Source organism: Daucus carota, chromosome 6 (genome assembly GCF_001625215.2).
Source record: "Daucus carota subsp. sativus chromosome 6, DH1 v3.0, whole genome shotgun sequence".
In the NCBI taxonomy this organism is placed as follows: Eukaryota; Viridiplantae; Streptophyta; class Magnoliopsida; order Apiales; family Apiaceae; genus Daucus; species Daucus carota.
The window spans coordinates 12,824,043-12,896,131 of NC_030386.2; the positions used below are offsets into that span (position 1 = coordinate 12,824,043).

Sequence of the window (72,089 nt, forward strand, 5' to 3'; positions counted from 1 at the left end):
CTTGCATATCTTCATCACTTTGTTGGTCATTATTTTGCTCTGCATCTTGTTCATCCACCAGATTATCACAATTATGTTCATCCTCTTCTACTTGATCAACAAGTTTATTTCCCTATGAAATCATACAAAATAATGAGTTAGATGAATTTATAAATCAATAATACAACTAAGAAATAATGTAGTTGATCACATACAACAAGACTTTTTGATATTCCTTCCAGCAGTAGCCTTTATGACTTTGTTATCTGGACGTCGATAGACTTTTGCAAGTGGTGTTTTATCTCGTATGTTGTTGGTATTCATGTTTGCTTGATCTTCGGATTCTAAATCTACAGGAGTATCTGGAGTGTTTGTAAACTTTGACAAACTATGTGCACGAAGTCTTGAACTTCTTCTGCATTGAACTATGTAACCTGCAAAATCATAAAACTTGCAAATACATGTAAAATATACTATTTAACAAGAAGTATATTCACAAATTTATACTAAGCAGTTGTATTTTAGTGATCTTAGTTGATATACTTTAGTGATATACTGAATATAGTTTAGTGATATACTTAATATAGTTTAGTGATATAGTTAATATATTTTAGTGATAGTGATATTCACCTATCTAATCCTTTAAAACGAATCAAGATTTTAAGCTACTAGTCTACTTTAAACAGATAGATATCTCACAAACAACACACACAAATATACAGACATTCGATATATACTATTATTAAAATTCAATTGAGCTTACCAAGAGAAGAAAATAGATTCTAACTTGTTCTGTTTTTTAGGCTTAAAAAATTATGTGATTAGAAACACTTAGCACTTAGCTCTGCTGCAATAGTTTTATTAAAGAAATATTTCAGTTATACATGTCAGTCTTCACTAATAAGAGGTCTGCAATTCTCAAATCAATTCTTATTAGTCAGTCTTGACTAATAAGAATTGATTAGTAATACTTAATCTATTGGCACTCATGTGTTAATTACTTAATTCATAAAATTAGCTAGCCATGTGTTAATTAATCATATTAAGCTGCTTGACATTGGTGCTGAATCAATGCCTGATTCATCATAAATCAACTTGGAGTCTGAGCATGCCAGAGGGATACCAGTTAAATATTCGCTTTAATATCTGTCAGTTTTTAATTGCTAAGCATCTTTTCGATACCAAATCTGAGTTTAGTAGCTAAACTTTTCCACGGCATTTGTTTCTACTTCGGGAGCTTAATCATGATTCAACTTAGTGTTATAAAATTTGTCAATTAGGCTTTTGGATTACTGATCTAGATTAACATCAAGATGTGTTATAAAATCATATGCATCAGCCTGGTTGTGTACTAAGTACTCTATACTAAGATGATTAATATGCACTAAGTACTCTACGTACTCTACACACTACACACTAAGATCAGTACTCTACGTACTCTACACACTGAGATCAGTAATATGCATTAAGATGAGTAATATGCACTAAATCAACATCTTATTCATCAACATCTTATTAATCTAGTTAAAAAAATAACCAAATCAACAACATATTCATATTCATTAATTAAACAAATCAACAACATATTCATCAACATATTATTCAATAAATCAACATATTCAGACAAGTAAATGCTGGAAATCACAAATAATTAAAAAAAGAGTGATAAAACCCTAATTTAACATACCTCCTCTAGTTCTAGCCATATTTTAGTAGCTTTCAGAGTGAAATAAGCTAATTAACAGCTATTATGAAAGAACATTAGTAGATTAATGTCAGTTTTCACAATAATATACAACAAAACCCTTAAAATTCAAAAAAAAAAGGGACATGCACTAAAAATACGAGTTGATTAAGATGATTAACTAACTATAATTACTACTAAACTACAGAAAAGTACCTATTCAACAAATGTTCAAGTGATTTTGCTTGGTGCTTGAGCTGCGGTTGCGAGATTCTTCGTAGCCTCGATTTTCTTCGTAGAAGCTGTAATATACCTAATTAGAACGAAAAAAGAGGGGAAAAGTTGAAGAAACCGCCATTGGAGACGTACCTGAGCTTGCTGGAGTAGCGCGATGATGAACAGTGGAGTAGTGGAGGTGATGGACCGTTGTGCGCGAATCGTGTGTATCGGTGTGTATCGTTTTACAATTTTTAACTGTGCAGCGGTTTTGTATAAGTGTGGGCTGGATCAATTTAGTGGGCTGGGAGTGTAATTTAGTGGGCTGGGCTCATGGTTTCTAGTTTTTATTTTAATTTGGTTTCTATTAGAGTATGACTATATATATATATATATATATATATATATATAGGGAGATGATCAAATACAAACCAATATAAGCCTAAAAACTAAAAACAATCACTAATTATTTGTGCATAATCACTAAACAACCCCAAACCCTCACTGTGATCACCAGCCACCCACCCTCCCTGCAATCAGCCACCCCCGACGCTGTAACCACCGCCACCACCCATGCCACGCTGCAACCATCACCACCGCCAGCTCGTTGCCACCCACCCCAACCCCAACCCCAACCCTCTTCATTTTTCTTGTTGCCTACCTTCTCTTTCTCCAAAATCCGAGAACCCCGAAATCGCCGCTGAATCGAAAAGCCATGGTTGTCGCCATAGCTGTAATGACCCGGATTTTTAAAAATATTTTTTTTATATTATAAATGATTTTCTTAAAAAGCAGGAATAAGATTAATATTTTATTCCAGTTTGATGAGTTTCAAAAAAAAATTTTATGTTAGACCCCGGGTTATTGTGTTATTGATAAATAATTGTATTTTCAAAACTGATTTTCATATATTGTTTTGAAAATTCTAGATGATAATTATGTGAATATATGTGGTATGTGACTAAATGTTACTTGTGGTATTGCTCGTTTAATTAATTATGGTCATTTATGATTATTATGTGATTATTATATAATTTTGTGAATTTTGCGTTATCAAGTTTATTGAGCTGAATGCTCGTATGTGTTCGTATTCGCGAGATTTTAATATGCTCAGGAGAAAATATAGTTTATTTGGATATTTTCATATCGATTTATGGAATGTTAGATGATTTTATAATCGATTTACGGATTTAATTGCGTATATTTATATTTAATTATTGATTATTTGATTATTCGAAAACCGTTCACTCGTAACGGTGTAGCAAATTTTCTTCCCGGAAGTTTCGAGAAAACTCACCTTTAGCCTAATTTGAATATTCCGGACACTTTTCGTGTTTTGACTTTTTCGATCCGGAGTACGGTTTTCCCCGGAGTCGGTCCGGCGGAATTTTGTGGGTATTTTAATTGTCGATAATTATCTAGTTATCTCGATAGACGTGAAAACCAGATATTTTGATTATTATATTACTTTTTATCGTAATACGTGCAAATGGGACCCGCAGACCAATCATTGAGTTTAAATGCCCCGTTTTGATAATTATCTTGAAAACCGGTACCGATTGGACCCCGCTTTATTATATAAAGCTAGTAAATATCGTATTTTCATGTCATAAACGATCCAAAGGGGTACCAATTATTCGTAAATATAAATAGTCCTTTCTACACCTTATTTTCAACCGTAAAATCATTTTCACCAGTTTCTCTGCACGAATACCGAGAGAAACCGAAGTGTGTTCTTCGTGTTCTTCGTAATCAAACGAGGATTTGGAGGTGTTATTGGAATCCGATGGAGGTGTATGAATAGTCAAAACGAAGCTATCGACGTGTAGATTATAGTTTAATCATTCGTTTGTGTGCAGATTCAACAGGTAAATTACTATTAATTTTTGAAAATTCGAATTATTATGATTTAAAGGACGGATTTTTGCAGATGATGTTGTTTATGTGTTTTGATGATTTCATGTTGTAGAGAATCTCCTGCCATTCGTTTTCATATATTATATGTTGATTTTGGAGTCCGATAACATATAGAACATTAGGTTTGATTATTGAGTTGTGTTCTTGAATGTTCTTGGGGTTAGCTTGAATGTTTTTAATTCAAAATTAGGGGCTTCTTGTTTAATGATTCTGGGTAGAAATTGAAGCTACATGAATGTTCAGTATGAGGAGTAGAATCGTTTGGAATGTTCAGTTTATGTGTACGAAGTCGGAGACGCGTCGCCGGAGTTCGAAAGAGCTCGACGGCGGCGTCTGTTTAAATCCATTTTTCCGGCCAATTCCTACGGCCTTTAATGATTCTGAGTGTGTATATGTGATGCTGGGAGTGTGTGTGAGTGATCTGGAGTTTGTGGTGGTTAACGGAGGCCGGGAACAGTAGTTCCGGCGAAGTCAGGGGGCAGCGGTGGAAAAGTGCCGTTTAGCCCCCAGACTTTTGAAGGTGATGAAGTAATAGTACCCAAGTTTGGAACTTTGCACAATAGACCCTAAACGTTTGAAAACTTACACCTTTGACCTTGTGAAAGAGTTTTCAAAACTTTACACTTTAAACCTTTTGATTTTAATTTTCAAAAAATTGTTTTATTTAATTATTTTAATTTCAAAAATGCTTTTTCATTAATTCTTTATTCAAAAATAAATCTAAATTAGTTTATTAATTAATTTTAATTAGTAATTAATTATTTTAATTGGTCAATTAATTTAAATATTAATTGATTAATTATTTTAATTAATTATTAATTGATTTTAATTGGTTAATTAATTGGATTTAATTATCCTTTTGTTTTAAAAATTTCGAAAAATAGTTTCGAGCTTTGAAATATTCTTCTAAATTATTTTAAAGGCTCGATAATTGTTTATGAATGATTTCAAGTCCAATTTCAAGTATTTGGGACTTGATTATTTATTTGAAAAGTGATTCTTTTATCGATTTTAATTCTGAAAAATGTTTAAAAGTTTCCAGAAAATTCCCAAAAAATCATTTTAACCCAAGACTTGATTTAATATCAATTGGGATGGGAAACCTTATGTGTTGTGTGTTGTCTGCTATTGGTTGGATGTGTTATGTGCCGATAGGAGAGTGAGAAAACTGTTTTGAGCATAACTTTTGATCCGTAAGTCGGAATCAAGTGAAACGAAAGAGAGACAGAAGCTTATAACGTCTATTTTAATATGATGTGACTATATGGCTGAGTCTATAAGGTGAATAATTGTTGATAAGTATGCATAATGTGATAATATGTGATCTAAGTGCTATCAAGTGATGATTATGTGAAGTACGTGTTAGTTTTGATATTGTGAAGTGATAAATGATTCGTATGATTGATATTGGATAAGAATATATGGATTATAGCTATTGGATTTTGTTGGTTGATTAATGATTGAGATAAGATAATAGGTGGATAGTCTTATACATAGACGAGACGATGTCGGATTTTCGATAAGGATTTATATGATAATTGATTGGTGATATGTTATGTGGAATATGATTGACTATATGTTAGAGTCAAAGCATGCTTATGTGTTACGTGGTATCTGATAAGTTTAAAGGGATATATAAGTGGGTATCGATATACGTGATATGTATATGCGATATATTGTTTAGTGACTATAGTATTATCTTATTCTCGTAAAGGATTTGGACGAGTCGTGTACGCTCGAAGACGTCAGGAAGTCGAAATGGTATTGCAAAGCGAATAAGGGATGAATCGAGTAAGCGAAGCGATGTGGCGAATAGAGTACGGCTAGAGATGGTCTAGAAATTATGATATGGATAGATTGTGAAAGTGGAAAGATGAGATAGAGATGTGAGACTGGAGTCAGATTTAAGGCAAGTATCCTAAACCCTTCTCTTGGATATATTGCAAATATTCTGATCCATTCCTTTGGTATTTGTTGCAAGAATTCGTACCTTTCTTTTCTTTATTTAAAAGTGCATGTATTCGGATCTATTCTTTTTATTCTTCAAGTTTCTAAAGAATTCCTGTTTTATTAATTAATTCGAAGTTCAGATTGTCATTGGAGCATGTGTTGCTCAGTGATAGTTAGAAATTAGAATGAATTGGGATCTTCTTGATTATTCAACCCGCCATTGTCATGCTGGTCTAGCAGGCTAAATTCAGTAAACTTAGCCGATAATGGAGGATACTGAATAGTTAGGGATTTCCTGAACTATGGTTTACGAAAGAATGGACGGTGATTTATGAAAAGATTATTATCAAAGTTTGATTTGAAATATTTCTGTTATTGATAATGATTGTGATTTTGTTCTGTTGATATACGTTGGTTTGTTGAATTGAATTAGAGAATTGGATTATTGTTTTTATATAAACCTGTGGACCAGATGAGTGGTCATGTTAGGCCAATGAGTGCCTTGGATCCAGTGATAGAGCATGGCGGGGCCTGCTCGGGGTTAGTGCGGAACTGATCAGCTGCCTAACCTTGGTTTTAATTAAAATGTGATAGTCCAATTCAATAATTCTTTGCAAAGATTGAATTTCTCAGTTTAAATGCTGCAAGGTATTGTAAATCATTCTATACAATACCATGAATTCATGAACTCAGGTTGAATCCTTTTATATCTTGAACTCGTGAACTTCTGTTATATCATTTCAGAATTATCATTGTTTATTATTACTTGCTGAGCATTGTTGCTCACCCTTGCTATTCCTTTCTAACCATTTCAGAAAGGCTTAAAGATGAGATGATTGATTGAGATTGTGAATAAGGCTAATGCTAGGCGAGGAGACAGAGTTGAGGATCCAGTGATCGAGGAGTGTTCAGGGAAGTTGATAAGGTTGGTGCTAGCTAGAGTTATGCTATGAAGATTCAGATGTAAGTCATGGCTGGAGTAGGTTGACAGTGATTCTTCTTATCGAAGATGATCTGATTTGGTAAGAGAAGTTGTGTAATATTAGTGGTGGATTCTAATTTCAATATTGTAACCTGGATGCGATCCTGTTGTTTTAGGGGGTTCAAATGTTCTCTTTCAAATCTTTTATTATGGCTTTCAAGTTTGAATTTCAAGTTTTAAATCCTTTGACTTTTATTATCATTTCAAAAAAAAAAAAAAAAGGTTTTCAAGGGTGTTTTTAAAAGGTTTTGTGTGGTGACGTCAGAATCCAGGCCCCCGGATTCCTGGACCGTCACAATAGCAGCTAGATTAGCCGTCCGATCTTCCGGAGCTTTGCCTCGAGATTTGCGTCCGACATAATGATGATAATCAGATATGACACTGAACGAAGGAAGAAGGGGGCTGCGGCTGGGGTGGGGGTGAGATAAAACTGAATAATCACTAAATGTAACTGTTCCGATCACTGATTTCTAGGCCGGAATCAATGGCAGTAAACGAAAATCATGATAGTGATCGAAGGAAGGCTGGGATGGGGTTCGGGCTGGGATGGGGTTCGGGCTGGGTGGGGATGGGGCTCAGATAAAACTGAATAATCATTAAATATAAATGTTTCAATCACTGGTTTCTAGTTTTTAGTTTAAGTTAGTTTGTAATGGAGTAAGCCCCTATATATATATACATATATATATATATATATATATATATATATATATATATATATATATATATATATATATATATATATATATATATATATATATATATATAGGGTTGAGTTCTAGAGAGACACAACTTATCAAGAGACACAAGAGACTAGATATGAGCCGTTGATTACATCAATTTCTTATATTTACCAGCAGGGGCAAGCTTGTCCATTCTTTTGTTGAAATACTGGAAAAAAAGAATTATACGATTCTTATACCATGCAAAAGAAGGAAAGATCTAGGCTATTTTTGAATAATCGTCAATCATGGGATTCGTTTATTTTTGGAAGCCTCTTAACATCTGCACAAATACTAGAATTATATACTCAAATACTCAATTAGACGTGCTGAAAAAACTGTCATAGAATCCTAATCCTAATCCTAATATCGTCGACTGCATCGATCATGGATGGAGAAAGGTTTGTTCTTGTTTGTTGATGTTGTCTATATTCTATATGATGTTGCTACTTAGAAGAACTAGGTATTGAATTCTAAAAAGAATCGTGCGTTCTTATTTTTTTTTTTTGTGTTCTTAGTTTTTGTGTGTTCTGCAGAAGTTTACCTATTGACGAGGGAGAGGTTGATTTTGTTGAAACAACTGGTGTCATTAAGAGACGTCAATCATGGGATTCTTTATTTTTGGAAGCGTCTAACATTTTCAAGAGTGTGATATAGACACAAAACTAGTATTAAAAATGTAGAAAGAAAGTTGCAGAGAGGCTCTTGAATCAAAATCCATTGTTCTAGTGTAAACATCGACTGCATCGAACATGGAAGAAGAAAGATTGATTCTTGTGTTTCTGGGTGTGTGTATTACTTTTCGTATAAGATTTTATTCAGGGAACACTATGAAGAATCTTGTATCTTATGTTTTTAAGAATAAAGAAAGTTGGTTCTTGTGTTTCTGGGTCTGGATCTTATGTTTTTGAATGTGAATACTGTTTGTGTAAGATTTACTCAGAGAACACTATAAAGAATAGGTGTTCTTTTACGTGTTCTTATAGAAACAGATAATTCAAGAATAACATGTTTATTCTAAATCGCATAATTTTAGAAATTGTATTATTTTAAATTCATGAATTTGATTGCTATCATACTAACTCATATCATATGTAATAGTTTTAAAATTTTGATCTCTAAAAGATTCATTATAATATTCCTCGAAATAGTTTTCCATTTATTTTATTTAGTGGAACTTAATAATATATTCCTTGTGAGACGTTAACAAAAACTAAAGAATACACGAACACCTATGAGATTTAAGAATTAAAAACACCATAAAGAATCTTAAATTATAAAAAAATTCATTTGACATAAACAATAAATTTATAATTAGAAAATATTATTAAAAGTATTTTAAAAGTTTATAGAAATCATATATTAAATTATCCTCCAAACTACATCATCATATTTTAATTTTTTTTAATTTCTTAATGTATTTTATTTTTTAAATCAGATTCTTTATTGTGTTTTATTCATATTTTATATCTCTTTCTATAGTTTTTACATAATAGCATTTTCTTGGAAAAGTAGTTGAGATATAGAATTTTTTAAAAATTGTATTTAAATATTTGAAATTCCTTAAATATAAATTTTAATAAGTGTTACCTTAATATTATCAAAAATAATGCCCCTTTACCATTCATTAAAGTAGGTAATATTTTTTAAAAATATTTAGATATTGACGTTATTAAAGTTAAAAAAAAAAATATTTCAATAGAAATTCAAATGAATCTTTCATTAATTTATTATTATTAAAAAGTGAGAAAACTTATTTGGAATTTGAAAAAGGTTTGTATTGAGGATTTAACATTTATATTTATATAGAGATTCCATAACGTGTTCGTGAAAGTGATAAGAATAATAATGTTTATATTATTGAAATAAAAAATTTAAAATTATAATAATATCAATAAAGTTCTACTTTTAATATCCGCAAAGTTTTTTGTATTTATTAATATTATGTTTTAAAGACAAAAATCTCATTCTTTCTTTCCATTAAAGTATATTTTACCTACTAATCTATAATTTTTAATAATAAATTACTAACTTATTTTCACATAGTTCTTTAAGGTGTTCCTTAGACACCGGATGAAAATTTCACGATCAAATATCTTGTTTTATTAAGAGTTAGATAACAAGGTATAAATATTTTAAATTATTTCAATAAAATTTATATTAATCTATGAGTTCTTCACCAATGTAACATATCTTATTTAATAATTTATATTTTTTTACTAATTTTATAAATATTCTTTAAGATGTTACTTACGATAAAAATTGCACTTTTGTGTTTTATTTAATTTTAGAAGATAAATTTTTTAAAAACATTACTCATTAAGTGTTCTGCGTGCCAAGTGTGCGATATCTTTATAAATTATTTTACATACAAATTCAAAATTTTTAGATATTAATTCTATATCTTCTTTCGTAGAGATTCTTAAAGGTGTTACGTAGCCATATAATAAAAATATGTGGTTGTGTTTTTTTAAAATTTACTAATAGAGATTTGCTACTTGATTAATATGGAGATTCACCAAGGTGTTCTAAAAAATACTAAGGTTTTGATTAGAGATCTAACAACATTTTTTTACTCTTAAAATATTTAGATTTGTGCATAATATATAAATTATTCTAAAATAAAATTTAATATAATTGTTTTGAGTAAATATTTTGAATATTCAATTTTATACAATTTTCATTTGCTTATATTTTCACTTATCATATCATGGATTCATTTTAGTGTTCCGGTGTAAGATTCAATATTTAAAATTGTAGTTTTATTATTTTAGAATAAAAAGTATATCGAGCTGTTGTTTCTTTATTTGTTAAATTATGACATTAGCTTTAGAGGCAAGAATCCGAGGAGAATCTTGAAAGAATGGAAAGGAGCTCACTTGTAGCAAACAAATCGTACTACAGAAACATAAATAAAGAAACTAGTAAAGAAAATTTAAATTTCAAAATCATTAAATACAATGCATATATCATGGGATTGTAAACGTATGCATTAATGTACATCTTTAATGTGAATATGGTAAACCTGGAATGCAATCTCTTAATATATAAAACTTTAATACAATCTCTTAGTAATATTAGAATCTCTATAAGAACACTAGGAGAAATAAACAAGTCTATCACACACACTTTCCAGATACAGTCCTCGTTCTTCTTAGGATGTCTGTTTCTTGCTCTTTGTTATCTGGTCGTCCTGACCTAGAGCATACAAATAATTCGTTGTGCTATTCTCAGATTTATCACTCCTCTTAGTTGATCAAGACAATCTCCATAATATTTGTAGATGAAAAAACCCATCATCAAGGTTATTGAAGCGTTGATCTACCACTGATTTCGACGCCGGAGGGTATTCCCAGATCCAATCCTTACCTAAATCTTGTATATTAAAAAAACCAAAATTTCCGGACTACAAGAACCTTTAAACGTGTTGTTTCTACTGAAACCTAAGAAAGAATAGTAAAAAGAATGATTTACGATGTAACAAACTAGGGTTCTATATAAAAATGTGACACGTGAAAAGAACACAAAAACGAACCAGATTTATTTAAGAATTCTTCGGTTGAATCAGAATCCTCCATGAAACCTTGTTGATGTGTGATATTGTTTACCAGGAGGATATGAAGAAATCTTTGCGATGATTAAAGTATGTTAATTAGAGCAGCGTCAATCAAATCTTCAATAATAAGATTAGAATCTTTCTTAAAAATGGTAATTCTAAAGATCAGATACAAAAGATTTTGTACACGTACGTATTCTAAAGAAAATACTATGTTTTATGCTCCATACTACCCCTGTACGAAAACTTAAATGAATTTCCATAATTACTTGCATTAAATCTGACCACTAGATTAAAATCGATCCAATGGTTGATTAGCCCGTCTCCCGTGTCTTTGGCTAAGCATCCGTCTCTTTTGAACCTCCCCCTATATATATATATATATATATATATATATATATATATATATATATATATATATATATATATATATATTAATAATAATAATATGGAACCATGAGCGTAATTTGGTATTGGTAATTAATTATTAAAGTTTTTTAGTTTTATATAATTTATTCGAACCTAAATATATACAAATGAATAATTTTGATGTACGTTCAAGTAGATTAATTTTTGATATCTTTATAATTCAAACCGAAACAATTAGACATATTTATATTCGAATATGAGATATAATTTTGTGAATATGAAAATCTTAGTTCGAATCTAAATTAAATTAAACGAGTATCAAAGATTCACCGTACATAATTTTTTTTGAAAGAGACGTTACTCTTTCAAATATACCAAATAATCCGCGGTTACAAATCCGCACTTCGTCAAATTGATATTGTGCGTGTTTAGTCACCTCTCGTAAAAAATATATCTTTAAATTCTTTCAAAAAATACATCTTTTTATAGATATTTTCAGATATAATATCAAAGAATTGTTTCATATTCTTTATTTTACAAAAAATAAAAATAAAAACTTATTTCAAAAGAAAAAACTCCAAAAATAAGCTATTATTTCCAAAAAATACCCATTCTCTTGTTATTTGCACAAATAATAAAAATAAAATAAAAAAGGGGAAAGTGTTTTTCTGTGTGTATTATTCGTTCGTTCTTGTGTTGTTTGCTTCTTCGATTCAACTCTTCGATCAACCAGCAACACACTGTATACGATACACAGAAAACCCTGTAAGTAATCTTCACTCTTTTTTCTGTTTCTTGCATAAAAATCCCATCTTTTTATCTGTATATATGTATTTTTTTTGTATTAGCCCATGTACCAAAACTTGAAGATTTTTGCTTGATACTCAATATTTTCGAAGTAGAATTCTTTTTAGTTGAATTGGGTGTTTAAATATGCAGAAAAACAATTGAACTTAGGATCTTGATTGAACTGTAATGCTGAATGTTGGTTCCACTTGGTGGTATAGAGATGAATTCTACAATGGATGATATTAATTTGATTCAACAAGCTCAAAGACACCATCATTTAGTTGTTAGAGAGTTAGGTGAAGAGATTGATTTAGAAATCGGGACAGGGGATGATGACCCATCAGCATTTACACACTCCCCTTTGATTGGTGTTGTTCCTCCTAGAGAGTATTCTGCTGATGAGAATGATGAGAGTAAGCAGCAGATGTTGATAGTTTCGCAGGTTACAAGTGATGATCAAGAGTTGTGTAGGGGTCAACCTACCAAAAGGAAGAAGAAAGTTGTGAAAAGATGGAGAGAGGAATGGGCTGATACGTATAAGTGGGCGTATGTTGATATGAAAGAAGGGACTGCGAGGATATTTTGTTCTATCTGTAGAGAGTATGGTAGGAAGCATAGGAGGAATCCGTATGGGAATGAGGGGAGTAGGAATATGCAGATGAGTGCACTTGAAGAACACAATAATAGTTTACTACACAAAGAGGCTTTGAGGCTCCAGATGGCTTCTAAAGATAAGGTCATTGCTGATAAACCTGTTCTTGCTAAAGGTAGTCAATTGTTATTACTTTATGAATCTTTGTAACCTATCCTTTAAATAAGTTGGTGTTTCTAATGCATATGGTCATAAGGTCACACTACGAGTTATAGATATAATTTCCTATGTGCAGTTCCCCACTAATCTTAATTCACTCTTGTGTTTTATGCGCCGGGATCGTAATGAAGCTCTTATGTCAAAAACGGCTGGATCAATACTTGAAGCTGTGCTGAAAAGGGACCCTCATGAAGTTGAATTTATACAATCCGCTCAAGAAGTGGTTCGTGCTTTAGAAAGAGTAATTTCAAAAAATTCCATGTGAGTCGCGAACAACGCAATACCATTATATAGCATGTCCTCATGCAAGACAAAATTAAGAATCTATGATTTAATTTACAAAATCTTATGCGTCTTTATAATGTTACAGTTATGTCAACACCATGGAGCGGCTGTTAGAGCCAGAGCGTATGTTAATTTTCCGAGTTCCATGGGTTGATGATAGGGGTGAGACACATGTCAATCGCGGATACCGGATTCACTTTAATCAGACTTTGGGTCCATGTAGAGGCGGTCTTCGTTTCCATCCATTAATGAATTTGAGCATTGCGAAGTTTCTGGCTTTTGAACAGGTATTGTGTTACCATTTAACTATGGATTTTCATGTATTTTTTGGTAATTAATTTATAGGGAAGTTATGATTTCCGTCTCTTTTCTTACCTTTTTACACTCACCTTTTCATTAACTTGCATGATGGTTCTAATTTGTCAGCTGGCCAGTGAATGATAAACGTGTTGAAGGTTCAAGTCCAACATATTGATTATAATAACTAGTTAAAACTACTACATCATACGTAGTTATTCCGTCTTTTACGTGTGTAATGCAAAATGATGATGTTATAGTGTTGCTTAAAGTTCTTTTTCCTTCTGCCATGCAGACATTAAAGAATGCATTATCTCCATACAGACTAGGAGGAGCTTCAGGTGGAAGTGATTTTGATCCCAAAGGAAAAAGTGATAATGAGGTAGCAGCTTTAATTTGTTAATATTATTGCTATTAATGTTTTCTTCTACCTAGAATCTGTGTATTTCCGTTTCTGATTCTGATGCCGTGGTCATAGGTCATGCGGTTTTGTCAAAGTTTCATGAATGAGCTTTTTCGGTTTTTGGGTCCTGACAAGGTATGCAATTCAATTTTTTTGAACCTTTCATCTCTAACATGTCAATAAATCAAATATAACAGTGTTTGTCACTGTTCACTTTACCGCATTTTTGTTGCAAATACTAGGATCTTCCTTCAGAAGAGATGGGTGTTGGCTCACGTGAAATGAACTATCTGTATGGACAATATCGAAAGCTGGCTGGTCATTCTCAGGTGAGAGACATGTCATTTGCTGACTTTGTTGAATCCACACTTGTCCACTATAGATAGGATACAAAGAAATACCCAATTGACAACTAATAAAATGTCGCAATATTGCTAAGTAAAATCTTGACATAATGGTAGCACCAAATTAGACCCTAAGTTACTTGACTTGGGTACGGCTGTCCAGCACAGGTGCGGATCCAAGTTTTGAATCCTTATTATTTTGAAAATTAGGATTCTTGGATGTGAGTCCCAAATTGGGCACTGGTGGGCGACTCGGCATATAAGCTTAACATAAGGGAAAATTTATATGTTTTTCATCCATTTTACATCTTAAAAAGTATGTATGACTGATGTATTCTACCAATTAAGCTTATGCATGTTATTATATGTGTTGCTTATATCTGTGTCAGAGTCAAAAAGTCAAAGGATAACATCAAAAAAGTCAAATATGGACCTTGCTCTTTACGAACAAGTTTTTGAAAGACCTTTTATATCATTTTGAACTTAAGTTGTTATAAGATGAAGTGTCCGGTTTGAATATGAAAAGATCCAACTCAAATCCCATACTCACACCCATGTCATGTCCGCTCGACACGGGTATAAGGCCAAAATCAAAAGAGTCCGGGTAACAGAGATTAGACACGTGGTAACATTTGGTTGGCAAATTCAAAAAGATGATTAACGCCAGCTAGTTTTCTTCAATGGCATGTCTTGTCAAGTTGATGGTTTGTCATTCTCATGTTGATCTACATTTGCAGGGAAGTTTTACCGGACCAAGAACAAATTGGTCTAACACCAGTCTCCGAACTGAAGCTACAGGCTATGGACTAGTAAGTTTGTTTTCTGATCCACCTCTTTTCTTAACACGTGTAATTCTGTTTTCTTATCCGTTTTTAACATGTTTGTGCATGTGGGTTTATGCACCTTAACATGTCGCTACCCAGGTATATATATGAATATGGTGGTACGAGATTATAATATTTTTTGTATATATATTATTATATACTTGTAAATTGTATTTGCCTGTAAAAATGTTTTTATTTTTGATTGCACAACCTTTTATGTGTGTTAAGGGTCTTGGTCTGCTTGATTAAGAATATAATGTATCTTTTATCTTCTTCTTTTTTCAGGTTTTCTTTGCGCAACTTATACTCGCAGACATGAATAAAGACTTAAAAGGACTAAGGTCTATCTCCAACATTAAGAGTGATTTGGTTTAGGAAACTCACAATGCATAACTAATGCTGTTATTACACTTCTGTTTTTCTTTTTTGGTATTTGTTTGCATTATGGTAATAATCTACTAATACGTTGTGTGACCAATTATAATTTTGGTGATATGTACATTGGTTTTGTATATAATTACCTTAGAAATAAGTTTTACATATTAATATATTAAGGCTCATGAAAGATATTTTTTGTTTGACAATTTTAGTTGATTACCTTCCAGATGTGCTGTTAGCGGTGCTGGAAAGATTGCAATGCATGTCCTGGAGAAGCTTATTGCGTATGGTGCTCTACCGATCACAGTTTCAGGTGAAGATCATGTTTGGTGTTGCGCATGCACACCATTTCTTTGCTCCCACAGTATACATCTGCTCAGGAGGAGAAGATAATTATATTGCAACATGAATTCCTGTGCTTCATTTAAAATTTATGTAGTTCTGACTGGGCCTTGAAAGTTTTCTGTGAGATCAATACTGCTTACCTTCCAAGATAGATGACCCTATCATTAAATATTAATTAGAAATACTCCCTCCGTCCCAATGAATTGTATACAGTTTCCTTTTTGGGACGTCCCACCAATTATATACATTCCAAAAGTAGTAAACTACTAAACTTTTATAATATAAAATATCATTACACCAACTACTTTCTTCTACTATCTCCATTTTATAATAATATAAACACTATTACACCCACTACTTTCCTCTACTATCTCAAATCCATTATTAAATATAAATGGGTCCCACCACTATACCTATTTTTCATCTAACTTTACTCATTTTTTACTCAATTTCTTGGTCTCCGTGTCCCAACCATTTGTATACAAATGGCTGGGACGGAGGGAGTAGTTGCTAATTTGTTAGGAATCATATCTCCCTATGATCTTAGGTCTAGGTTATTGTAGCACTGAGTTCTACCACCCCTTTCCATGCATACCCATCTACATTTAATTCTTTATCTTTTCTAATTTTTGTTGGATTCAATTTTCTTTTCACACTATACAATATCTTTTTTGATTCATTGTTTTATTTTGTTTGGTTTTCCATAAATTTGAAGTTCTAAGTTCGGTTTGACATAAGTTCGATATGTTCGAGATCAGCTCGAAAGCTCGAATAAACGTTAATAGATACTGCGAAAAGCTCAACACGATAAGTTCGGCTCGAGTTCGACTCGATTAGATATCTAATATATTATATATTTATACATAATATATAAATAATATATAAATAACATATAAATAATAACATTAACGCCTGCTTGATTAGGCTCACGAGCCTCATGAACCAAACAATATAAGATCGAGCTCCACTCAGTAAAATATTTGAATAGTTCGAGCTTGAGCTTGGCTCGACTATTTTCAAATCGAATTCGAATGTTTTACAAGCCAAAATCAAATAGCTTACAAACCGATTGGCTCATTTACACCCCTAGTCTGAATTATGTATAATATTGTATATTGAAAGTGCAATAAATATTGCAAGGCAATTTTCCATTTTAATAATTGCCGAGTCAGAAACTTGGCTACTTTTGGCCAGAATCTTTAGCCACTGCATGTGTCCTGTTAAGAAATTAATTACAACTTTATTAATTAGTAAATGCTCACTATTCACGTTGTCTATTGTCCATATACTTTTAAATTTTAGATCTTTCTACACGTCATCTTACCCTAATGTTGTGTGCGGATGTGTGCCGTATAATCAGATGCTAAGTGTTCTCTAAATTCATTTGGGTCATGTGTTCTCGAACAAATTATGAATTACAAACTTACTTGGAGCGGAGGGAAGTACCTAGTTAGCGACAACGTGCTGGTAGTTAATTTATGCAAGACGTTCTCTTTTGTGTATCAATATGGAGGATCGGCCCTCAAGTAGCAGAGAGCCCTTTTTCTTTTTAAATGTTTCTCATTTCTCGGTCACATTTGGTATACGTGTACTTGTGTTGCATATATATTTATGTGTGTGTGTTCATATATATGTGTCAAAATTCCCTAGAGGTCCTTATATGCGGTTCTGTAGTACAACGTTATAAATCATTGGTTTTATTACACATTCTATTATAGAATACATATCAAAATGTGATTCTAATATAGAATACTACGACATCTCTCTCCCCCCCCCTCTCTCTCTCTCTCTCTCTCCCTATATATATATATATATAAATATATAATAAACAACTTAACACTTAAAATTTGAACAAAAAAAGTTGATTTTCGAAACTGGTTCGACAATAGAATAATTCTGGATAATTATTAGTCTGCTGTAGAATCATGTTGGAATATTGCATAATTTTCAATGATATTTGGAATAAAAAAATTGTATAATTTAGTTTTGGATTTACTAATTAAAATTTGTAATTATATTTAATAAAAAATATAATAAATATATGTATTATGTATATATTTATATTGGTGTAGTACGGAACTCCATATAAGAGGGTATGCTATGGAGTTCTACCCTATATATATTGGCTACTCCATTTTTGTTATTTACTTTGGTGGCTAAACTTGTAAAGTTATTGCTAGTCAGATAGTTTAGCTTGTAATACAATCTCATTAAGCAGGCAGTCTGTTCGACTGTGGCTTTATGTTTAGATGGTAAATTTTGGTCAGAATGCTGCTCTAGTTTGTTCAGATGCTTGAACTCCTTACTACTTAGGTAGCTGTTTCTACACTTTTATGCAAATCATGTTTCTACTTATCTTTTTGTATTCACAAATAACTAGCAAGTTTCTAAACATTGAAAGTCTATGATAATTCAAGCTTAATTGATGTTTATTCTGCGGCTTGATATCATTTTACCTCTTTCAAAAATGTATATAAGTGACAATATGGTAATTTCTATTTATGTGTTTATTGTTCGAACTATTGTACAGATTCAAAGGGCTATTTGGTGGATGAAGATGGGTTCGATTACATGAAGGTATCTTTCTTGAAGGATATTAAAGCTCAACAAAGGAGTTTAAGGTTTGTTTTTGTTACCTTACGAAGATCAGTTTAGTCACTGCCCCATCTCATTATTCGTTAAATGTCATACGCAGAGACTATTCAAAAACTTACGCTCGTTCAAAGTATTATGATGAAGCTAAACCTTGGGCTGAAAGGTGTGATGTTGCATTTCCTTGCGCTTCACAAAATGAAATTGATACATCTGATGCTATTAATTTAGTCAATTCAGGTTGCCGCATACTTGTAGAAGGTAGGTTTTCGATATATTGTTGAATCATTTTGTTATATTTCTTTTACATGGCTTTCATGTGTATTTTTTTTCCATTAGTCCGTCTTTCTCCTGCTGCTAATTGTCTCTGTATTTCTGTTAGGTTCAAACATGCCCTGCACCCCGGAAGCAGCTGATGTGTTAAGGAAGGGTAATGTTCTAATTGCTCCTTCAGTGGCTGCTGGTACAGGAGGGGTATATATATATTACATTTATTCCAAGTCCAATTTTTGTTGATTCTTATACAGCATGTTTGTCAAATAACCAGTTATTGTATAGTTTCTCTCAAAGTGTGATCATTTTGCTATGTGTGCCTTCAAAATTTAATACATTATTCATGTTTGTGTGGTGAAATGGAATGAAGATTTGGGGATGTCCAGTGCTCGATGATGATAAATATAAAAAGATTTAATCTTACCTTGGGCAGTGGGTTTTGCAATTATAAGTATTCAGTAATAAATACTTGAAGTAGAATATGAATAGAATGAATACACAAGAAGATGATATTCTTGGCCTTATATATATGTTGCTTCAGTTTTGTTTATATTTTTAAGTAGCATTAACCACAACTTTGTGATGCCTAAATATATTGATCTCTGGTCTGCAGGTCGTTGCTGGGGAATACGAACTTAAAGAGACCAATGTAAATTGGTCCCCTGAGGACTTTGAATCTAAACTTCAGGTAAGGCATAGTATCAAATGTGTGTATGTGTGAGCAGGCTTTACTTCTCCATGATACTGTTACATCAACATCTACGTTGTTCTGTAGCCTTTTCTATTATATTTTTGTGGCTCATAATACATACTCTTCATAATCAATTAAATTAACTCCATCAGCAACTTATACAATTATCTCACACTGAATTTAATATTTGCTGGCAGGAAGCTATGAAACAGACATATCAGAGAGCTCTTAAAACAGCAACAGATTTCGGTTATTTGAAAGAGAGTCCAGAGTAAGATACCCACAGAACACTGTATTCAGAGTTCAGACCTTTTATTCTAATAAATGTATCTTACGATGAAAGTCATTGGTTGACGTGGGAGCTCCTCTTTGACCGTTTCTTATTATATGTGGAAATTTGATGGGTTCCTTAAAGAGTTTTAAGGACGAAGGATGCACTTCTAAAGTTACACTATATTGGATATGAGTGTGTGCTTGTTTATTAGTATATATACAAAGACTGAAACCACAACTTGACGAAATCTCCTCATTACGTAGGAGATTGGCCAAGATTTGCAGGAGAGAATATAGGTTTTTTCAGTATTATGTCTAATAGGATAATAGTTCACATTGAGTCATGATACTCGGCATAAGATCAAGCTTATCTGGTGGTTACGGTACTGCACCTTATGTTTGAATAGTAAATATCTAAAGGTTCATTTTGTCTGTTTGAAGGTCCGGGATAGCAGAGATTATTGATAGTGGATAGAGATTATGGTATATCAAGCTGTTTTAAGAGTGTAGATGCAACATTAAGTACTTCCACTTGGAAATTAATTCTCTTGCGTGCAAATAACTAGTATTGCTAACTTCCTTTTCAGTTATTTATTTGTCAAGCACTCAAAAACCTTGCTTGCCTTTATCCTCCTGGTACTTTGAAGAAAGTAGTGGGAGTCAAGATAGCTGAACTGCAAAGTTGCTTATTGTACTTTTAGACTTATCACACTTTTTGTGGTTGCTACTTTTGCAGAGCTTTAGTACATGGAGCGCTCATCTCAGCATTTCTGACAGTTGGTAACAGCATGTCTGAACAAGGATGTGTATGATCATGGATGCAGCTGCTGCATATCTTATACCCCACCAAATGCTCCTTGTTTCCGTCAGATAACCCTGCAAAGAGAGTATGGCGAATTGCTAATGTGAAGTTAAAGCAACATCATGAAGAGGAAAGTATGCAGATTCCCTTTGACTAGTGGGGATGAAGATGTTATGGTTACAAAACAATGGGATATTTATGTAAAAAAGTGTAAAATAAGTGCCGCCCTGCTGACTAGGTTTTTTTTTTTTTAGATATGGTTACTGGTTAAGATGCATGCGCTTGCTGTATCATTAAGATAATTAAGATTTAGTGACAAACTCCAGCATAGTTGTATGGAATTCTAGCTTCGTATAGGAGATTGGATATTAGTCAGGAGTTCAAATAAAATGTTCTACATTCACAGCTTTCAGACTGGAATGACTGTTGCTGTGCTTGTTTCCTGTTATTGACCATTTGAGCATCTTAATGCTTACTTGGAGTCTCAAAATTAAAGCGCAATATCTGTATGCTGCTTTTGTTGATTATGAACATGACATTATACATTAGTTTTAGTATGTATTTTAACACATTTGTAGCCTGTAGGGAAATTCCTATAAAATTATAGGTTGCTGAACTATTTACGTTTTATTATCTAGGTCTTTGAATTAAAGATTCAGTTTTTTGTATCATTTAACTTTTCCCTTTTTTTTGAAGTAAGTCCTTCAATTAAAAAGATTCTAACGGCGTTATAGTCCAAAAATTAAGGTTCTTGATGTTTGTATAGATCAAAGCAGTTTTGAAGGTGTTAGTGATACATTGAAGGTGTTAGTCATATCCAAATTTGAAGTTCCAAGTAGTCAAATTGATCGTAAGAATTGGACCATAAATTTAGGGTTATTAAACAAATTTAGGAACCTAATTTTTTTTTAATTGGACCTAGTTTGGGATAATTGATATCATATGAGTGTCGCTGGTGATCCAAACTTCAATTTGAATACTTTGAGCTTTAAATTTGGATATTATTAAACTTCAATATTCATCAATTATCCCAAACTAGATCCAATTCAAAAATTCATAAATTTAGATTCCTAAATTCGTTCAAGAATCCTATGGTCCAATTTTTATGATCAATTTGACTACTTGAACTTTAAGTTTAAATATCACTAACACTTTCAAAATTGCTTGCTTTGAGACTTGTGAACTCATTCGCTTTTTCTAAATTGATTTGATCCGTATGAATTTAAGTTTTATAAATTGCTTTGATCCGTATGAACTTATATGTGAGGAACTCTAGTTTTCTAATTATAACACAGTTAGAATATTTTTATACGCTAAAAACTCTAGTTTTCTAATTATAACGAAATCTTTAGTTTTTAGTTCAAAGACATAGACAACAAAACGTTAATATACAATAAAATGTCAATAATTCCGAACCTATAATATAATTTTCCCCGGCATGAATATATTTTGAAAAGGAATTGATGATTGTAATTTACCTTTTTATTCATATATTCTCTCATTTACAGAAGAAGCTTGAAATACAATTCTAGTACTCACCGCCATTTTAGCTACGATGCAAAACAAACTAACCCCCTTTTCCGAGCAAGCCACAAGGGAAATCGAATTAAACCCTTGATTTAAAAAATTACAGGCCAAAATATTTTCCCTTATAAAGTTGAATAATTTCATGATAATTATATGTATTTACACGCCAATCTCATTTGACAAGATTCAAAACTATGCCGTAAATAAATCAACCAAATAAAACAACAAAACTAATCAACAAAGAAGGAAATGTATCACTTGGTATCTGTTGAAAGTACAGAGGCATTAACAGGACACTGTTCAATCGCAGCATTCTATAAGTTGAGATAACATGCAGAGCCCATGCTTGGTTTCTCCAAATGAGGAGTGATACCCAGCAACATAACATTTTCAATTTTCACTCGGATTTCTGTTCAAGCCTTTTTTCACCAGAGATACTTTTGAGAAGTTGCTTAGAGTATATGTTCTGTGCTTGACTTGCATTGCTCATCCGCCTTGCTTTAACCCAATCAGGCTCCTGTACAACCAAAGAAAGAAAATCAAATTAACATTCTTTCACCATCACTGTAATATTTTTGCCTGCAATTTTTAAAACCCGACACTTATGTAGATGGATGTCACTGAGATGATAATGATGTGTAAAGTATAGAATAGGATGAGTTTGCTCACCTCAGGCACTATGCGAGAGAATCCAAATTTAATCATCAACAGTACATGTTCCATGATTAGTATTGCTGCGAGGCCAGGTGAGATATTCCACTCCCCCTCCCGATCAAATAAGCATATCAAAAGTACGCAGTTGGTGCATATAGACATTACTATGAGAAACTGAAATCCAGACATTGCCATATATCAAATTATGAACAAATCAGGCATCAAAACTATGACTCATAAGATATGAACTATATTTTAATCTTCTCTATATAATTGTGTAGAGTAAACATGAAAGAAGTTTCGGCCCAAGTCCTCATTGAATTACAAATCCTATCCTTATAAACACACATTCAGCCTACCCAGCAGCCGTACATTCTTGTTCACGACCTTTGGTACTCTTTTAAAAAATTCAACATCCGCAGGAATTCTGCTCTTTTTTCCAAATCATCAATTCCCCTTGTGTAAAACAATGATTATACCATGTTCAAAAAATTTACACGAAGTTTTTGGTTTAGAATTGCGTTCCCAACATATTTAAGGTCATTAAATTAAAGGGGTCCGTCCTGTCTCTGCTGAACCGTTAAAATTTGGCTAGCTATGTATAAGAATATGACTCGTTTCCATTTCAAATATCTGTTACTTTACCTCATGTCATGTATTTCTTTACATACCACCAAGTTCATGGGTCCAAACCTCTAACCAAAAAGAAAGAGAGATTTGTTTTCCTTACCAGAATGCCATTCCTGGGTGTCGCATGGTATTACTAAGTTGTCTTTTACTTTTAATTGTTTAACAATTTCGATTGGTCTAGCTACAACCTTTCCAAATGAGATGATCATAATCATTATTAAGTACATCTAACTTTAAAAACGTTTCTGTTTGGTGGAAGAAATCTACAATACCTGAAATATATTTAGCCAAGCACCAATTGTTGCACCAGCACGAGGAATAGGCCTTCTTAGCATTACCAGGAGTTTCAGTGCATCTGCTCTTATTTCAGTAATGTTGTTCTTCAAAATTGAACCATGTAAAGTTTCCTGTTAAGTTATGTCATAGAACAAGTAATCCTAACCTTTCGGAAAGAAAACCACTACTTACCAAAGCAGCAAAGACAAATGCTGGAGGGAATGCGCAGCCAAACATCATGACCATCCCAAACTGCAGGGCCACCTCTAGTAAATCTGCACGTGGTTCGAATATGACTTGAATCATCAGCCTATCAGATATGGGTATTTTACAACCTAGGTTATTGATTGCTAATAACGTGGGTTTATTAATTTGTAATATTAATTTTCTGTGTTGAGAGTAATAGAGACAATATTACTGACAAATAGTTTATATCCTGCTTAAGCTGCATAACTGAATCATGAATGCAAGTAGTTTAAGAAGTAAGGCCACGGCAAATATGATTGAAATTCTATGACAAGATCTGTAGCTCTTCTTCATGTCTATTATGAGAGAGTTTATTATCTAGATGCAGGAATGTGCACATTACCATCAAAGACTCCATCTTCGAGTTCTTCGCCTATACTTGCACAATAAGCAGGCTTCAGATACTCTTTCTCCACCCTTGATATGAATTGGGTCTTCTCAGTTGATGATCCTCTCTCACGTTTTCTTTTTCTTCACACATGACAAAAAAAAAGTTACAAAACTACAGTCTCAGATAGCAGAGAAAATGAGTATTAAATAAGGCTTGCCTTATAGCTCTTTGCTTTCTGTAACGGTACTTCATGTATGGTATAGAATTTTCCAAAAGATTTTGCAATACCTGAACAAAGTTTTCATCATCCGAGTATCTTGCAAGAAAGGGAAAACATATATATGGCAGAGAAAATAAATCTTACTTCAGATACAATCAGACGCTGAATTAGCACTTGGCGAAGGGTCACAAGATTTCGATGAAGAAGGGCATGATAGAAAATTCCTATATACGACTGCATGAAATAAAGACCAAACACCTGCAAAAAAATGTGCATGCTTTCAGGTACCAAAATTGATGATCCCTACCACTACTTGATAGAATTTTTGCTAATACCTTGTAAACAAGGCTGTCAGCTCGATATTCTTTATTCTCATTTTGTTCATGCATAATGAGTTTCACTGAAATTTTACCCCCAAATTTCGTAAAATACTGGATGACACCAAGGTAAGCTGCAGTCAACAAAAACCTGCAAAACAAAGCTCTGTAACATTTTAACAAGTCCTCATATATAGCACCACAAAATATCTATTTTAATCCAAACAGAAGCACATGACCTTGTACTAGAGTTGCAGAGTGTGCCTCTGTCCATTTTGATCATAGCATGAAATGGAGCATATTTAGATATAGACTAGAAAAGGTAGATCGCAAAGGATGCAGAATACAAAGGTGTTCCAACTCAGCTTATATGTGTTTAAAGTTGTTCATACAACAGACAACATGGTATGCCAAATGCTATAAAACCAAGGGGAAGAAAAAGAAAAAAAGGAGAACAGAGTATGCCTTTATCTTTTGTGCTGGTTTTAATATACATAAGGCCATAAGGGACATCAGACATCACACACTAATGAGCACGCAAGTTAGACAACTATGAAAGTTTCTAAGAGGTTAAAGATGTTGAACTTAAACCAGAAAAACAACAAACATAGAAATCCTAAAATACTTTCATTACCATGGAGAGAGGATGTGAACAAGTGCAAAGGCAACATAGTTGTGCTTACTTCACAATATCAGTCTCGATAACTTCGTAGAGATGCGCATATGCTAATTCAAATGGCAGCTGGAGACATATGATGCTCGTGATGATGATAACATCATTTCTTAATCTCCTCATACGTCCATTCCATTCCTCTCTTTGGAACATATCTTTCTCTTGTGGTTTAATTGTCCAATTATTTCCGTCTTCAAAAGAGGACTGAAGAGAAGTTCGTTCCATTTCTAAGAACTTACTTCTGGAGTCCCGAATTGAATAATTTACCTTCCACCTTAAAGAAGCCCCGCACATAAAAGATAAGAGTAGAAGAAAAGGGTAAGTACCACTAAGTTATATAGGAGTTACTACCACTAAACTATACAGAACTACCTGGCTAGCATAGCAGCATTTTTACGTCTCCAAAATTGGGAAAACAGTACGGCCCACAATATTGTGCTCATAAAAAAAACTGGAAGGACCAGCCACTGGAATGATCTGATAAGTGATAACCCAAAAGTATGAATCAGATGGAAAAACAGAAACAAATTTGACAAATTTAAACTCCTATACATATAGAAACACAAGTTTCCTTACCCAAAATCCACAAACTGCACAGTTAGGCCAAGGGCAGCAGGAAACAACATCCACCTCGTGTACATTCCAAGGAAAGCAAAATAGGTTGCTATCTGACATATCATTATGTTATAATCGGACTGGCAATGAGCTGTTTTTGCATGTAATGCTGGCCACTTACATCTTACATCTAACTAAAAATAGCTTACCTTCATTCCAAAATATGAATATATCTCATCAATAGGCTGACATGTGAAGTCCCGCCAGTTCAATGCCCAACTTCTAATAAGCTGCTTTCTCTTTGCTTCATCTGCAAAAACATTTATTATCACTAAAAAGTCCATGCAACTGCCAAGAAGACCAAGATATGTTCATCTGTTATACCGTGCAAAGGGAAAACCTCTTTAACAATGCCCAACGATTCTAACTTCCTCATTAGAGGTTCCATTGGCTCCCAGGAAATTTCCATCGATTCAGACCTTAAAGCTATACCAGCTTCACTCTTGTTTACCTAAATTCCAATGTGAAAGTGTTATGAGGGAAACATGTGAAAATTGAAATAAATAAGGTACATTAATCTAGACAGTATTCCATCTGTTTAAAAATTGGAGTCCTTTCGCTAGCTAAAGAAAATTAAAAAAAAACTCTTAGTTAAAACAGTAATCTCAGGGATTACTAAAAGCATTTATTAAGAAACAGCTCTCTTGTGAAAAACGTTTCAGTCCAAATCTTAATTAACTAAAAATTAATGAGGTAGGTCTTCCAGTAGAACTTATCACCAGCACTCAGAAGTTACATACAATCCCATATAATATGTGATGGTAACAACGGAAGCGTTCAAACCAACTGAACAATGCCCCATCAGGCTGTCTAGCAAATGCTTCGGCTTCCTCCCATTCAAATAGTACATCCACTCCTAATATCAAAATATAGTTACAAGATAAGGAGGCTTTCTTAAAGAGAAGAATATTCGCGGAATATTGGGGGGGGGGGGGGGGGGATAGCTAGGAATGAGTATTGGATAATAACCGATTCGAGTCTGTTTTTTTAGCTGTAACTCAGCTGCCGCCCTCCCTAGTACTTCCACCGGAGCTGCTAACTGGAGAACATGGGCAATAATATATATCTTGTCACATGCCAGTCTTGCATAGAATGCGATATTAATTGGAAAAATGATAAAAGATCAACAAAAGAAACTCTGTAGAACTCTAAACTTAAATATGTAATTGCTAACAGGGAAATTAGATAGATATGTTCCCAAAAATGACTACAACATGCAAAATTCTTAAATGCCTAGATTGTTTGTTTTTTTGCTAAATGAATTCCTAATTTTAGTTCTAAGCAAGGATAGTTGAAGCTACGTGGTAAATAAAGGAAAACTAAAATTCTGTAAATTTGACCAACATTTACTTTCTCTGATAGCAACCAAAGTTAATTTTCATGAGGGTAAGATTTAAAATGTAAGACTACTGCAGAATAAAACTACACAACCTGAATATTTATTTCACAAACTGCACAAAACTAATACCACACTACTACAAAATTCTAAACATACCACTACCTATATAGTGGTAGCTATAACCACAACATATAACTGCCTGCTAGTTCCAATCATAAACTACCCCTAGATAGTACAAGGTCTGCAGTTACAAATAACTGCTGCAGATTTTATTTTATTTAAAAGACGCCAGATTTGCAACAAGAAGTCACATAAGAATTTGGACTTAATAAACACACTTAAAACTAGCTGGCTATTTCAGCAGCTCATGAGGGTATGTCAGGAGATTAAATGAAGGAAAGGTGTTTTTGGCACACTTACTCCTTACATCACAAAGTACTCATGAAACAAAGGACATGGGTCTTCAATATCCATTTCTCCACACCTTAACAATCTTCTCATTATACTAATTTTTTTTACTAAGGCCTAATTGCGTCAAAGCTTATACTACAATCTGTCTCTCTCAAACAGCCAGGAACACATTCGTAAACCATAACACAGTCATCCCACTTCCTTTCTTCCTCAAACTCAGCAAATTGGATTAAAAATTTAACAGCTCTCATCATACACCTAGTCTCTTTACCCCCAAGGACTCGCAGTCGCAGACTTCACCTTTAACACATCAAATTATTCATATTGCAACGTAGCAGCAGAAACCAGAAACAATGTGACTGGCCTGAGAGCGCAGCATTATAGTATCATATGGCAACATTACAGTCATACAAGAATCAATTCAAAGAGGCCTTTAGCTGCAAGCTTGTCGAGTAAATCGATACATAACAATTTCCATCAAGTAGAAACATAGCAGTAACATATAAACAATAACCTTGACAAACCAAAAACCAGGAACCAACAAGAAAAATCAGGAACACACCTTGATGAATTCGTATTGCATGCCAGTAACTCTATCAACAATGAAGCCAACTCTGTTAAACTCATCAACAAGAACTTCCACACAATCATACTTGTCATCACCTAATCTTCCAAACCTTTTAGGAACCACCACACCTATTTCAAAATAGGTTTGCTCTTCCTCTAAATTGTTATCATAATTATTTTCTTTCATTTCAAAATCAGCAGAGCTATGGACCATTTCACCAAAAGGGTCACCAAATATATGAAAATCTTGGAAAATGGGACATGGGGTCTCCTTGTTTCATCCTTCCGATCAACATAACAGGTTTAATTTTTGGATTATCATGAAACGTAAGAAAAGTTTAATTTAGGTGATGAAAACGTGGGATGGGCACCACTTTGAGATTGAAACAAGAACAAAGACAGGTGTTGGCTGTGTAGGAATTAGGGGAAGAGCTGTTACTCTAAGTTGTCAGCAGGCTGACACGTGGAATATCATTAACATCTAAAATAAAATATATTAATATCCGTTTCTTTTTCCTTGCTGCATGTTATTGAAATTGTTTACTCCTATGTCCAATATGAACGAAAACATTAGTAAATAAATTTAAAAATTTAGGTGCCTCGAAAATACTACGATAGAGTGGTGAACACTGAGCTACGTAGTCAAGTAGAGCGAGGCACGGTTCCCTATGTATCATTGGGAGTTGTGGAGGCGAAGAGGGCTTGTGATTGCGAACCTATTGTCTCTGTTTTTCACCAGTACATGATGCTACAATATCAGGACATAATTCATCTGCACATTCAGGTTTGCAGGTCAAGCTAGAATCTAGATACTACATACTCTCCGTCTCATCTCAAGAGTAATATTTGCACTTATGAAAAAGTGTATTTTAATGAAAAAATTGTAGGTTTAAAAAAAATAAAAAAATTGAAAGAGATGTAGATAAATTGATGGATTTACTAAAATGGATATAATATAGATAAAGTGGTGGACTAATTTTGCCTATTTTTGGAATGTATATAGGGCTGTTCGGGTGAGTTTAAAATACATGCTTTTTGTCTAAAATAAAAAAGTGAAGTAGGAGTCGGAAACAAGTTAAGACTTATAAATGATTAAACTGTTTGGGAAATAAGCAGAAGTGCTGGAACAAAAACTAGTAATCCTAACCTCTTTTAAGTGCTTCTTGACTTTTCACACAAATAGTACGAATAAGTGTTTATAACTTATAAATCCAAAGTCGGCTTATAATGGCCTGCCAAACGCCATCATAATTGGATGGACTTAAAAAAATGAAAAAAATTTGTAAGAAAAGAAGATAAATTGACGGAATAACTGAATATAATATAAATAAAGTGGTGGACTAATTTTGCCTATTTTTAGAATGTATATAATTGGATGGACGTTCGAAAAATTGTGTAAAAGGAGTGAGACACAAAAATTAATATTGTATGTTATACCACAGATGTACTGATCCCATTTATAATCTAAAATTATGATGTAAATATGATGTGATAATCATGATTTATATTTATTTATAATCTAAAATTTATATTACAAAAAAAAATTAAAACATTGAAAATGAGAATGACACTTGAATATTTTTATATATCTATATTAACGGTTCACATAAATCTTAACCGATAATTTCTATTAAATCTAACTATTCACACCAATTTTAGTCAAAAATATTTAACATGTATGATTAAAAGGAGTAGTCAAAAATAACATACAATACCAAATGAAGAGAATATACCAATGTGTGGTTGTTATAATTAGTATACATTAGCTTTAGTTGTGTTGGTTAATTTTAAATGACACTTTTCTGATAATTTCGTTTTATTCGGAAAGAAGCTAACATGATAGCTGATGTTATGGTTAGAATCTCATGTGTTGGGACCTGAAACGATTGTAGAAAGGAGTTGAATACAATCGTCATTAAAAATCGCGGTAGAATAATCTGATTTGAATTTAACTTGTTAATCAGATTTAAATTAATTAATATAACAATTTTTAAGTCGTTATATAATTAATACGGTTCAGTTTTAATGTCCACTAAAATTCATAGAATAAATTCGACAGGATGTATTCTAACTTAGTGATTAAAACAACCGAGAGATCAAAGCACAGAAAACTGTGGATTTAACGAATAGCAAGTTACTAACAACTTGAAAGTTTACAATGCAATGAACACATACAAATGAAGAGGTGAAGCCATATTTATAGACAACCACTTAGAACTAGGTATGACATTGATATGAATGACTTTCTAGCTTAGATATGACATTACAATGAAAGGTATGGCATTACAATACAAAGGCATGCTAAAAAGAGAAAAAAAATGACATTATCTGAGAATGTCATACCGCCACATTCGGTATGACTCAATTACTTGGCCTTCAATCTTCATTCGGCATGACTTATTCAGACAATGTCATTAGGCACCATTCGGTATGACTTATTAAGTTATATATACATAAGTCAGAATGACTTAAAGAATGTCTGTGTTGAAGACACGGTATGACATTTAAAGTCATACCAGAGAAAGCCTTCAATAGAGAAACGGTATGACATAATATGTCATTCCTGGGAAAGTCAGTTGATGGGAAACGGTATGACTTTATTTAATAAAATCATACTGACTGCTTAAGTCATTCTAAATAACACGGTATGACATTGTTTAAGAATGTCATGCCGAGTTATATAATGAATAAAACACTTATATTAAATTAAATAAATATTCAATAATTACTCGCTTAATTATATTAATTATATAAATTCATAAATTAAATTAATTCGAAGGTGAATCAATTTAATAAATAAATTATACAACTAATTTAATTGTTTTGATAAGTGAAATAATTAAAGAAATATTTATAAAATTCTTTTTCTTCAGCAGCAAGGACTTCAGACTTTGTTAAACGTTGTAGATCTTTGTCTTGATTGAACGGCCACTTATAGTTGATGCAGAACACTTAATCTGAGTAGCTGACACACAAATGTACTGTCTGGTTCATCTGTATCTAGCTGAATCAAATATTCTTTATCAAATAAACATTTGAGACGTGGCTTGTTCGTCGAGTCTTTGTCTTCGTAGTTTTTCATCATAAGTAAAAATAGTATGGAATCTTCTGAATAAATAAAGTATTAAAACTTTATACCTTCTGGACTTTTGGACGTACTACAAAAGATTATTTGTACACTGAGTCTTGAACATATTAATGAACTTCTATCAGTGATGTGCAACAGCATCCTGAAATTCTTCAGACACATAATTTCAATAAATCACTTGACGTTCTTCGTACGGATTCCTTCAACAGTACTTGCTATTTACCTTGCTTTCTTATCAGAGTTGAGCTGGTACCTCTTTAATTACAAATAGGCTAAACATATGCCTTTGACCATGTTTAGCTAATTCCCCTATTATTGTTTGTTGGAGACTCGTTCTTTTGATCTGCAAGAATATTTTATAAGAACCTCAAAATGCGTGTCAAAAAGTAACATAAATAATCTTCTGGGACGGAGGGAGTAATATTTTTGTCAAGATTTTATATTTATTTGTATTTTTTAATTAATATTGTAAAAGTTAAAATCTAATTTGTTGTTGGTCGAAATGAATCTTATACAGAATTTAAAAGGAGGATTTTGATTGATGTAAAATTTTGTGCATACAGGAATTACCACCACTGATAATTATTACTTCCTCCATCTTAAATTAACTGTCCTGTTTGACTTTTCAAAGGTAAATTTGTCCCAAATTTTGATAAAAAATAAAAATTATTCTTTTACAATTTTATAAAACTGAAAAATATATTTTCAAGCAGATTTGATAATTTTTTCAATGACATATTTTTCATAATTCTATTCAATTATTTAATATACATTTTTTTAAGTCAAATCAAATTGACCATGAAAAAATCAAATAACTAAAAACTGTCGTTAATTTGGCATGGAGGGATTAATAATATTGTAGTCAATAATAATTCACCAACTAACTAAAAAGTGAATAATTATTTTTTGATAAAAAAACCAAAAAGTGACTGTCGTCATGAAAAACAAAATATGTTAAAAAATTATCGTACAGGAATACTTCAGTTTGTTTTATTTTACGTTTTGACTTTTGGCACAATTGTAGTTGAGTTGACCAGATAATAAAAATTACTCCCTCCGTCCCCCTGAGTAGTATACATTGGGGGACGGGGACGCGGCACGGACTTTAATGCTCCCGCAAAGTGTAGTTGTGCAATCTATTTTTAAAATATTCTTTTTCTGAATTAAAGTTTGGATGTTATACTTTTATACAGAAAAAGAAAATCTCAAAAATAAGTTACGGAACTATATTTTATAAAAGCATTGAAATGCGTGTCGAGCAATTAAAAAGAAACGTATAGAATTAAATGGGACGGAGGGAGTATTATTTTTGATTATTTTTTTATGAATTAAAATTTTAATTATATATTTTTATTAAAAATCAAAAATTTAAAGAATAATATGTTCAAATTATCAAATAATAAAACAGAGGAAGTGTGACAGCCCTCAAATCCGGGGGTCTGGATTTGGTGCCACTAAAACAAAATCATTTAAAAACCTATATTTGCGGAAGAAGGTAAAACAGATATTTCAAAATCTGGAAATTTTAAAAGAGATTTAAATCAAAATCACTTTGACCCCCCTAAAAACAGGATCGCTAATAGGTTACAGTACTGAAATCAGAAACCAAAACTTAAAATCTTATTACAACTTAAACTACATTATCAGTTAAACCTCGATAAGAAGAGTAACTGATAACCAAATAAATAAGTCTATTTACAACTGAACTGAAATAGAACAATTCTAACTAGAACTACTCTTGTAAACATCTCCCTGGCAATCTCGCCTAGCATCAATCTTACGCGCAGCTTATACAGGTGACATCTCAATCCCTAGCTGAAAGGGTTAGAAATAATAGCAAGAGTGAGCGAAAATGCTCAACAAGATAATAAGAAAGGCAAGAGCCACAAGATATAATTTCTTTTGAATGAAATCAGAGTATTTGAAATAAAGCAGACTTTTGAAGTAAATCATAACAGTTGTAACTCAAAGATTAGCACAGCAACAACAAGGAAGAATGAGCAACTAGAAGGCTCAACAATATATATATAAAATACTTAAATGTAAAGCATTAATAAGTGCTATCCTTCTGGAAGTAAAGAGATAAGAAACAGTAGTATCCAATGGAAAACAAAAGCAATATTAGCTTAAGTAATCAAATCATAAATTTTGATTGAAACTTCCACTGACGGGTGTACTATCACAGCTGATCAGCACGTGTAATAGTACGGGATCACACTTCGTAGAAGCATGTCCTAGTTCACAGGTACCAAATATAAGGCAACACATTGGCCTTTGGCAGAAAAGTATTATCATATTTCAATAATACCCAAATAGCCCTTCACTGGACCGCCGTCCCGGCCTCTTACGCAAAAACGTTTTATTTTTCTTAGGGAGTTGAATCACTCAACTCTCTCGATCAACAAACTCGCCATTTCACATGGTCCGGAGTAGTCATATCAACTGATGGCAACATAACTAGAATAATTAGTTATTTGCTAATTATGAATTTCAACTTTCTCAATCAACAAACTCGCCATTTCACATGGTCCGGAGTAGTCTTAACAATTGATGGCAGCATAACTAGAATAATTAGTTATATGCTTATTACGAACTCAATTTTATACTGTATGGAGTATATCTGGATAGAATAGCTTCTCACTATCTATCTTGAAAGTAATTCGAGGATTCTAGTAGAATGATTACTAGAATGTGGTGAATTCAATCATTGGAATGTATTGAATTCAATCATTATTTGAGTGTCTGTATGGTGTATGGAATACCGAACAACAATTATATCCCAAGCATATGATATTCTATGAATTGAATACAGAATATAATAATTGCATTGGCAATAATTAAAAGTTATGGAATAGAATCACTTGCTTTATAAAAAGGAGTTGAAATACTTGCTCTTAATAAATAAGAGAAGATTAGAAATACTTGCACTTTCAAATATATAAGAGAGAAATGAGAATACTTGCCTTAACTCCAGTGTCTAACTCAGATTTCTAATAGTACTATCTGCTGAACTATTCCCTTCTGCTTAGTCTATGACAGACTTAAAAGAGTATCCATAGCACAGCTTCACTTCATTGGTTTATGCCAGCCTCGCTCCACGATACTATTCACTATTTCTGAACATCCCAGTCGACTCTGTACGACAGTAAGACAATACTTCAATCGTCGGATCAAACGAAACTAATTACTAAATGCTATTAGAATCTGCAACTAACTACCCTTCGCATATCCATATATAGTAAACAAAAAAAATATATATAGACATCCACATAATAATATATATACACTGGATCAGTCAGACAAATAACCACATAATCAAGAAACATACATATTCTATCCAACTATAATATAATGCTATTAACTGTCAAATATCTATTTATAGACAGAATAAACTTAATTTCTAAAGAAAATTTCGGCATGAAGTATTCGTAAATAGGACTATCTCCCTGTTTTCAAATCAATCAAATCAAGCTCTTTACACTAAATAAAATACTAATATAAAGAAAATCTGCCTCGACATGCAGTAAATCACATAAGAAAAGTACCCGCCCCGACATGCGGCATCTAACACATAATGATAAATAATCCGCCCAGACATGCGGCACCTAAACACATAATGATTGAAAGAAACTAACAGTTTATCTTTAAAACGGAAAGTAATTCAATATTAATACATTATACTATCAAGAATAACACTCTAACATTTAACACGTAGCACTTAGCAGGTATCACATATTTCCATACATTTACTTACCACTTACCATAATACTCAATTTAGATACTTAAACTTATCATATAATTGAATTCATATATCTTATTGGAAAATATCTCAAATACTAGGTTACATAATCACATAGCCCACGTAGGCACTTAGCAGTTAGCACGTAGCATCTATTTCCCTAACAATGCTTATTATCACTTAGCAACCATATCAACATATTTCAACTAGAACACTTATTAGGAATTTTATTCTAGATGCAAGTCCCTAAAACAGAGCATACTATTCAATTCAATTTGCAAGTTGAATTAAATAAGCATAGCATTATAACTATTTAAGATATCGCATATTTATATTATTAATATTATCATTTACTATTATTACTACTAGTGCAAGCAATAATAATAATAAAGAATAATACTAATATTTATTAATATTCGACATCCTAAAATTACCAAGTAAACACAGTTTCACACATTAACATCAATAATAATGCTATGACTACCAAATCACATAAATATTATTTATAGATTTAATAATAATATCACGAATCAGTAACTATATAAATTCGATTAATAGCCTGATAATTATAGGATACGCTCCCGTATAATTTTAAAATCTAAATTTTATTTAAAATTGGGCAGCACCTCCTCTATTTATCGGACTACCAGTCGATATCATATCGACACAACAATCCCAACAAACCTGTAATCAATCTCTGAAATAATCGAAATACTTAATTTATAAATACTAACTAACCTCGATAATCAATCAAACGAACCAGCAAATGAAATAATAAATAAACACGTATAAGAAAATCAATTCAGGACTCGAGCCACTCGAATAATCTACACAGCCAGGTAGTCAAAACTCGGCCAACTCGGGCCCACACACAAATACATATACCCACCTGCACACACGCACGCATACTGAGCACCCACACACTGATTCCGCACACGGACACCAGAATATACACACACACACCCACACCAGACCACATAATCGCGCACACACATAGCCTCGTGGCACACACTAATACACACACTCGAAATACACACATACAGATGCACAGGCACAGCAGCAAAGCAAAGGGAGGCAGGGGAATGAGGGGAAAAGAGAGGGGACGAGCTGGTGGTGCCGGAATCGGAGCACGAGCGGCGATGGGCGGCCGGAAAACAGAGCAGCGGTGGCTAAGAACACTGCAGCGACACCCGGGAGAGAGAGAGGGCAAGGAGAGTGCGAGGGAGCAGGAGAGAGCGAGAGATTTGGGGGAGATGGGTGTGCAGAGAGAGATTAGAGAGAAAGAGAGAGACGGTGGAGAGATTTTAGGAGAGAGAAGAGGCGGTGAGAGATTGTAAAAGAAAAGAAAGTAAATCAGTTTATAAAAACTGATTTCACGCAAGACACGTATCAAAGCAATTGACACGTACCCCTGCCAGCTTGGTCTCAGACTGAATTTGACAGATTAGCGAACAAAATCACAGATAAAAATGATCCAGATAAATACCAAAATAATTTTTAAAATCTCAACATAATTAAAAACTAATAAAATATGATTTCCACGATTTTTGGATCATTTTTGAAATTAACAGAAACACCCCACTTGAAACTACACTGAAAATCATTTAGAACTGAATAATTATCGAAATATCATTTTATGAATTTTATAAATCTCTAAAAATATTTAATGAAATTATAAAGTGATAAAAAATGATTTTATATGCAATACACCATTTTATATAATTCAATCAGTATAAAACCCATAACAAATGGGAATTGATAACACAACTCAACAATCCAATAGAAATAAAATACACCGAATCTCAAGAATATAATCACACAATATTCATAATTAACTATAATTAATTATCGAACAATTCCACCAGTATCACTTAATCACATAACACATATATTCACATAATAATCATTTAGAATTTTTCAAAATAATATATGAAACTCATTTTTGAAGAAACAGTTATATACCAATAACACAATAACCCGGAGTTTAAATATAACATTTTGATTTAATTAAAATGGAATAAAATATCAAATCTCATTCCCTTTCTTGAACAAAATCACTTTCATAATAATAAATAGATTTTAAAAATCCGGGTCATTACAATCTACCCTCCTTAAACGGATTCCGTCCTCGGAATCAAAGAAAGAAGGAGGACGCGTAATCTACTAATCCACAAAACAAATATAGACCATCACACAATATTCAATTAAGGACAACCATAACATTTAAAAAAAAAAAAAAAAAAATTGGATCTATAATAATCAAATCTGAATTAAAAATCTGGGATATTACATTCTACCCCCCTTATAAAGATTCTGTCCTCAGAATCCGCGAAGAGAACTAAAACATACACGCGACGCAATACCATACCGCCATCCACTATTGATTAATCCTTGGCATACCTCAACTTTAAAGGAATCGGAATCTTAAAATTTTCGCAAATGCAGAATTGACTTTCCGGAATAAATCTTTGAGAATTTGGCTATAGGACAAAAATGTTTTCAAAATAGGTTTCATCTGAATAAACAAGTGACTGAGAGATCAAATATGATCCAACGAACTTAGTGTTGCGTGCCCATATAGACACTACTAAAGGTTGTTATCCTTCTTGTAATCACAACACACACAAGTGATGGCGTCCCATCAAACCTCTATCACACAGACAGATAGTCCTTGTGTCCCCTATAGTAGGGTTGTTCACCTCAGTTAGAATGGAAAATATGAAAATTTCAAAATCAACCAACAATGATTGATTTTTGAGAAATGAATCTTTAATACGAACCTTAAGAGTTGAAATCGAATAGCTTCCAAAGATACAAATTTTTGACAAAAAGGACTTCATGAATGTTTCAATAGAAGAGATATTAAAACAATTCACTGACTGTGAAAATGATCAATAGAATCAATAATGAGGATGGTATTGCCAAGGCTATCACATATGTCTTCGCTATCGATTCTTCTGACGATTCGTTTCGATTCTATGATGAATATTATTGTTAACTTGTATTCTCCTTCGTAGATCCCGTCACCAATATCCACGTTAGGTAGAAGTCCTGTCGAGCTTGGTACTGACAGAAGTCGTATCCAGCTTTGACAATCAGCAGTGTAGAGCGTTGGCATTCTAACCTACTCATAATACTATCTCGAGTAGCCTACCACTCCTATATAATTCTCATATCAAGAACTATACACCTGGCTTCTCGCAATGATCCATCAAATCTCATATTCCTTCTATATGACTTCATAAGAATAGATGACCCTCGAACAAATACTCAAAAAGTGGTAGAGATGACAAGGAACACTCAAGACTAGATAGGTCAATACACAAGTCTAGCTGCCTCTGGTTACTCAGAAAGTCAAACTCAAGTTCAAAAAGATTGAAAACTAAAGGTTCCATCATGTCCCTGAAATCCAACTCACTAGTTCTCGAATTAGAAACTAGGATATCCCAAATGATTACTTGAAATCAATGCTCCATTATCTACCTCAATTCTATCAACAAAGACTATACCAAATAGTCTCGACTTATCTCTAGTTGAGGTCCCACTAAACACAATCCTAATACAACCTACATTCTGATTTCAATAACTTATAACCTGGCTCTGATACCAACTGTGACAGCCCTCAAATCCGGGGGTCTGGATTTGGTGCCACTAAAACAAAATCATTTAAAAACCTATATTTGCGGAAGAAGGTAAAACAGATATTTCAAAATCTGGAAATTTTAAAAGAGATTTAAATCAAAATCACTTTGACCCCCCTAAAAACAGGATCGCTAATAGGTTACAGTACTGAAATCAGAAACCAAAACTTAAAATCTTATTACAACTTAAACTACATTATCAGTTAAACCTCGATAAGAAGAGTAACTGATAACCAAATAAATAAGTCTATTTACAACTGAACTGAAATAGAACAATTCTAACTAGAACTACTCTTGTAAACATCTCCCTGGCAATCTCGCCTAGCATCAATCTTACGCGCAGCTTATACAGGTGACATCTCAATCCCTAGCTGAAAGGGTTAGAAATAATAGCAAGAGTGAGCGAAAATGCTCAACAAGATAATAAGAAAGGCAAGAGCCACAAGATATAATTTCTTTTGAATGAAATCAGAGTATTTGAAATAAAGCAGACTTTTGAAGTAAATCATAACAGTTGTAACTCAAAGATTAGCACAGCAACAACAAGGAAGAATGAGCAACTAGAAGGCTCAACAATATATATATAAAATACTTAAATGTAAAGCATTAATAAGTGCTATCCTTCTGGAAGTAAAGAGATAAGAAACAGTAGTATCCAATGGAAAACAAAAGCAATATTAGCTTAAGTAATCAAATCATAAATTTTGATTGAAACTTCCACTGACGGGTGTACTATCACAGCTGATCAGCACGTGTAATAGTACGGGATCACACTTCGTAGAAGCATGTCCTAGTTCACAGGTACCAAATATAAGGCAACACATTGGCCTTTGGCAGAAAAGTATTATCATATTTCAATAATACCCAAATAGCCCTTCACTGGACCGCCGTCCCGGCCTCTTACGCAAAAACGTTTTATTTTTCTTAGGGAGTTGAATCACTCAACTCTCTCGATCAACAAACTCGCCATTTCACATGGTCCGGAGTAGTCATATCAACTGATGGCAACATAACTAGAATAATTAGTTATTTGCTAATTATGAATTTCAACTTTCTCAATCAACAAACTCGCCATTTCACATGGTCCGGAGTAGTCTTAACAATTGATGGCAGCATAACTAGAATAATTAGTTATATGCTTATTACGAACTCAATTTTATACTGTATGGAGTATATCTGGATAGAATAGCTTCTCACTATCTATCTTGAAAGTAATTCGAGGATTCTAGTAGAATGATTACTAGAATGTGGTGAATTCAATCATTGGAATGTATTGAATTCAATCATTATTTGAGTGTCTGTATGGTGTATGGAATACCGAACAACAATTATATCCCAAGCATATGATATTCTATGAATTGAATACAGAATATAATAATTGCATTGGCAATAATTAAAAGTTATGGAATAGAATCACTTGCTTTATAAAAAGGAGTTGAAATACTTGCTCTTAATAAATAAGAGAAGATTAGAAATACTTGCACTTTCAAATATATAAGAGAGAAATGAGAATACTTGCCTTAACTCCAGTGTCTAACTCAGATTTCTAATAGTACTATCTGCTGAACTATTCCCTTCTGCTTAGTCTATGACAGACTTAAAAGAGTATCCATAGCACAGCTTCACTTCATTGGTTTATGCCAGCCTCGCTCCACGATACTATTCACTATTTCTGAACATCCCAGTCGACTCTGTACGACAGTAAGACAATACTTCAATCGTCGGATCAAACGAAACTAATTACTAAATGCTATTAGAATCTGCAACTAACTACCCTTCGCATATCCATATATAGTAAACAAAAAAAATATATATAGACATCCACATAATAATATATATACACTGGATCAGTCAGACAAATAACCACATAATCAAGAAACATACATATTCTATCCAACTATAATATAATGCTATTAACTGTCAAATATCTATTTATAGACAGAATAAACTTAATTTCTAAAGAAAATTTCGGCATGAAGTATTCGTAAATAGGACTATCTCCCTGTTTTCAAATCAATCAAATCAAGCTCTTTACACTAAATAAAATACTAATATAAAGAAAATCTGCCTCGACATGCAGTAAATCACATAAGAAAAGTACCCGCCCCGACATGCGGCATCTAACACATAATGATAAATAATCCGCCCAGACATGCGGCACCTAAACACATAATGATTGAAAGAAACTAACAGTTTATCTTTAAAACGGAAAGTAATTCAATATTAATACATTATACTATCAAGAATAACACTCTAACATTTAACACGTAGCACTTAGCAGGTATCACATATTTCCATACATTTACTTACCACTTACCATAATACTCAATTTAGATACTTAAACTTATCATATAATTGAATTCATATATCTTATTGGAAAATATCTCAAATACTAGGTTACATAATCACATAGCCCACGTAGGCACTTAGCAGTTAGCACGTAGCATCTATTTCCCTAACAATGCTTATTATCACTTAGCAACCATATCAACATATTTCAACTAGAACACTTATTAGGAATTTTATTCTAGATGCAAGTCCCTAAAACAGAGCATACTATTCAATTCAATTTGCAAGTTGAATTAAATAAGCATAGCATTATAACTATTTAAGATATCGCATATTTATATTATTAATATTATCATTTACTATTATTACTACTAGTGCAAGCAATAATAATAATAAAGAATAATACTAATATTTATTAATATTCGACATCCTAAAATTACCAAGTAAACACAGTTTCACACATTAACATCAATAATAATGCTATGACTACCAAATCACATAAATATTATTTATAGATTTAATAATAATATCACGAATCAGTAACTATATAAATTCGATTAATAGCCTGATAATTATAGGATACGCTCCCGTATAATTTTAAAATCTAAATTTTATTTAAAATTGGGCAGCACCTCCTCTATTTATCGGACTACCAGTCGATATCATATCGACACAACAATCCCAACAAACCTGTAATCAATCTCTGAAATAATCGAAATACTTAATTTATAAATACTAACTAACCTCGATAATCAATCAAACGAACCAGCAAACAGGGGCGGATCTAGCCCACGAATGTTAGAGGGGCACGAAGCAAATTTTCGGAAAACACCTATACATCTTTAAATTTTTTGGGGGCACTTTTATAATTTTGTAAAATTTAGAATGGTGAAAAAATGTAAAAAAAAGATTTAGGGGGGACACGTGTCCCCGCGTGCCTCTTCCTAGATCCGCCCCTGCCAGCAAATGAAATAATAAATAAACACGTATAAGAAAATCAATTCAGGACTCGAGCCACTCGAATAATCTACACAGCCAGGTAGTCAAAACTCGGCCAACTCGGGCCCACACACAAATACATATACCCACCTGCACACACGCACGCATACTGAGCACCCACACACTGATTCCGCACACGGACACCAGAATATACACACACACACCCACACCAGACCACATAATCGCGCACACACATAGCCTCGTGGCACACACTAATACACACACTCGAAATACACACATACAGATGCACAGGCACAGCAGCAAAGCAAAGGGAGGCAGGGGAATGAGGGGAAAAGAGAGGGGACGAGCTGGTGGTGCCGGAATCGGAGCACGAGCGGCGATGGGCGGCCGGAAAACAGAGCAGCGGTGGCTAAGAACACTGCAGCGACACCCGGGAGAGAGAGAGGGCAAGGAGAGTGCGAGGGAGCAGGAGAGAGCGAGAGATTTGGGGGAGATGGGTGTGCAGAGAGAGATTAGAGAGAAAGAGAGAGACGGTGGAGAGATTTTAGGAGAGAGAAGAGGCGGTGAGAGATTGTAAAAGAAAAGAAAGTAAATCAGTTTATAAAAACTGATTTCACGCAAGACACGTATCAAAGCAATTGACACGTACCCCTGCCAGCTTGGTCTCAGACTGAATTTGACAGATTAGCGAACAAAATCACAGATAAAAATGATCCAGATAAATACCAAAATAATTTTTAAAATCTCAACATAATTAAAAACTAATAAAATATGATTTCCACGATTTTTGGATCATTTTTGAAATTAACAGAAACACCCCACTTGAAACTACACTGAAAATCATTTAGAACTGAATAATTATCGAAATATCATTTTATGAATTTTATAAATCTCTAAAAATATTTAATGAAATTATAAAGTGATAAAAAATGATTTTATATGCAATACACCATTTTATATAATTCAATCAGTATAAAACCCATAACAAATGGGAATTGATAACACAACTCAACAATCCAATAGAAATAAAATACACCGAATCTCAAGAATATAATCACACAATATTCATAATTAACTATAATTAATTATCGAACAATTCCACCAGTATCACTTAATCACATAACACATATATTCACATAATAATCATTTAGAATTTTTCAAAATAATATATGAAACTCATTTTTGAAGAAACAGTTATATACCAATAACACAATAACCCGGAGTTTAAATATAACATTTTGATTTAATTAAAATGGAATAAAATATCAAATCTCATTCCCTTCCTTGAACAAAATCACTTTCATAATAATAAATAGATTTTAAAAATCCGGGTCATTACAGGAAGTGTTTAAAAAAGAAAAAGAAAAAAAGAGAGGAAGTAGTTTTCCTTTGGGAAAATAGATTTTTTTGCCACCTAACTTATTATTTGTTTAGAAACCTACCACTGAATCATAATTTTTTTCTTTTTTGCCACTAATGTTAGGTTCAGATTTTTTTTTTGTCACTAACGTTAGGTTCAGATTTGATTATTAACACTATGTTATTCTTTTTGGAGTTAATTGCATTTGGCACCCCTTTGGTTTCAGCATGTTGCACATTGCACCTAATAGTTTTGGAATAAACACTATGCAGCCCCTTACTTTTAACCCGTAGACACTTTGCACCCTTTCCGTTATCTTCTGCCGTTACCGTTAACCTTTGCAGGGGCATTTTGGGAAATTTTATTATATTTAATTAAAATCAGACCTTTATTTAAATTTTCCGACCATCTAAACGATATTTTTCGAAATCAATTTTTCGGTAGTCTGCAATATAATGGTGATCTGTGTCTATATCTTTATATGTAGTACTTCATATGTGTCCTAGGCAGTTTATCTTGGAGGACGAGAGTACGGATTTTTTTACTCAGAAAGGAAATCTCAAAATTAACTTATGGAACTATATTTATAAAAAGTGAGAACCTTAAAATACGTGACAAGTAGTGGTAAAGAACTATAAAGTCAAGTGATACTATATTTTTGTGGAGTCTTAAAATAATTTATAAAACTAAATTTTTTGGGTTCTTAAAATGTCTGCTAAACTCTCATACTTCAAGATAAACATAACGTTAGTGACAAAAAAAATCCAACGTTTTTTTAAGGAAAAAAAACCAACATTAAATTTTATCCAGAAAAAATAAAATAAAATAATTTTTGAAATTTTTTGGAGTCTCAAAATGCGTGTCCAACTCTCGTCCTTCAAGGTAAATACCTAGGACACTACATATAAAGATATAGACACATATCAGATCGCCATTATATTGCACACTAACACTATATTTTAATAATGCTAAACATATAACATAGTGTTAATAATCAAATCCGAACCTAACGTTAGTGACAAAAAAAAGTCCGAACCTAACATTATTGACAAAAAAGAAAAAAATTATAGTTCAGTGGTAGGTTTCTAAACAAATAATAAGTTGGGTGGTAAAAAAATCTATTTTCCCTTTTCCTTTTACTCCCTCTGTCCCTCTCATTTCTTTACAGTTACTATTTTGAGATGTCCCTCTCATTTCTTTACGTTACTATAAATAGTAAGTTTTTCTCATCTTTACACCCACTATCTCCCCCCCACTATCTCATATTTAACAATAAAAACTACTATTACACTCACTACTTTCCTCCACTATCTCAAATCTATTATTAAATATTGATAGGTCCCACCATTTTACCTATTTTTCATCTAACTTTACTCATTTTCCATACATTGTCTTGGTCTCCATGTCCCCCTCCAATGTAAACAATTGAGAGGGACGGAGGGAGTACGTATTTAATAAAGTTTTCTTCACTATTCAGTATTCACTGTTCAGCACATGACACTTAAACTCACGTGTCAAAATACAATCACTAAACTATCGGACGGCTGGACATCAAAGTACTTGCACAACATCTAGTTTTTCAACTCACTTTATCTTTTAGTCTTGCTTTGTTTTGTTGAGTATGTTCCTAAATCAAGTTTAATGGGTTTTTCAACATGGGTCTTGTTGATCTTAAATATTTTGATGTTTGCTGCACTACCCATTTTCTCAGATAGTAGTTTGAGTTCGAATCAGCTCCCTGAAATCCCCAAAGAATTTTTAAAATTTGCCAAGAAAGCTGAAGTCTTTGATTGGATGGTGAGAATTAGGAGGAAGATTCATGAGAATCCTGAACTGGGTTATCAAGAATTTGAGACTAGTAAACTTATTAGAGATGAACTTGATCGTTTAGGGATTCAATACAAGTACCCAGTTGCTGTTACTGGTGTTGTTGGATACATTGGTTCTGGTGAGCCTCCCTTTGTTGCTTTGAGAGCTGACATGGATGCTCTTCCCATTCAGGTTTCTTTATTGTTTTATCATTTTTTAATTTTAGAATTTAATATACTCAAACACCCCCTTGTTTTGACCAGGTTCCAGCCCAGGGATACCATTGTATCAATAGGCCATTGGTTTCTTTACTTTTCGACCTGTTGGAGTTTATAGTTTTAGGTTTTGTTTCAAGTGCAAACTAATTTAGCCTACAAATTACAAACTTGTGAGTTGTGTTGGTGTAAAGTAGGTTTGTAGTGCGGTGACCTGCTGATTTGTACTACTGTGAGTGGTGAATTTTGACGGATAATTCGGTGTTGGTCTGTACAGTTTGTATGCTGAAATTGTTTGTGGTGAAACATGAATGGATGTCTATATGGATATATATGTTGCTAAATGTCTATTACGGGAAACTGGATAATCGTTATCATGCACTGATGTTTATTAACCAGGCTGTAATAATATTTTTTATTATGGTGATTGTTATTGCCCAAGGTTTGGACTCGTGTAAGTTGATTGATGCTTGTATGTTGATATGTAGTTTACCAAATGATATTGGTTCTTGATAGGAAATGGTGGAGTGGGAGCACAAGAGTAAAATTCCTGGAAAGATGCATGCGTGTGGGCATGATGCACATGTCACAATGCTGCTTGGTGCAGCAAAGATTCTACAAGAGCACCGTGAAGCTATAAAGGTAGTTCTGCAGATGACAAATTCATAGTTTTGTATGTTTTCACATCACCTTTTAGGCAAACTTCAGGGAATCCGTACATAGTGTACTTTATATACCAATTTACGAGAACAGTTAGGGATTGAGGGTGCGGAATTGTCTCATCAGTCGATAATAGTTGGGAAGTAAAACGAGGTTTTGTCTGGCCTGTATCTACTTTTCTGTGATTTTGGCTAATTAGTGGATTAGTGTATGCCTGACGTTAAGCTCGATTTTAGCATGCCCTATTCTGATGTCTCTTAAATTATTTAAATGATCCACGCCTTTTGCTTTCAACAGGGAACTGTTGTACTTGTTTTCCAGCCTGCAGAGGAAGGAGGTGCTGGAGCAAAGCAAGTGATAAATGCAGGAATTCTTGAGAATGTGAAAGCCATATTTGGTCTGCATGTTGCACCTGACTTGCCTGTAAGCAAAGTTTACTCAAGGCCGGGTCCTATTATGGCCGGGAGTGGATTCTTTGAAGCCGTTATTAGCGGTAAAGGTGGTCATGCTGCCATCCCTCAACACTCAATCGACCCAATATTGGCAGCTTCAAACGTAGTTGTCAGTTTACAGCATCTTATTTCCCGGGAAACAGATCCTCTTGATTCTCAGGTAAATTTCTGTATTGGTGTCATACATGGGTTTGGAAATAATATAAGCAAGCTTCCAGACCACTAATTTTGTTATGTTTAGAATTGTTTAAGGATACTTTTCCTGGAAAGATCTTAACTAGTAGGTTGTGTAGTTGTTTTGCTTTCGAAGGAGGATGTGTTGTTGGAAAAAGTAATGCTTTGGTGCTCTATCTTCTATAACACCAACCCTTGCTTTATTCGTGATCCAAATTGCAGATATGTACATTTTAAAGAACCTTTTTGCTTGGACTAAATGCCTAAATTTCTTTTGTTCAAAATAACTTGTTAAACTTCATAGGGATCTTTTACTGCTAATAAAGGAGGGTCGATAAATTTTAAGGTGCTCAACTACGGATTGCTACTCTTTTGCCTAGCAAGCCTAGTAGTTAGAGAGAGAGAGGTAGAAAAACGAACTGAACCAAGATTCATAGACAGAGAAAGAGAGTGGAGGTTCTTTTTCTAGTTGAATGCCCATTCTTCTGTTTGATAAACTCTTGCCGAAATTTGTTTACCACCCGCATCTTCTCTTGGGGGTCTGATTGAACTGTCTACACTCTACTCTCTATGATAGAGCCTGTTCCAAATGACTCTTCGATTTGAAAGTTACTGTGAAGATAGTAAGATGGTGTTCCCTCTCCCCATGGGTTTTCCTGCCTTGTCGATTTTTCACTCTAAACCCCACCAAGCCCAAGCTCCCCCCAATCGCTTCTCTCCCATCATGCCTTTACTCATATCAGAATGGTTTAGTTAGAACTTTATTATGTTCTTGTTGATTTACTCTTTTTGAATATTGGAAGTGAATATACATTGTAGAAAGATGATGAAGGATAATTCATATTTTAAGTTTACTTCCAGGTAGTTACAATTGCAAAATTCAAAGGAGGTGATGCATTTAATGTTATTCCAGATTCTGTTGTTATTGGTGGCACATTACGTACCTTCTCAAAAGAATCTTTGATGCAGCTAAAGCAGCGAATTAAGGAGGTACATATATCTGCCTAAGTTGCACTCGTGATTTGAGAATTTTATTGTAAAATTTTGGTATGTAGTGAATTTCATTTACACTTATTTCTGGTAAATACATTGACAATTGACAAGAGGTTGAAACTACATAAATTTAAAACTTAAATATTTCCACCACCTATTATCTCTCCATGGCATACTTAATGAGGGCCAATTTTGAATTCGTTCTGTAACACTTCTTGACTAGAGGAAATAATATTTTTGAATTTATATTCATTTGTCCTTCATTCCTAGTGAATAAGATACTGTACTTAATGTATTATAGTATTCGTGCCACCGCTTGCATTAACAAAAAACTGAAAATCATTCAATTCATGTTTGTGTATGCATTTGCATCAGGATTACTTTCCCCAGTCTGCATTGAATATCTGCAGTTGTTTCAAGCGTTCTATATAAGTTCTGCAATATTACCATTTCCAGCCCTAGCAACTCAAATATTTTCAGACAACCTATCTTTTGAGGCTTGCAATTTCAACAGGTTATTATTGGACAAGCAGCTGTACACAGGTGTACAGCAACTGTGAATTTTCTAGAAAGTGAGAAGCCATTCTACCCTCCTACTGTCAATGATAAAGGGCTGCACCAGTACTTCCAAAATGTCGCGGCCGACATGATTGATATTTCCAGTGTAAAAGAAATGCAGCCAATGATGGGAGCTGAAGATTTCTCATTCTACCAAGAGGAGATACCAGGTTACTACTATAATCTTGGTATGAAAAATGAAACAAAAGGAAACCTGGCATATCTGCACTCTCCCCACTTCCAAATCAATGAAGATGCTTTTCCGTTTGGTGCTGCACTTCAAGCGTCACTGGCTGCTAGATATATTCTTGAAAATCAACCAGAAAGCACGCCACTGAAAGGAGAACATCGTGATGAGTTGTAGTTGCAGTACTTTTAGCTATTGGTAAAGAAAAAAGTGCCAGGGGCATATGGAGCTTCACGATTTCGCGCTGCTAGAACTTATTATATCAGTAATTGAGTAGCCAGATGTGATGTTTTTAACTGTCTACCAACACTAAATATGTAAACAATCAGCTTAACTGCAAGCAGACCTTGCAAATATGACCACATTCTGATTTTATTTATAAGGATGTTGTTGATCTTGTATTATTATTGTAGCTAATATATGGGTGCCATTTATGTCCATATGTAGATAACATGTTTTGCATTGCAAGCCTCATATTAAAATATGAAGAATGATTAAAAAAAAATATATTTACTCAAAATTATAAAATTACTTTAAAAAAAAAAACCCTAAATCATAAAACTAAATATTTTATTTACTATTCCAAACATGAAGACAAAAACTTATGTTTTAGAAAGTAATTAATTACATTTTCAAAAGTAATTATTTATCTTGACATTTATTTCTAAAAAAACAAATATATAAAAACTAAAAAGACAGCCAAACGGCAGGTTAGTTTGGCGCCTCCCTCCGCGCTCCCACCTTGTTTTATCTCCTCAACCAAACTCCCCGGCGTCAATGGCGACGGCGGCGCTGCCGAGCTTCCATATCCGGCGACTCAATTTCTCTCATCCACTTCTCCTCAATCTCCGCACTCACTCTCTCTCCTCTTCTTCCACCGCACTAGCTTCACTAGACTCCGTCTCATCCGAACCAGCTCAATCCAACACTAGCACCACTGCAAACCCTAGAAACGACAACGTCAAGGCCAAACCGACGTCGTTTTACCCCAAGAGAGGCCAGACTCTTGAACTCGAGTGCGAGTCGATTGCGTACAAAGGCAAAGGCGTTTGTAAAGTTGCGGATACTGGATTCGTGCTTATGTGTGATCGTGTTCTCCCTGGTGAACGCTTCATCGGTCGCGTTACTCGAAAAAAAGATAATTACGCTGAGGTAGTTAATTTAGGATATTTGGATATTCGTAGCGCTGTAGTCTAGTGGATTTGTTTGTTCGTGCCTACATGAACATTTTAGGGGGCGTTTGGATTGAGGTTGGGAATGGGAATGGAGGTTATGGGAATGGGGGTTAATGGAAATGGGAATGGTATGAGAAGGGTATGATTTAACCACCTAAAAGGATTGGGGTTCCCATTCCATGGCACCAAATAACTAATCCAAACACTTGTTATGAGATTAAGGTTCCGATTCCCGTTAACCGGGCTCATTAACCATGAACCAAACACCCCCTTAATTTATGAATTGATGGAGTGTTCATGAGTATTTGAATTTCGTTTCATGTTAATTTATGTTTTTTAATATTGTGGTATAGTGATTAGGTTTGTTCGTGCCTATGTGGACAGTTTCAGTTTTTAATTGGTGGACATGTTCAAGAGTATTTAAATTTCGATTTATATTAATTTACGTCATTTAATATCGTTAGCATTTTAGTGTAGTGGATATGTTTATTCGGGCCTAAGTGGATGTTTTAGTTTTTAGTGGATGTAAGTGAGTGTGAGAATTTTTACAGTTTGGGTAGCGGAGTTAGGGTTGTTTATTCTGTCCGAGTTTTTTTTTTATGTATGTTGTGATTGTGAAAAGTGTAGGTGAAAAAATTGAAGACACTATCTCCACATCGGGATGCTGTGGAGGCGCCATGTGAATATGCTTCGCATTGTGGAGGTTGTAAAACGCAAAATCTGTTGTACGAGGCTCAAGTGAGAGCGAAGGAACTACAAGTTCGTGAATTGACGGTGCATGTGGGAAGGTTTTCTAATAAGGAATTGGAGACTATTATGAAGCCTATTGTTCCTTGTGATATCCAGTTTCATTACCGTAACAAGGTTGGATTATAATCGAAGTTTTTTGTTGTTTTGCCTCTGTTTGTTCTTTTTTTTGTTGGTGATTATAGATTGGTTGTCCTTTACTGACATTTAATTTGCATTTTTGGATGTAAAAATATTGAATTTTGAATCGAGGAACATGATTGTGAGTTTGCACTGCGACTGTCCTTAATTCTGGGAATGCATTCAATGAAAATTAGTCCAATCCTAAATATGATCTTATATATTCAATATAACAATTTTGTTAGGTTTTGTATAATACTGGGAATAGTGACATTTTAGCCTCTATTATGATTGTGCAGATGGAGTTCTCATTTGGTCCAAAAAAGTGGAAACCCCAAGAACTGTTGGGGGAGGGCAGCTCCAACAACAATGATGATTATGCTTTGGGTCTGCATGCTCCTGGATTTTTTGACAAGGTTCTTAATGTCGACATCTGCTTATTGCAGAGTGAACCAGCTAATAGGGTATGCTGCTTGTTTTTGTGAATATTTCAAAGATAACAGTGGCCTTAACTTCGGTCATTGCATTACTTATTCAACATAGATATCCAATATTCTAGCCCTTGGTAGAGAAAGGCCTTTCTCTTCTGTGAGATTGTTTATCACCTTGCATCGGAAGCGAATACCTTTTTTTTTAAAAAAAAAGATTAATATATTCTGGTTTCAACCTCAACCTCCAATACAGGGGTGAGGGCAATACCGCTAGGGTAAGGAACCTTTGGTCTGATATGAAGAATTTTTTTAAACGAAGCCTGATACTACAGAAAGCCTTCAGTGCCTTCTTTTACTTCTTACGTCCGTATTTAGGCTTAAAATATTAATTAATCAGAAAACTATATAAAACTGAGAATGTCAACATGTACTGAATTCATTCAGCTCAGCAAAGCTGAATCTGGTCAAGATTTTAACTTTATATAGCTATCTCAAGGTAAATGTCCAGTTGTTCACCATGCTTTACTGATGAAAATTTAAGAGTTTCTCTATTACAAATTAGGTAATTTGCTTGTCATATATCTTGCTAATATGTTGTGGGAACAGGCCATCCATTTGAGCCACATATCAGATGCACTTGCTTTGCCCATTTGTTTAAATAGTATTTTTGATCAATAGGTTCTTGCAGCAATTCAAGATATTTGGAGGGAGTCCCAGTTAGGTCTATCTCCATACAATTGCCGCTCTCATGCTGGATTTTTGAAGCATCTAATGATACGAACTGGCAGGTATGCAGGTTTTATATGTTTATTTTAAATATATTTAGCTTCCCTATTAACATATTAGTTATTACACTATTATAGTTTCATAAGAATCATATAACTGATTTTATGCATGCGTCTTTTGACTCTTTTCTACCTCTTTTGATTTAGGGATGCTGAGACCAGTCTTCCCGAGATTATGGTAAATTTTGTCACAGCATCTTACGAGCCTGATCTGCTGAAACCCCTTGTTGAGAAAATTGAAGCTATCCCCGAAGTGGTATGCAATTGAGCAAACTCTATAAGCTTCTTTTGTTTTGATTACTTACACGTGCAGTCCATATTTGTACCAACTCAATAGTGTTATAAGCTATAGAGCATATATTGGAAAAAACTATACATATGTGATAGTCTTGACCATCTTTTTAACATTGTTATGACCTTGCTTAACGCTGAATGGGTTGAGTGTTAATTTACTGCTGAAGGTGTCGATATCTTAAGTGACTTCAAATAAAAAAGGAGGATACAAGATACTTACTCCAGGATATTATTTAGTTGCTTTACTTGTCTTCAAATTAGATGTAGGTATATATTTTGACAACATTCCTGCCCACAAATTAGAGGACCAGTAGTTTATCATCTCCTCTTTTAGTATACAATTTTATTGATGTAGCTGGATACTAGATATTAGGGTACATGAAAAGCTTAAAGGCGAAAACTGAACCACTGTTTCTATTTCGGAGCTATATTTATTTGCTGCTCCTGATTGTTTCTATTCATTAGGACTTACCACTGTTATATTATCACTTCGCTTGTGTGAAACTTAAAAATCTCATACTCATTGTCATGACATCATCTTTTATGAGGCAGTACATAATTTCTGTACTTGACTATTGTGCTGTATACGTAGGTAAGCATCATGAACAATGTAAACACTTCTGTTGGTAACACATCTGTCGGTGAGATGGAATACACATTATACGGGAAGCCCACTATAAGAGAGATTTTAAGAGGACTTACATTTCAAATATCAGCAAACTCTTTCTTCCAGACAAATACACGTCAGGTATATGACCGTAAAAGGAAATTGGCTGCCCTACCAGTTTTTCCCTTTACCATTTTCAATGATGACTTCTTTAGTGTTTTATCTCTCCTTGGCTGCAAATGCACAACTTTGCAACATAAGGAAATGACTTTACTGCCAGTAGTTCTTGCAATATTATCGTTCTAAAATGGGTTGCTTAATCTTTTTAAAAGTGTCATTGATTGTAAATGAATCAACAATTGTGCAGGCAGAGATTTTGTATAAACTAATCGAAGATTGTGCCTGTATAAAAGGAGATGGATCAGAAATTGTTCTCGACTTATTTTGTGGCACCGGAACTATTGGTCTTACCCTGGCCAGAAGGTCATTCTGTTTCTCGCAGTTCATCTCCTTACATCTAGGGGTTCAAATATCCAAAATCTGATCAACTATATCTTTCTGTGTTACAGAGTAAAACATGTTTATGGGTATGAAGTAGTCCCTCAAGCCATATCAGATGCTGGTCGCAATGCGAAACTGAATGGCATTGACAATGCTACCTTTATCCAAGGGGATCTTAATAAAATTGGTGAAAATTTCGGGAATGCGTTTCCAAAGCCTGACATAGTCATAACAGGTTATCTCCTCAGTATTCATTGTTTCAGTTCCTACCTGTTAAGGTATATGTGTGATTGGGACAACTTTGGTGTTTGCAATGCATACATTTTTTTTGAGAATAACTGAATAAGTAGCCTGAGATGCTGAATATAATGACTTCATATCATACAATATTGTGCCATATTTAAAACAAACATACTTGACTTCTAACAATACTCTACTACTTCTAATATATCTCCTAAAACAAGATAGACTCAATATCTCCTACAAACTCTCTAGAACTCCAACAATCATCCAACTAGTTCAATCTAAAATTAATCCTCAAAATAAATAACTAAACAAATAATAATAATAACTAAATTTAAGATTATTCCAACAATCACCCCCATAATCTTAAATTTACTTAACAGAATTTATGAAGCACTTCTCTTCATTTGTGATGCACTTCTCACTACCAACAATTTGTTAATGCACTTCTCATTAACACCAATTTGAAAAAAAAAATATGTATCCATCAAAGCACAACTATTTTATTCAATTTTTAAGAAAAGTTAACTGAGATGTATTTCAGGATCTTTATTATTATTTTTTTTATAGATCCTGTAGTCCCGCAGGAGAAAGACAAGGCTTCTTTCTAGAAGAAACTCTAAAATATTTTAACGGGAGTATTTATAATGCTTTAAGCATAAACATCAAAGTAGTGTAGAGCACATATTTCATTTTATTTATTATGTATTTTTTGTCTTGGGGGGGGGGGGGGGGGGGGGGTGTTCTAAAATTAAACTATAAATTTTGTATTTTAAAGCTCTGTATAATTATTATAATGTTTAGGTTTGTAAATAAGAGTGCTGGTACCCAACATTCATATGTTTGCCTGGGGGGCTGTTATGCAATTGTCAGGTTTCTCACCGTTGGATGACATATCCAATGGCTGGGATTATAACATTTCTCCCATCTTCCAATGCTTAAAAAACGCTGAAAGTGTGTTTTCAGCGCTTTTAAACCGCTGAACGACAACTTCTTTTAGCGGTTAAAAAGCGCCGGGAATCCCGGAAACTCGTATATACACGCATTTATCCTAGAATGGATATTTTGGGTTTATTTTAATCTAAAATCGCAAAAGGGAGAGCTTTGGAGAAGAAAAAAGAGGATATTTTCATCAATATCCACATTTTTGTGATAATCATCAACTTCATTTTCGACCAAAATTTCATCATCAATATTCACAAACACATTATCTACATCGTTATCGACATTTACCACATTATCAATAACTGTTACAATATTATTATCAACTAATTTTGTTGTTTTTCTAGGGACAGTTTTGAAACAAAGAATCTGCCATATTAAAAACAAAATAAACTTGTTAAGATAAACATATCAGAGATTTACCACAAATATGTCTCTCTCTTTCACCCAAGTAATCCTCTTTTTTCTTCTCCAAATCTCTCCCTTTTGCAATCTTTAGATGAAAATGAACCCAAAATATCTATTCTAGGATAAATGTGTGTATATATGAGTTCCCAGGATTCCCAGCGCTTTTTTAACCGCTGAAAGAAGTTTCCTCCAACGGTTGAAAAGCGCTGGAAACACACTTTCAGCCTTTTTTAAGCACTGGGAGATGGGGGAGACTGTTATAATCTCAGCCGTGGATATCTCATCCAACGGTGAGAAACCTGACTTTTGCTTAACAGTCCCCCAGCATACGAATGCTGGGGACCACCACCCTATAAATAAATATAATAATTAAAAGGGGAAAATGGTGCAGTTTTTACCTACCGAGTCCACAGACCTACTTTAACATAATTTAGAGAAATTTATTAATATCTGAAACCTTGCACACCATATATAGCCGCATTGGAGGAGGGTTTAAGGACCCCCCTCCAAATATGTCCAGGTATATGTACATAAAACCGTTTCATTTGCACTTGGTTGTTTCATGTGGCATGGAAAAAGAGTTCCATGAAGCACACTGTACTCATTAACATGTTAAACTAGTTCTTGTATCATGTTGGTCATGTCTTGGATTCAGATACATGTAAAAGTTGCTCATTTTCTGCCTGATGTGCAAAAACTGCAGACCCGAACCGTCCAGGAATGCACATGAAATTGATTAAATTTCTGCTGAAGCTCAGGGCCGCAACCATCATCTATGTGTCGTGCAACCCTGCTACTTGTGCACGTGACCTTGATTATTTATGTCACGGTGTGGTAAGTATATGTCATTTGATCAATCCTGTGTCCTTAATTCAGTCATTAACCCTTGTTATCTTCTCGCAGGCGGAAAAAAATATCAACGGATGTTATAAACTTCGAAGCCTCCAACCAGTAGACATGTTCCCTCATACTCCTCATATTGAATGTGTTTGCTTGCTGGAACTTTCTTGATTGATACTTCCTGTCATTTTCCGACCCCTTCAGTCCATATTTCCTCCGGCTTGTCAATGTGATTCAATTACTTTATTATGATTGTTAGCATATAAACGATGGATAGGTGAGAAAAACTTTAATGACCAAAGGTTGTAGAATTTCATCCTACCACATCCGTAGATCTTGTAATATCTTATACCCTAGCATTTTTATCCTATTAACCAAGGGTAGTAGTTCTACATAGAGTTTCAACAACCATGTATCGATTCAAGGCGCGTTTTTCAGCGTTAGATTTTTATTTAATTATGCTAATTTTGATTACTATCGATTTGTGACATTTGCAGATCGTTTGGCTAACCTTATTTTTCAGAAATAAGGGTTTATTGTACTTTTTCCTGAAGTAGATGCTGGTCTGATGCATATATAAACTGGCCGGGCATGAAATGAAATGGGATGCATGTGGGGGCACAAGTATCATGAATGATGAACCTAAATTATTGGGATGATTAATCTAATTACGCACTCTAATGCCAATGTCAATACAAAAATCATAGGCGGAGCCTAGAAAGTGGATAATTAGCACGAGAGCCAAGTCAATTAGCAATCCCTCTGAGCGTTAAACATTTCTGTTAAATTTCTTGTATATAGCCACGTTTCAAATATCTTAATCCTCGTTTCCACTAGTCCTGTGCTCCAGCATGATGCAAATCTTAAGAAATTGCAAATACCTGCAGGCTGAATGTCTCTCTGTGTGTTATATGAATAATGCTCACAGATTTCAGTTCTCCATCCTCCACCACACTTGGGAAATGCAGAGAAATATTATAACATCCCACAAATTTTATAGAATATGTATTTGTTTATGATTTAAGTAAGAACACAGTGAGTGGAGTTGTGATGAAGAACTGAATTTCAATTTCTAGAATTGCTTCCCAACTCGAATCAAACATGTATTTATTCTAGTTTTGAGTGAAATCAAGAAATAAATTTAATTCTCCAACGGATTAGAATCTAAGGACACAAATATTGGAAGATAATTGAGATTTGCGGTTGGTTTCACAAAATTCTATTATTTCTAAAATTAGCAATTTCTCCAACAATTTTAGGTGAGATACCTGAAAAAGGGTATCTACCTTTGACATTACAGGTAGAAAGCGGTGAAAGTATAAAACCAGTTGAAAAGTGGCCTGGAAAAGAGCAGGACATGATTAATCTATGATTAGTGGCAATCTTTTAGTAGAAAGAGAGCAGTGGTAGTGCCACTTTACACTGCTAAACATTGCTGCTGCTGCTGCACCTGCATGCGCATGGAATATATTGCATTTGTGAAATTACCCAAAACTTGCCTACTCACGGAACTCGAATCAAAAGCTGCACATCTTATAAACATGAATTTGTAAATCTAATCTAAGTTCTTTAAAAGAAATGAAAATTCCTTAGAGATATGCAGATTATAGACGAGGAATGATTAATTTTAAGAGGAAAAAGATGCATCCATTGGGGATTGACTCTAAACTCTTGAACAAGAATCATAAACTGACTCCGCCCAGCTGAAGCCTGAATTGTGATATATGGTTATGCAATTTTTTCCAGTATTCTAGAATGATGGATCATCAGATAATCATCTGTCAATGAAATATAACTTCGGTATTCCAAGAGGTGCATCACGCCTACATCACACGTGTAGAAATTTTTATCCAGATTTATATACTAGGATGAGTCAATTTTTCGTTAGATGATACTGTAACAGCCCCTATACTATACAGGTTAAGATGCTAGTATCATATGTATGTCAGGCCCCGAACTCATTTATATATGCTCTCTTCTGGTCCTTGTTAATTTCATAAATAGATAAAATCCTTTAACATATACAGTATACACACACACCCTTTGATGCACATATAATGATTTGGTTAAGATGACAAAATAATTAAAGGTGTTTTCACAAAAATAAATAAAAAATGTGCTCCAAGTCTTACATTCCCACCAAGACTGCTCACAGCAGCCTTATCGTTTTACTAATCGATCGTCACTATTATTTTTCAGTTTATTCAGATATATATGTAGCTAGCTAGCTCTTCCTCATATTTGACATGTTTATCTTCTTCTATAAGTTACCTCCACATCTCCTCTCCACAAATATATGCACTCTTCAACTCCATCTCAACAAATGACATATGCACCTCTAACAAACAATCCTGCAGGTCAGTCATCAATGTCTGCTTCATAATTATCACTATTCTTTTTGTATACGAGATTTTTTAAAGTCCAGTAGCTTGTCGTAATTTTATTTGTTGAAAATACAGTTTGGATTTGCTTGGACTTTTCTCTTTCTGATGACATATTTATATATAAATTAGGAACAAAATTTGGTTCTTGAGCTGACGGCAGCTGTGGTTGTTTTTCTTTGTGATCAGTTTTTCGCATTTATATAGTAGTACAAGATAAAGACAGGTGGTTGTACTGGATTGTACACAAGTTGCTCATAGCAAAGCAAGTTGATCAGCTTCATTAATCTTTTCTCTTTTATCTATTAATTCTCAGTGAGAACTTCAGGAAGATAAGATTCAGATCATCCTAGAGCTAACTCTGATCAAGTTTTCGGGCCTTGATAAGGTACTTGGCTAGGGTTCTCATTGAACAATATAAATTTTGTTTTAAGTGGTGATTGCAATTTTTTCTTCTGCTAGTAATTAAACTTGTTTATGTTTTCTTGTAGGATATTAAATAATTGGAAGCTTGTTTCGAAGAACCTATGGATTATTTGGACTGGGAATGCTATCCAGCAACATCTTCGTGGAGTGATCATGAAGTTGCAGAAGCTTATAGTGGTGTAAAAACTGGTGACCTCCCTGGAGCTATGATCTTAAAGCATATTGAAGAGCTACACAACATGACTTGTACGACTGAGCCGCGGTCTCATCAACTCGAATACTATTCAAATCCTGAGAAGATACTCAGCCAAATGGTTCAGCATTTGGCAGTACCATCACTTGATTCATTCATTGTTGCTTCCAATCCAAGTTATCCATTAAGCCAAACAGAAGCTATAAGAATTTCAGAAGAGCCGCCTGAGTTGCCTTCGGTAAAAAGGCCTTATAATTTTGTGATGGAAAACACACTGAGTGGCCTAATGGCTACTACTTTTAAATCCACAGCTCCTGCCAACACGGCTTCTCTCGAGTCCCTTGATTATTGCTTATTATCTGCAACAAACAGCAACACCGACACATCTGTTGAGGACGATGGCATTAATTCCATATTCTTTTCTGATTATGGTTGCAGAAATTTAGTTAATAAGTCAATTTTAACTGGTGCTAACAGAGGTAAAATATCTCAAAATTTCGGGGAAAAGTTTTCTACCAGTTCTAGACTGGTCTCCAGCAATCCACAGCCACAATTGAAAAAACGCAGAGTACTAGAGAAGCCACTGAGCTCATCAAACATAAGCTTTCAACAGCCGAGTAACAACACATTGTCTGGTGCTAACTGTCTAATTGAGGAGCCTGATTCAGAAGCAATGGCGCAGATGAAAGAGATGATATACCGCGCAGCAGCCTTTAGGCCAGTGAGTTTCTGTGATGAGGTGGTGGAGAGGCCAAAGAGAAAGAATGTGAGAATCTCAAGTGATCCGCAGACCGTCGCAGCGAGGCAACGGAGGGAGAAAATAAGCGAAAAGATGAGGGTTCTGCAGAGGCTTGTACCAGGTGGAAGCAAAATGGACACGGCCACCATGCTGGATGAGGCTGCAAATTATCTCAAGTTCTTAAGGTCACAAGTTAAGGAATTGGAAAGTTTTGGGCAGAAGCTCTGTTTTGGGGAGTCTGGAACAAATGCAAACCATCCTGTAACTCCATTTTGCATGCGAAAGAATTGATTCTAGCTGGTTTAGTTTCCCCTCTAACCTAATCACAGCACAACTTCATAAGGATATAATTAAATTGTTGGTGTTTTTTCTATATGTGTTTAATCAATACAAGAGTATCTTTCTGCAGAAAAAAGTCAGTCATCATCATTCAATCATTCAGTGATTTGGTTTTCTTATCATTACTATCTTCATGCAATTCATCATTATTACTAACATGAAAATTCTGTGTTGGACATTAATGTGGATTGTCATGATTACACAATTTGTTTCTAATTCAATCATGACTAATGATTATTGTTGTAAGAGTAGTGCTGCATGCAAACCCCAAATTCTTTTCCAAATTTTTTTCTCCCAAATAACATGGTTAACAGATTCTTCATTTTAATCCGGTGGTTGATGTGTATACAGAAGATCTCATTATTATTAGTATGAGTTGAATCAATCATACATTGCCAATTAAATTTTAAAAAAACATAAAACTAGAAACACTTTTTGAGATAACCAGCATTTTCATCGTTGTAATCTGAAATTCACTCTGATTTAAATCCATTTACAATAAAGAAAGGAACAAAGTTAAATATTTGCAGTACGTGGAGCTTAATTACAACATTTTTCGTAGGGTCCCATGCCATCTTCCGGTGAAAAGGGTTTGTGTTGTAACATTCTGTTCTATAAGTCGGTGATTAATCACTATTCTATATCTCGCCGAACTGATCAAATCTCCGATTAATTATCGATCGATACGATTACTCCTCATCAATTGAATTAATCTCCGATCAATCTTTGTTCCGTGACTTCACCAATTACGTCCGATTCTCGCTTTTTACACCACTGTTGTAACATAAGATCACAAAGTCATTTAGCCAAAAAAGAAAGAAAAAAGATGACAAGTCATTACAAGTTTACAACAAAAATTCACTACAAGTCTAGTAGAATGAAGAATGTGGTGCGAGATAACCGATGCGGGAGACATTCTCTTACATAGCAGTAGCACGCAGTGGACGTTGGCGACTCCTGTACTGCTAGTCATCACTTGTTCCTTTTTAGTGTGTCCGAATGCCACGCGTGTTCCCCGATTATTACCATCATCATATTGCTAACCACGTGTTCTCTTCTACCAAATTATTCTTCTTACTTAGAGCATCTCCAATAGTCTCTTAAATAGGCTCTTAAGACTAAAAATAAGGAGCATGAGAAAATATAGAGCTCCAATAGACTCTTAGTGGCTCTTAAAAACACTAAGAGTCTATTCTCTCTCCTCTCTTTTAAGAGCCACTACATAGCTCTTAAGTTGTATTTTATAATACAATATTCTCTCTCACCCATTGGAATTTGAACTTTTGTCATAATGGAGTTCAAATAAGAATAAAATATAATGTTAGGAGTTGATATAAAGAGCATTGTTGGAGCTCAAACTCTTAATAATGTACTAACTTGCTAGGAGCTCAATATTTTATATTATATTTAGGAGCAAACTAGGAGACTATTGGAGATGCTCTTAACCAACCAATCATGCATGCCTATTCCTCTTTTCCCTTGAAAGAATAATCAGTTTTCACAAAACCGCCCATCCAACATTAATGTCCCGTTGAAGTATTTTTACAGAAGGATTACTACTCCCTCCGTCCTATCAGGACGTACGTTCACTGTTTGCACGTATTTTGAGCCTCTTATAAAGCATAGTTCAAAAACGTTTTTTTAATTTAACTTTTTGAAAAATTTTTTTAACATTTGGACTTTCAAAATGCATGTCAAAAAATAACGTAAAGAATCTGGTGGGGCTACAAATTTTGAATCCTGACTCACAACCGGAAAATGAGTCGATAGCCGGGTTTCAGAGCGTAGGCACAACGAGCGTTTGACTATGTTTAAAAACTCAGCTTATATCTTTAGTCAATTTTGGGTGTTAGACCCCGTTATCACTATATTCATATTTATATTCAATCATGGATATTTTGAATATTACGATCCGAAAAATGTTCTCAAATATCAGTTATCAACGCTACATCGTGTAGTTTTTTATATATTCGTCAAAAATGCTACATCGTCTAGCGTGCTGTATAGATTAAAAGAACATAATGCTAATTTATGTAGCAATCTGTTAGGACTAAAAGAAGAGAACATTAATAATAAAATGTTACACAATCTAACGTTTTTCTCAAATTGAAAATACTAGATTATCCGGCGTTAATAACTGATATTTGTTGCCATTTTTTCCAATTTTGTTATTGTAGACATTACTTCTAAATTTTGTGAAATTCTGTAGCCATTTTTCGTCAATTTCAAGTGATACTATTTTTTTTTTATCACAAATTCATTTCTAATTATAAATTGTAAGTTATAAAAAAATTACTCAAACAAATAAATTATATTAAAAAGCATTATATTACTGAAATAAATAAATTATGTTAAAAATTATTTTTCAACTAATAAGCCACTTGATTATAAATAATAAGTAATTTTATAAAATTCAGCTAAACCGCATCATTAGCAGGCAAAATAGTCTTCTTCCGTCCCAACTAAAATGATATCAACGCAATTAAAGATTTAAAGTTGTATTGTTGTTAAAATTCTTTGACTTTAATATAGAAAGATTTAGAAAAAACGGTTAGTTGTTTAAAGTTGATGAATAATACGTGCGGGGTGATGAACGGATGGTTTTATTATTGCTATAATTAGATATTTCTGTTAGGAAACAATCCCAGCTTTCCTGCTTGCTCTTGAAATATATATAGCATATCTTTTGCTCATATCATTTTTTCAAGTTGATCCACCACCACCTCTTATCTCAAAATATTTAATACGTTTTCTGTTTTGTTTTATTTTTTGCTCTATCTCATCGCTCAGTTTCACTTTCACAAGTTTAAATACAATGAATATTCTTAGATATTTTTATATTTTTTGAAGGAAAGCGTGGATATTCTTAAATAGAATATATATAGGAGGTCAATGCACAGAGTCCAACCGGACTGAATCGAAGGTCAGATTTTTATAAATGGGTGGATCGTAGACAAGATGGTTTTTGAAGTGGACGGGAAGGAAAAACTGGCCTGGACCAGTTAAATCGATGAATAAATATATAGAATCTCACTTTATGTAATACGAGTTTTATATAGTGAAAATAGTGAAAGTAATATTGTTTTGTTACCGAATAATACAACATTAACAACATAGAATATCTATAAAATGTTTATTTTGTTTTTCTGAAATAAATGTGTATAATGATTGTTTTCTTAAATATTAATTTTCCTCGCTAAAGAATTTGTTGTATAAGAGACAGATATAGGAATAACGAGAGACCCATATGTCATGTTCGGCATATAAAATATTCATAATATTATATATACATAAGATATGTTAAGATTATGTGTTAAAGTATTGCCTATTACTCAAAGACGCGTGTATACATATTTGCCCATGGTTTACGTGCAAAACATATTGCATGTCATATATTTATTCAATTAATACTTAATATAAAATATTTTATAGGTCGAATATGTTGTAGGACATACAGATATCCTCATATCCCAAGTCTCTCGGAGCATCTCCAATCGTTGGCTATAATCGTTGGTTAAATTAGATCTATAAGATATTATATAATGTAAAAATAATAGGTTATAAATATGTTTAAATATTTAGATTGTTATAAATGAAATATATCAGTTTAAATATTTAGGAATAATATTAAATTATAGGAATATATCAGTTATAAATATGAATATTTATAAAAATAATAGTAAAATATTTAGAATATATAAGTTATACTATATCAGTTTATAGAAAACATTTAGAATATATAAATATGTTTAAATATAGTTATACTATACAAATATGAATAGTTATACTATATCAGTTTATAAAAATATTTAGAATATATAAGTTGGGTATAATTTAAAAATATTCAGATTGTTATAAATGGAATATATCAGTTTAATATGGTAATAAATAATATGTAATCAGTGTGAAGAAGGAAAATAAATTGCGGGAGATGACTTGGAATTCGCTACAGATCTATAGCAGATCGACAAATATAATGAGGATGGCTATAATTACACACAAGGGGTTGCTATTGTTGGAGTTATATTTTTTGTGAACTATAAAATTTAATTTTGGAAAGCGACATGGACTTTTAGCCAATGAGTTGTGAGGGTCGGAGATGCTCTCATTAGTCTTCTATACAAGGTGTTAGTAGATTGTTTTTCTGTTGGTGTTAGTAGATTGGTTTTTTATATTTTAGTTTTAATTTAAGTTGTTTTCTTTTTGAGTACATTGAACGTATATGAATAGTTTATGAATTTGACCAAATCTGAATATGAAAACAAAGAATTATTTAGGTAATAAACGAATTCAAATATGAATATATATATTTATATTAAAAACCAGTACCAAAATTAAAATATTACTCTCGAATTATTTAGGTAATACCACGTATTGGTATTACGTGTAGTATATAAAAATTTCAATGCATGAAGGTTTATATATGATCTAAACCCTATATCATAGCACGTTTTATGAAAATATATTTAAGAGAAATCTAAAATTACGTACAAACAACGAACATAAAGAATCCAGTAAAATGTAGTGATGACAATTTTTTTTTTCTAGCGAGAACATTAACAATGTGTTATATTGTTTTTTATTTTTACAACTTGGCATCGATATGTTTATACATTTTAATATTGATATGTTTAATAGTATGACAGTGATGATTTGAGGCAAACTTTTGTCGTTTATTTTTTCCTGGTCAACTTACAAATGTTAGTTTAATTTATTTTGTAGACAAAGTAAAATAAATGTGACATTTACCCACCTAACCAACACGAACTTTTAATCCACGTCTGGTAACTATTAGAAAGCGTTCATTTTTACAGGTTTGTACAGCGCTAGCAGTTAGTCATTTTGCTTCAAAGCCATGGAGTCTCTTTTCCTGATGGAACTTGAAAATGAACCATGCACCGACCGTGTAATAAGAGTACGACTTGCATGGAAGTGGTTGGAAACCGAAGATGATGGATCTGTGGTTGGTTTAAACCTGATACTTAACGAGCAATCTGTAAGTTTTGTTTAAATGATGAAAGGCGCCCCCATCATGAATTTAAATTCATGTAAATAAATTTATAACTGTGTTGTACTAATTTGAGTATTTTCTGTTTTTCTACTTCGTAGGGCAATCGTATGCATTGCTGGGTTCCTTCTCCCTTATTCCTTGATTTGGATAAAGCGTTTGTGAAAGGTGGCCTCTACGTGATTCGCAACTTTCTGATCATTCCGTATACTGTGAAGTATAGATGTTTCGAAGCTGGTTTGCATTTAGTACTCACAACTACTTCCGTTGTTTTGCCGTCATGGAGCAATGGTGTTCTATCCCTGAAGAGATCTTTGGATTTTTCAATCTGAAAAACATTCCTGCAGCGCTTGAGCAAGACTCTAATCTCATAGGTAAACAAAAACTTTAAATGTAAACATTTTATCTGAACATTTGTATAATATTTTTTTTATATAAAATAATATAGTATTTTGACATTTATGCAGATGTCGTTGGTATCATCGAAGATGTGAAATATCCCCAGATCATTTCAAACCGAAAGAATAATCAACAAATTTATCGGGATTTTGTTATTACTGATTTGGTGTAAGTGTACTGTTTTGTTGTATAGATAAGAGATTATTGCATGACTTATAAAGATTTATGTAACTGTGTTTACTTTTGCATGCTGTAACTAGTGAAAGTGTGAAAGTTCGTTTCTGGGATCAGTTCGCGCTACACTTTGATAACCTTTTAAATGAAGCCTCCGTTCGTCCAGTAATCATCATTATTTCTAGCTGCAAAATGAATAGGAACAACTACAATGGTGTAACAACATTGACCAATATGCCTGCTACGATTATTAGCATGAATGGCAATTGTTCTCGTGTAGATGATCTTCGACAGAGGTAAAGGAAATTTGTTATTTCGTACCTTTATACGGAGGCCGTATATAACAAATCCTTCTGTTTCATATTTTTTAGGTTCTGGGAAGTTAATGGCTTATAAGGAACTTGGAGCTGTATTCCTTCTCTACGTGTTTTGCAGCGGCATCTGTGTAATAGCAATATAAAATATTTTAGCAGTATGTTGTATGCATGTATTTGATTTTGGAACCATGTGATCGAGCAGTCTAATATAAATTGTAACTTTTGTTTACTACGTCGCCGCATAAAATTTTCCCCTTATTTATGATAAACGATCATGTACAATATATTTTAGACTCCATTTGTTATGTTTTAGTTATCACATTTGTTTTTGGGTTGGTTCATTTGTCACCAATACTTGGTAAAAAATAGATACTTCTGAAACTGAAACCCAAAAAGTAGAACCGGTAATACTTCGAATAGTAGTTTGAATTTTTTATTGAAGATTATTTTGTTCCGGGTTTTATAATTTTGATTTTGGCAGTTAAATGTCTACCCTTATTGCCACAATTTAATTATTTCTTAAAACTAATCGCATGACCTTTTATTAAGTTTTGGAAGTATTATTAATAATAATCGTAAATAAATTTTTTTGTAAATTATTAATAATTGCAAATCAAGTTTTAGGGAAAAATATAATAATTACTACAACTGTTTGAAAATCTTGATATCTATTATCTCAGTAAAACTTTGAAAATAGAAATTTGGAATTTTAATTTATTTTTAAAGGCAATATGTTTGTACGCATATGCTAGGTGGAATTAAAGAAGAATGCATTCACATTTTTTTACACGAGCTTTATACAAATACCGAGTTCATTTCATTTGTCACATAAGTTGTATAGACGGTTGTGTTTAGAAACTGAAGAGAAATTATAAATGCATATATACTGTACGTGCATGATGAAATGCATGGTGGATGAATATGAACGTGGAAGGTGGACGTAAGCAATGAATGAATGTTAAATTTAGTAAATAACCATCAAGGTTTTAGATCCTATAAATGGAGATATACTGTCTTGCGTTTGTTATTCCCTTTCCCAGTTCAAATCATATATTTTTCTAAAATATCTTACTTCTCTTATATTGCCATGCCTCGGATTCCACAGCCAGAGCATATAATATTACAACTCAACCTGGAAATAGTTTTATATATATTCTCTATTCTCTTAGAATCTGATTTTAAAGATTTCTGCCATCTGTTCCAGATATGGTTTCCTTATCAGGGAAGGAAAACGGTTCATCATGTTTTACAAAATTTAGACTGGACTGGGATGCATAAACACGACAGCCCTTGGTTGGAGGAAGATTATAATCGTTTTTCCATGTTTGTATCCGAGTGCAGGGATCGAGGGATAAAGCATGCCCTTTGTTACGTTTCATGTAAGAATGTTCTTATTGGAACGTGTTATGGCCAAATATCAACTCGGCGGATGATTGCGTAGACCTCGCCTCAATTCACGGAAGGAGCCAATCTCTGAGATTGTCCTCGCCCATTATATGGACCTCGCCATCTATGAAACCCAGGAAGTGAGGACCCAGTAACATATGGATCCAGGTCTAAGGGACGGTCCTCGCCCAGTTAGTGTCCTCGCCCAGTATGGACCCTCGTCCTAGGCATGTATCAGGCTACGCGGCCCATTGACTAGCGGCTCAAGTCTTCAAGAGGGTCCTCGCCCATTGTCGATGGACCTCGCCCAATGCTTACCTTCCTCGCCCAATACTGAAAAGGGCCGAATACGCCTGGCTCTCAGGCCTAGTTATTATTGTTTTATCCAGGGCCCAGGCCCACCATCAGCCTCGCCCTATGGGAGGACGGAGGGCTGGCCCAAACAGCTGAGTCTGAGGAGGTCCACGTGGGCTAGTGCTGGTCAGCCCACCTAGTTCCATGCTCCTCGGAGGAAGCTGGGCTCCAGAAGCCCATATCCGTCTGATCTAAGGCGGTGGCCCATAGCTGGAACCAAGGAATGAGAAACCTATTCGGATTAGGTTACTTGTTCCCCAAGAACTACGTCTGGCTTGATCCCTATAAATAGGGTACGTAGGCACATCGTTTGGGGATAAGTCACAACCCTTGCAAGAACGAATACTCCTTCGCTCTTGTGAGAAAACCCTGATTCCCTGAACGATCTCAGCCAAAACCTAAAAACACCACCCATACTCCGTCGTTTGCTGTCATCGTCCACCACAAGTTCCAGCAACCCTCCCCGAATCTTGTTATCACCAGATTCCTCCGTTAACAATTGGCGCTAGAAGGAGGGGCTTTTGACATCTATTGGAGGAAGGATGTCTCAGGATATGAACAAAGACGCTACGGATCAGAACCAGAAGGCTCCGGTAGACCCAACTGTCATCGAGATTACTGACGCACCGCCACCACCACCGTCCGATAATCAACAATCCCTGCTCAACACTCCCTTGACGACAATTCAAGCACCCATCATGATGTCCAACACCCAGATCTTCGACACCTTCGCCGCCTTCACCAATACCATGAAAGATGTCTCTACCCGCCTGGATTCCATGGAAGACGTGGTACGGTCGCTGTCCAAAGACACCGGGAAGCCGCACGAGCAGAGTCGTCGTCACTACACTGGAGGAGAAGGGAGCAGGGCCAGGTCCTCCCATAAGACACATCGCCAAGGGAAGGAACCCATAACAGAACCACCAGAATCAAACAAGAAGGCTGATGATAGGTTTCGCACTATAACACCCCGGAGCTTGCACTACGATACTCCCGGGACGCGACGTCCCCTTGAAGACCAAAGACAAGCAAAAATCGTGATCTCCCAATACATCGACAAATCCTTAACTGAAGAGCAACGACGGGAGGCCAATAGAAAGCACGAAGAAGAACTTGCCCGGGATATCCGCAGTATCAGACAACAACATCGACTCGCAACCGTCAAAAGTGAGTTCAAGGGCCATCCCCCACCACCAATCAGGGGCAATAAGAAAGTTCTTGAACCATCTTCGGAAGGAAGACGTTCTTCTGGGAACGAGAAAGCTAACGAGGAGAAACAACTGGTAGTATATGAAGGGAAGAGGAAGCCAACCTATCCGGAAAGGACCTATGCAGGAAGTTCCTATAGAGAGAATCGCCCTTCGTCACTTACCAGGCGTCAAGACCACCGACAGAACTCCTCTCAGGACCATCGCTTGGGCTATCACCGAAATTCGTCTCAGGACTACCACGGGAACTACCGACGCACCTCGCCTCACTACTATCGCCGCCCAAGAACACCTCCGATGTACCGTAGCTCAGCATCACAGTCTGACGGGCGCATAACACCCTCCAGCAGCCAAGGCCCAACTCCACAAGGAAATCTTCCTCCTCCACATGGAAACCTTCCTCCTCCTCCGCAAGGAAATCCTCCTCCTCCACATGGAAACCTTCCTCCTCCACAAGGAAACCTTCCTCCTCCTCCGCAAGGAAACCTTCCTCCTCCGCAAGGCAACCCGGTAATGATTGCAGGACTAGATGGTGTATCTGTGGACGCTCTGAAAGGATTGTTGGTACAATTTGGCGTGCAAGGTCACACGGTTCCAGAAGAAGCAGCCTCCCCCTTCTCCACCGCGGTACGACAATCCCCTCTACCGGCAACCTTCCGAGGCACAGGAGATCTAAGGTATAATGGAACAACGGATCCGGCAGAGTACATTGGGCGCTTTACAACGGAGATGGAGTTACACCAGGTATCTGATCTGACCAAGTGTCGACTTTTAGCTTCAACTTTGAGGGGAAACGCCCACCAATGGTTCCAGAAGATCGGACCAGGGAGCATTGGGTCATGGGAGCAGATGCGTAGGATGTTCCTTACTCAGTTTCAATCATCAATCCACTATGCCCCACCTGTTACCACTTTAGCCAATATCAGACAGAAGGAAGGAGAGACTCTTCAAGCCTATTTCCGGAGGTTCAACGCTGAAGTCCCACAGGTGAGAGGAGCAACCGACGAGACCGTTAAGAATTTCTTGATAGCAGGAGTGAGAGTAGGCACGGACTTTTGGAAGGCGCTTCAGAGGAAAGAGCCACCTACACTAGCAGCCCTGTATCTCTTGGCAGAACCATATAAGAGGGAGGAAGAGGCTCTCGCAAGTATTACTAGACATGACGCCAGTTCATCAAGGACATCTAGGCAAAGGAAGAGGGATAGGACACCAAGTCCCAGGAAGGAGAAAAAGAATACGGTCAACGCCCTTGATATCAGACCTGTCTCGGAAGAACGGAACAGCCCGCCACGCCAACCTAGCCCTATAAGAAGAAGGTCAGATATCGATCATTACACTCCTTTGGTTGCATCTATTGAACATATATTCGAGGTGAACAAGAAATCAGGGATCTTTAAAAAACCAAATCCACTGACCTCTACTCAAGTCAAAGATAAGAAGAAGTTTTGTGCCTACCACGAATCACATGGTCATGATACCCACGAGTGTCGCCAACTTAAGGAAGAGATTGAACAGTTGATCAGGAGTGGTAAGCTGACGGATTGGGTTGTCAGAGAGGTGAGAAAGCATAAGGATACTCCCATCATCACTTTAGTACCCGAAGCCGAGTCTGAAGCACCCGCATCTACTGAACCCCCAAGAACAGCCAGAGAAGGTAGCATTCATACGATTTTTGGAGGTCCACATGTGGGAGGAGACAGCAGGAGTGCCATGGATAGGTATGCCAGGGAAGCTAAACAACCCCCTCTCACTAATGTCTTTCGTCTTTCGGAGAGACCACCTAAGCTGTTCAAGGGAGAAGATACCCAGATCATATTCTCAGAGGAAGATGCTCGATGGGTCCATCACCCCCACGCTGATGCTCTGGTCGTAAATGTAAGGATTGGATCAAGGAACGTTCACAGGGTGTTTGTGGACAATGGCAGCTCTGTAAACCTATTGTACTACTCCACTTTCCAGAAGATGGGTTTACTAGACAAGGATATGACTCGAAAGACAACCTACCTATACGGTTTCACGGGGGATGCAATCAGAGTTAAAGGGACTATAAGGCTACCGGTAACGCTCGGAGAGGACCCGGTCTCCGCTACCCAAGTGGCTGAGTTTATGATCGTAGAAGCCCCAGCCTACTATAATGCTCTAATCGGGAGACCTATTTTGAAAGACATGAGAGTTGTAACCTCCATATATCATCTGTCTATGAAGTTCCCAACTCCCAGGGGGGTAGGTTGTATCAAAGGTTGTCAATATGACTCTAGGGATTGCTATAACCGTACCATAAAGACAGCCTCGAAGTTCAAAGCTGATATTGATCCTGACGAAGAGATGCTCGACTTCAAAGAAGAGAATGCGGAGGAGACAAGAAGATCCTTTAGACCACTCAGGTTCACCAAAGGCTCCACCAACATGATTTATACGGTACAGTTCCCCGAAGAAGAGAACCCACAGCAAATTGGGTGGGAAGAAGAAAAGCAGAAGAGGTTAGAATGGAAAGAGACGATAACCGCATTCCCCAACCAAACCATATTGCAAATCGAAGGACCTCCGCCTATGCCATCCGACACATTCGTCGAAGGGATAGTCGAAGAAGCCAGCGAAGATGAAACAGAAGAGCAGAAGCTGATGCGGGCGAGAAAGGGAAAGATGGTTATTGACGACCCAGCATTACACCCATCAGGTTACCCGAGGCTCCCCCCGTTTGAAGGAGAAAGTTCAAAGTCTGCTGACACTGTTCATCCGAAGGATAATGATGACGATCTAAGTGATGTCGATCTTGACCCCAGACTACCAGAAACACTGCAGAAGGTAGGACCAGCCGAGGACACAGTTGGGATCCTGGTTGACGAGAATGATGCAACGAAAGTCTTATTCATTGGTACTCGTCTTGACAATCTGATGAGAAAGAAGATGGTGGATTTTTTGAAAAGCAATCTTGATATATTCGCCTGGAGCCATGCTGATATGACAGGAATTGATCCGAACATTATGTGTCACCACTTGAAAATTGATCCAAGGAAGAAAGGTATCAGACAAAAACGCAGACCCATCAGCGGTGAACGAGCAGAAGCACTAAAAGCGGAGGTCGATAGACTTCAGAAGGTTGGTTTGGTTAAAGAAGCTTATTACCCGGAATGGCTGGCGAACCCAGTGCTGGTGAAGAAGGCCAATGGAAAATGGAGGGTATGTATCGATTTCACAGATCTGAATAAGGCATGTCCAAAAGACAGTTTTCCCCTTCCAAGGATAGATCAACTAGTTGACGCTACTGCTGGCCACGCCCTGTTAAGCTTTATGGATGCCTACTCCGGCTACAATCAGATCCCAATGTATGAGCCAGACCAGGAACACACCTCTTTCATCACGGACCGTGGTCTCTACTGCTACATTGGAATGCCTTTTGGACTTTTGAACGCTGGTGCTACTTATCAAAGACTAGTGAATATGATGTTTAAAGACTTGATAGGGAAGACGATGGAGGTCTACGTTGATGATATGCTTGTGAAGTCTAAGAAGGCCCCAGACCACATCAAACACCTTTCCGAGATGTTTTCGATACTCAGGAAGTTTAACATGAAACTCAACCCACAGAAGTGCGTCTTTGGCGTGGAGTCGGGAAAGTTTTTGGGATTTATGGTAAATCACAGAGGTATAGAGGCTAA

The 72,089-nt window shown here is 34.6% G+C and overlaps 6 protein-coding genes and 2 long non-coding RNA genes across 9 annotated transcripts in view; 5 read left to right on the plus strand and 3 right to left on the minus strand.

The window, feature by feature from the left end:
* The window catches only part of LOC135147205 (uncharacterized), a 2,329-nt gene extending 644 nt beyond the window's left edge, over nt 1-1,685 (minus strand). The window contains exons 1-3 of the mRNA XM_064080065.1: nt 1,667-1,685; nt 229-413; nt 1-112 (exon numbers count right to left, since the gene is read on the minus strand). The exon at nt 1-112 is cut by the window's left edge and continues 224 nt beyond it. Of these exons, the coding sequence (XP_063936135.1) occupies nt 1-112; nt 229-413; nt 1,667-1,685 (316 nt within the window). The remainder of the gene's footprint in view (nt 113-228; nt 414-1,666) is intronic.
* A 1,876-nt stretch (nt 1,686-3,561) lies between these two features.
* Nucleotides 3,562-6,868, plus strand: LOC135146996 (uncharacterized). The gene is made up of 2 exons (XR_010284239.1): nt 3,562-3,747; nt 5,511-6,868. It is a non-coding gene; the product is annotated as an uncharacterized LOC135146996 (long non-coding RNA).
* Nucleotides 6,869-11,996: 5,128 nt separating this feature from the next.
* LOC108192314 (uncharacterized) lies at nt 11,997-20,894 on the plus strand. 2 transcript variants are annotated; one of them, XM_017372548.2, is made up of 16 exons: nt 11,997-12,140; nt 12,315-12,931; nt 13,107-13,236; nt 13,346-13,547; nt 13,853-13,939; nt 14,036-14,095; nt 14,203-14,289; nt 15,042-15,113; nt 15,414-15,469; nt 15,734-15,819; nt 18,382-18,472; nt 18,547-18,704; nt 18,826-18,917; nt 19,330-19,404; nt 19,605-19,678; nt 20,417-20,894. In XM_017372548.2, the coding sequence occupies exons 2-16, from the start codon at nt 12,358-12,360 to the stop codon at nt 20,490-20,492; spliced, it is 1,920 nt and encodes a 639-aa protein (XP_017228037.1). In that variant the 5' UTR covers nt 11,997-12,140; nt 12,315-12,357; the 3' UTR covers nt 20,493-20,894. The 2 variants fall into 2 exon arrangements, 1 of the variants encoding a protein (XP_017228037.1); XR_010284582.1 differs by having other exon boundaries at nt 12,005-12,140; nt 18,826-18,873; nt 20,417-20,481.
* Nucleotides 20,895-22,109: 1,215 nt separating this feature from the next.
* On the minus strand, nt 22,110-28,684 carry LOC108192367 (anoctamin-like protein At1g73020). Its single transcript, XM_017372512.2, has 16 exons — nt 28,284-28,684; nt 26,941-27,010; nt 26,712-26,827; nt 26,296-26,422; nt 26,121-26,221; nt 25,933-26,024; nt 25,729-25,833; nt 25,367-25,630; nt 24,702-24,834; nt 24,511-24,624; nt 24,364-24,434; nt 24,159-24,286; nt 23,762-23,844; nt 23,566-23,673; nt 22,679-22,837; nt 22,110-22,526 (listed from the first exon to the last, which is right to left on the minus strand). The coding sequence occupies exons 1-16, from the start codon at nt 28,500-28,502 to the stop codon at nt 22,407-22,409; spliced, it is 2,010 nt and encodes a 669-aa protein (XP_017228001.1). The 5' UTR covers nt 28,503-28,684; the 3' UTR covers nt 22,110-22,406.
* Nucleotides 28,685-32,858: 4,174 nt separating this feature from the next.
* On the minus strand, nt 32,859-43,247 carry LOC135147315 (uncharacterized). The gene is made up of 5 exons (XR_010284762.1): nt 42,287-43,247; nt 40,276-40,447; nt 36,157-39,127; nt 34,340-34,511; nt 32,859-33,191 (listed from the first exon to the last, which is right to left on the minus strand). It is a non-coding gene; the product is annotated as an uncharacterized LOC135147315 (long non-coding RNA).
* A 1,632-nt stretch (nt 43,248-44,879) lies between these two features.
* Nucleotides 44,880-48,853, plus strand: LOC108192366 (IAA-amino acid hydrolase ILR1-like 4). The gene is made up of 5 exons (XM_017372551.2): nt 44,880-45,366; nt 45,906-46,031; nt 46,347-46,661; nt 47,537-47,665; nt 48,183-48,853. Exons 1-5 carry the CDS (start codon nt 45,007-45,009, stop codon nt 48,588-48,590), a joined length of 1,338 nt encoding a protein of 445 aa, XP_017228040.1. The 5' UTR covers nt 44,880-45,006; the 3' UTR covers nt 48,591-48,853.
* A 249-nt stretch (nt 48,854-49,102) lies between these two features.
* On the plus strand, nt 49,103-56,016 carry LOC108192296 (uncharacterized). The gene is made up of 10 exons (XM_017372505.2): nt 49,103-49,565; nt 50,216-50,452; nt 50,755-50,919; nt 51,565-51,674; nt 51,819-51,927; nt 52,558-52,713; nt 52,940-53,055; nt 53,142-53,308; nt 55,370-55,500; nt 55,570-56,016. Exons 1-10 carry the CDS (start codon nt 49,191-49,193, stop codon nt 55,675-55,677), a joined length of 1,674 nt encoding a protein of 557 aa, XP_017227994.1. The 5' UTR covers nt 49,103-49,190; the 3' UTR covers nt 55,678-56,016.
* A 2,101-nt stretch (nt 56,017-58,117) lies between these two features.
* LOC108192648 (transcription factor bHLH87) lies at nt 58,118-59,651 on the plus strand. Its single transcript, XM_017372541.2, has 2 exons — nt 58,118-58,275; nt 58,379-59,651. The coding sequence occupies exon 2, from the start codon at nt 58,415-58,417 to the stop codon at nt 59,534-59,536; it is 1,122 nt and encodes a 373-aa protein (XP_017228030.1). The 5' UTR covers nt 58,118-58,275; nt 58,379-58,414; the 3' UTR covers nt 59,537-59,651.
* Nucleotides 59,652-72,089: the final 12,438 nt, after the last annotated feature.

Coding starts and splice junctions, on each gene's coding strand:
- LOC108192648 (XM_017372541.2), top strand. CDS start 58,415: ATGGATTATTTGGACTGGGAATGCTATCCAGCAACATCTTCGTGGAGT.
- LOC108192296 (XM_017372505.2), top strand. CDS start 49,191: ATGGCGACGGCGGCGCTGCCGAGCTTCCATATCCGGCGACTCAATTTC. Junction 50,920..51,564: donor AGAGTGAACCAGCTAATAGG/GTATGCTGCTTG, acceptor TTTGATCAATAG/GTTCTTGCAGCAATTCAAGA. Junction 51,928..52,557: donor TTGAAGCTATCCCCGAAGTG/GTATGCAATTGA, acceptor CTGTATACGTAG/GTAAGCATCATGAACAATGT.
- LOC108192366 (XM_017372551.2), top strand. CDS start 45,007: ATGGGTTTTTCAACATGGGTCTTGTTGATCTTAAATATTTTGATGTTT. Junction 46,662..47,536: donor CAGATCCTCTTGATTCTCAG/GTAAATTTCTGT, acceptor GTTTACTTCCAG/GTAGTTACAATTGCAAAATT. Junction 47,666..48,182: donor TAAAGCAGCGAATTAAGGAG/GTACATATATCT, acceptor CAATTTCAACAG/GTTATTATTGGACAAGCAGC.
- LOC108192367 (XM_017372512.2), bottom strand. CDS start 28,502: ATGGTCCATAGCTCTGCTGATTTTGAAATGAAAGAAAATAATTATGAT. Junction 26,222..26,295: donor AGAGGTTTTCCCTTTGCACG/GTATAACAGATG, acceptor ATGTTTTTGCAG/ATGAAGCAAAGAGAAAGCAG. Junction 24,835..25,366: donor ATCGAGACTGATATTGTGAA/GTAAGCACAACT, acceptor TTTGTTTTGCAG/GTTTTTGTTGACTGCAGCTT.
- LOC108192314 (XM_017372548.2), top strand. CDS start 12,358: ATGTTGGTTCCACTTGGTGGTATAGAGATGAATTCTACAATGGATGAT. Junction 13,940..14,035: donor AAGGAAAAAGTGATAATGAG/GTAGCAGCTTTA, acceptor CCGTGGTCATAG/GTCATGCGGTTTTGTCAAAG. Junction 14,096..14,202: donor GGTTTTTGGGTCCTGACAAG/GTATGCAATTCA, acceptor TGCAAATACTAG/GATCTTCCTTCAGAAGAGAT.